Genomic DNA, 71,250 nt, shown 5'->3' on the forward strand with positions numbered 1-71,250 from the left:
AGACAGAAATCATTTTTAACAGGTGCTTAGGTGGCTCAGTCGGTGGAGAGACCACTCTTGATTTCGGCTCAGGTCGTGATCCCTGGGTCGTGAGATTGGGCTCCTGGCTGAGTGTGGAGCCTGCTTACAATTCTCTCCCTCTCTCTCGCTCTGTCCCTCTCCCCCACCCCCAAAAGAAAGAAACCATTTTTAAACTTTTTAATAGAAAATATCAAACATACACAAAAGCAGAGGGAAGGGTATGATAAACCACCATGGGCCCACCACCCAGCTGGTGCCAATAGAGATACATGTTTGCATCACAGGCCGGATAGCTGGTATGGAACGCCAGACTTCTGCTGGTATCCCCTACAGGGATAGTGCGGGGGAAGGGGGTAGAGGGCCTGGTTAAGAACTTGACCCCGACAGGGATCTAGCAGAGGGGCAGGATCCTAGGTAGAAACAGCCTGAGAGGCAGGAGGAAAACCGGGACACTGTGGTATCCTGGAAGTCCGGGGATGAGTTCATCAGAAAGGAAGGGGGGTGGGGGGCGGTCCATGGTTATCTCAACCCGGGCAAGAAATCTAGGGGAGGGCACAAAAGGTTTCAGTGGATTTTGAACTCAGAAGCCCCGCAGCTGTGGAGGTAAGGGGCAGAGCTCAGGGGCTGGGGTGCTGAGGACTGAATGGGAGACCCTGGCGGCCGGACCGGGCACTCGGTCACTTCCAGGGCGCCCATGGGGTCCGCTCAGGGTTGGCCCTGGGGCCATCGCTGCCGGCGTCGCGGCCCGGCCTCCGGGTCCCCAGCGGACGTCGGGTCGCGCGGCGGCCGGGAGCCCCGGAGGGCGCGGCGCAGGGACCGGCCCGCGCCCCCTCCCCGCGGACCCCTCACCTGACACCAGGAGGCAGCCGCCCAGCCAGCTCCGCAGGCCCCGCGCCATGGCCGCGCCGGGAGCCGGGAGGGCGCTCGGGGGGCCGCGGCAGCCGCCGGGCCAGCGCCCCGGTGCCCGCGCCCCGAAGCGCCCGTAGCTCCTCCTCCGCCCCCGCCGCGGCCGCTTCCGGGGGCTGGTGGGGCGGAGCGAGCCGAGGCCCCGCCCCCCGCCCGGGCGCCGCCCTCGCCCGCCCGGCGTCCTGCGCACCCCGGCGCCCCGGGGACAGAGAAATGTTGGCGTGGCCCGGCGACGGGAGACGCGGAGGGAAGGGGACTTGCTACCCCCAACTCGTGGCTGGAAAACACCGGTAGTAAACCGTTTGCAAAACTGTACGTAAGGTACCCGGATTGGGGGAGACACCCCGCCAGCATTAAAGGCGTGCTCTTCCAAGTTAGATAAGTAGCTTACAACGCCCACCCAGAGGTTCTATCTGGGGTCATGGGTGGTGGTGGGTTTTCTTGACACCATTCCGTATCCCCCCACGTTTTCTCCAGTGAAAACTGCCTCCAGGGTTTCTCTAGAACCCCCTTTCCCTGAAAGTAAGCTGATTTTAAGGCGCTCTATTAGCAAAGACGGTTTGAAAGAGTCTACGTCACCCCCTCCCACCTAGGGGTAAATGACAGAGAACCAAGTTATTTATTGGGCAAAAACTTGTTTCTCTCACGAGATTGCTGAGAAACGTTTAATTTCCTCCTTCAAGGCTTGGGCAGTGGTGAGGCTGGAAAGTTCAGAGCAGGGTATAAAGTACGTGGTGATTGATGTAAGGCACTGCTTGACGTCTGACCCTAGAATGCTCCACCATGAGCACAGCAAGGGGCGAGGAATGTTCCCTTGGTCCCTACAGGCCACCGCACACAGAGGGACTTCCGTGCAACCCTAGAGATGCCGGCAGAGCCACAAATCATCTGTGTATTTACCCCCTCTAATGAGAAATAACTCCGAAGGCATTACCCAGTTTTATTAAAAAGTATTTATTATCCTTCACCAACTTATGACAATTATACAAAACTGAAGCACACACACATACATCAACACAGCCATAAAAAGTTTATCCCAAAAGATCACTCTGGAAATCTTTCAAAATATGATAGTTGCTTTAAGAGGACGGAGAAATGGACACTTTCCATCATAAAGTTCCTTTCCTAGGTGATTTCATTAGGTTATTAAGCAGGCTCCAGGCTCTGAGCTGTCAGCACAGAGCCCGATGTGGAGCTCGAACCCACGAACCGGGAGATCATGACCTGAGCTGAAGTCAGATGCCCAACTGACTGAGCCACCCCAGGTGCCCCAATTCTTGTGTATTTTCTATTTCTCCTAGCACCACAGGATCTTGGAGATTACCTAGTCCAATCCCCTTATTTCCTAAATGAAGAAACTGAGGCTCAGAGAGGCTCAGCAAAGTACCTGGGGTCACACAGTGAAATAGCAGAGTCAGACCTCTGAGTCCTCGTTCTTGTACTGTTTGCTACATGATGTTCTAGAACTTCTCTTCCCCTGCCCCCCCCCCCCACCTCCTTCCACAGGCACTGTGGTCACACATAGGACAGTTGGAATCCGTGCACACAGCTCTTCTTAAATTGCTAAGTAGGACCTCCAGGAATTTTATTTCATACCTTATTTCCTCTGAAGACCTTGAAACGATTTTGCATTTGTTCTCTCGCTTTTTTTTTTTTTTTAATCTTGAAATTTGGCACTGCGATTCTATCCCTCTCCCTCAGGCAGATATTTCCTAGTAGTCACCTGCCTGACACTAGAGTTATTTCTGTGTGCGAATGTGTCCTCCTCATTCAAATTGAGGAGAGCTGAATTCTGCGTGTAGGTGACAGAATGTGACATCGGGGAGGAGCCCAAGACCGGGCTCCACTTTCCCCACTTCCAACTCGGAACCTGTGCTTCTGTTTCTTTGTGGGTCCCCTTTCTTTCCTTCTGGTGGCCTTCCCTTCCTGCTTTTTCCCTCCTGGCCCCTCCCTTAAGCCTGCTGGACCCACCACTGCTGACTGTACCTGCTAGGAACCCTGCTGAGTGTCTTCCTTTTCACTCTCCACTCCCACCCTGGCTAATTTCATTAACTTGCAGGGTCTTGGACCACCCAGGAAAGATGCAGGGGACCCTGCTCCTTACTCTGGGAGACAGGATGCAGAACCATTATAAATGCGGGGAAGGAAATGGACAGGACGTTTTACCTTCAAAGTGCATCCCTTGGGACATGTAAACAATACACTGCAGGATAGGAGGGTCCCATGTGGCCGTCCTGGGAATCTGCATAGATGACGTCACCAGGAATCACCCAGCAGACTGCAGTCTCCAGCACCTTCCCTCCGACATCGCTGGCAGGCCCCGGAGGGGCTGGTGACCGTACGCGGAGGGAGAACCTCATCGGTCCTTGTTAATTAACTATCCTTGGGAATCATCTCATTATATAACCATCCCTGATGTCCGCATCTGACTCGGAACTGTCACTTTTGTCAGAAAGAGCGTCTTCAGGCCACGGGCACTCTGCAGAGGGGCTGGCGAAGGGTGGCTGTGTTCCTTCCCCACTGGCTGCCAGAAAGCTTATTTCTGTTTCATCTGAATCCTCTAGGTTGGCTGTCTCTTCTAGAAAAGGTGGTGACGTCGGGGGTACTTCTGAGTCGTCATCGGGGATCCTCACAAACACAGAGTTTAAATTTACATTGAAGGTAATTTTGTCCCCAGACTCCTCGCTGGCGCTGTCATCATCCTCGGAGACGGGGTCCGGTGGCAGCCTCCCTCTCTCCTTGTAGGCCCCACTCTTGCAGCATTCCGACTGCCCGGGGCTGGGCCATGCTGCCATCAGGGGCTCGGTGTCAGCCTCAGGTTCGGATTGATCGGGTTCCTCAGCGTCTGGCTGGTTGCAGTCTTCCAAGGTGGCCGAGGAGGCGGAGGCCGGACCCAGAAGCCTGCCCGTTAGCCCGTGCATAGTATAACCACCTCCGCTTATTGGAGGGGCCACCTCATCATTGCTGTCGCTCTCATCGTCGTAATTATAATCCCACACTTTCTTCTTCCTGTTAACGTGAATCACCTCCACGAAAGCCACTGTTTCCAAGGGTGGCCTCTCGAGAAAGACCCAGGATGACAAGTTATTAAAATTCTTAAAAACAAAAGAGAGAGAGAGAGAGAGAATCAATTCTGAGTGTTTGCTCTTTATTTTTTGACATAATAAAACTCAGTGAGATGAACTGTTCAGTGATGAGGATGAGGATGAGGACAGTGAGGCCAACGGCAACAACAACAACAGCTAACGGTTACACAGTGTTTCCCACCTGCCGGGCACTGGTCTCTGTGCCTCACTCGTGTCATCATTCGTTTCACCCTCACGGCCCTGCCACGAAGCAGGCTTACTATTCTTAGCCCCATTTCACAGATGACAAAAATGAGGCAGAGAGGTTAAGAAACGTGCCCAGGGGGCACGAACACTGAGCGGCGGAGGCTGCCTGCGGCAGAGGCTATGTTCTGGCCTCCACTCCTTCCCGCGGGGCTCCCCTCACCGCTTCCTGCTGCTCAGGGGACTCCGGCCACTTAGATTCTGGATTGCCATCTAAATCTGTCCATGGAGATTCTCCTAGGGCGTGTCAGGGAACCGTGGGTGAGGAGAGACTCTGGAGAGCCCATTGTATCCGGGTCACAGCCCCCTGGACTGGAGGATCTTCGGGATGAAGAGGGGAATCCTAAAAGAGTTGGGAGGGTTAGAGGAATGGCAAGACCGGAGCTCACTCTATTCCAGCTCTCGGAAGAAAGCACCACCAGGACACCAGCCGAGCAGAGAGCTGTGGAGAACACAGGAGAACAAGGCTGAGTCTTGCCCCGTCGGTGGGTCTGTCTCTAGGTTAACTACGGTGGGGCGAACGAGGAGGTGGTCAGGAGACTCCTTTCAGAGACCTGGAATCGTCATCAGCACCATCTTCCTATTTTCCTAAGGCCTACTTGGGCTGCCCACTTGGGCAAACCTGCTCTTCCCCTACTCTACCCAAGCCAGGCGTAGGGACAATTTTTCTGTTGGGTTGTTCGTCTTTTTTCCCCACAGGATTCCTAGGGGCGCTTCAAATCACCTGGATGCTAATTGTTTGCTGATTATTTATGTCACATGTGTTTTCCCCTAGCCCGTGGTTCACCATTTTACTCTCTTTGTGAGGACATTCGATGACAAGAAATTCTCAGTTTTAACGTAAGAAAATGTATCGATGTCGAGCCTCTATGGTGTCTGCTTTTTGCGTCTGAGAGAATCTTCCTTACCCCAAGGTCACATAGAATCTCCTACAGTGCCTTTCATAGGACAACCTTTAATATACCTGGAACTGGTATTTGTGTGTGGTGTGAGGTAAAGTTCCAGTTGCATTTTCTCCCACATAGATACACTTATTGACCCAGCCAATCCTGTCCCCATGGCAATATCTACTCATCATTAAACATATTTCCATACGTGTGGATCTGTTTCTGGGCTCCCTGTTTGACCAAATCTTTGTTAATGTCTCTCAAGAAGCCATTTTCTCCACAAACGACCTGTAACATCCTCTATTAGATTTATTCTTTAATGTTTTAAAAATATTTTTTTATTACTATTGCAATGGTATTTAAAATCAACTATATGATTCCACTTAACTGTACGATTTCAAGTTCAAAACCAGATAAAACTAATCTATGCTGTTAGTAATCAGGATAGTGGTTATCCTCGGTGGGGGTTAGTTACTCGAAGGTGGCAGGAGAGAGACTTCTGGAGAGGCTGATTATATATTCTCTTTCTTGATTTCGGCATGAATTACATGGGTGCATTGAGTTTGTGAAAATTCACAGGGCTTTATACTACGAGTTGTGTACCTACTTAATTTCTTGGAGGTTGAAAAGCAGCTTCATGTTTGTTTTCCGATTATTGCTAGTGTATAAAAACGCAAGCATTTTTTATATTGATTATTTTGTATGTACCAACGTCACTAAGCGTATTAATCCTAATCATTTATCTCTAGATTCATGTCAATTTTTTACTTTGCCAGTTATATCATCTATAAATTGTCACAGTCCCTACCCTTAGTCCTCAGACTTTAAGATCTAGGAGGGCAGAAGTTTTTGTTTGTTTTGTTCTTTTCTATATCCCCAGCACCTAGAACATGTACACACGTGGTAGGTACTCGGTAAATATTTGTTGAATGCAAAAAAAAAAAGAAAAAGAAAAAGAAAACTTTAACATCTGTTCTTGATGAAACACATATACACACAAATACACGAGGCCTAGAGTGTTCTGCTTTGCCATTCCCAGAGTTTTTACTTAAACACAGAGCAACAATTTTTCATGAAGAAGTATGAGAAAGACATAATAACAACACGTCCTCTCAGTACTTGGGGTCAACACAATAACAGGCGTATTTATAATTGGTGTATAATTTGGACGTGCCTTAGGGATGGGAGGAACCCCAGGGAGACCTGGCGGCGGGGGGGGGGGGGGGGGGGGGGGATTAGTAACTATTTTAGGTAAGTCAGGCAGAGAATTTTTCTAGAAGGGAGTAGGTGTGGTAATAAGGACCTTTATATCTCAAGGCTACAGTGAGACATATCGGGGTAGGATTTGTCTAAGACCTCAAGGCCAAAGGAATAAATACTTGGCAGACAGGAAGAGGTGGATTAAGGCAGCGATAAGGCCGCAACTGACGGCTAACATAAAAGACTGAAAGATACGTTTACACGGAAGGATCAAAACTGTCCGTACTTGAAAGGCAGGGATCACAGTGTGGATGAAACCCAATACAGAGTCCTCTACGTCTAAGGCGTCTAAGGCGGGGCCAAATGCGGGCTGGGTTCAAATACCCATTGTAATTAAAATCTCCCCAAGCACACTCACCACCCCCTAAACAGCCCCCAAACCCAACCCGAAGGAGTAAAAACACAAAGAAAAAGAATAGTACAATTTTATCAACTGGGGAGGAATATTTAAGTGTGCAGTTGTTTATAAAAATGAGAAGAAAAAGATGAAATGAGTTTAGAGAAAAATAAGATCTCTCTGAATGGAAACTGATAAAATGAATATAGGAAGACAGCAATGGGAGGGAGAAAATGACAAATGAGGGGCAAATTAATTCTTTTATCTTTTTATAAGATAAATCCAGGGGTGCCTGGGTGGCTCAGACGGTTGAGCATCTGACTTCGGCTCAGGTCATGATATCGCTGGGTTTGTGAGTTCGAGCCCTGCGTCGGGCTCTGTGCTGACAGCTCAGAGCCTGGAGCCTCCTTCAGATTCTGTGTCTCCCTCTCTCTCTGACCCTCCCCCATTCATGCTCTGTCTCTCTCTGTCTCTCAAAAATAAATAAACGTTAAAAAAAAAATTAAAAAAAAGATAAATCCACCTTGTGTATATGTTCCACTGAAGTAATCCAAATTGAAAGATAATCTTTGTAAAATGTTAATGAAACATACCGCATTATTCATAAAGGCCAAAGAATAAAAAGGAAGGAAAGGAAAGGAAAAAGAAGTCAATTCGGATGGCCTACAGCTGGCAAATGATTAAGGGAAAAATAGGACATTAATAACAATGGGATACTATGTGACCATTAAAAGTAACACGTGGGCCAAGTATAAACAGAAAGCATCAAATGTAAATATATACTTATAGGGATGGAAAAGTCACCCAGAGTGATAATGCATCTTAGTGTTTTTAGAAAACGTTTTTTTTTCCTTCTGTGAAAATAGTTAAGAATATAATAAAAATTCTTAAGTTATAAAATAAAGATAGAAATTAAAAAAAAAAAGACTACATACCAAAACTTTGGGGAAATCATTTCTTAAGCATATATAACCAACCCGTTTCAGTATTAATATGGTGCTTATGAAGACAGCTGCTATTAAAAACATAATAATTATTCCTCCTATTTTGGCGGATTCTGATGACTCTGTTGATGAAAAATGAAATGACTTTATTTCAAAATAAATTCAATAAATTATCACAGGTGAGTGGAATAAGGTATCAAAGAACAACAAACATGGGAACAACTATTGTTACAGACAAAAGAGTGAAAGTAATCCAAGCATACATATTCTTAAATGATGAAAATGGCAGATTTATTTTTAAAAGTGAAATTTCTTCCAGTTTATAATGATGTTTTATGACTGCCCCATGCAATACAGTAGCCATCAGCCATATGTGACTACTTAAATTTAAATTTAAATCATCAAAATCGAAAAAAAACCTGTTTCTCATTCATACTGGCCATATCTCAAAGGCTCAACAGCCACCTGTTAATACGGTTAAAAAGAAAACTCAAGGCCCAAAAAGGAGTCATTTTATGCCTGGCCCACATCACCAAACTGTAATCTTCACTGGTCATTCTGGAATCTCCAACTCAGCACCAGGAGGTAATCCACCTAACATAATAAGATCCTTTTGTCCCTCAAAGGGAGGTGACCTCACCTGAAAATAATCCCATTTTTGGTCTGACTTCCTTGTTCGGCCTTTAAAAGCATTTCTCTTTCTGCAGCCCTTTGGAGCTCCTTTATACTTGCTAGATGGGATGCTGCTCAACGCACAAACCGTTCAATAAAGCTAATTAGATCTTCAAAAGGGACTCGAAAGTTTGTGATTGAACAGTAGACATCACGGGCAGAAAGAAGTGGAAGAGGGGAGTTTGTCTGAGAAAAACAACTGGGTTATTCTGAGGCTGGACTTTGGCCACCCCAGGGCTCTACAGAGACCACTTTGTCCTACTGAGCGCCCCTCAAGCTTCTTGCCAAAATCCCTTTTGGAGAATTGCAACCTCCTGACTGCAAGTAGCTTTTTAAATTTTGTTTTTCTGTCTCTCTATTGCAATGTAAGTTCCACGTGGTCAGGAAGTGTTTTTATTTGTTTTGTTCACTGCTGTTTCCCCAGCATCTATCTACAAGAGAATCCAGCAGACAGTGGGGCCCCAATAAATATTTGTCAAATGGACGGGCACAGCTTTCCCTCAGGGCCTTAGCAAAAGATCCAACCAGTTAATCTGGGACTTGACCAAAGGGGAGACATTTCTCTCAATCTGTGGACTAAACTCCCCCCATACGAGTGATGCCCTAAGCTAGTGGTATTCACCACTGAGTCTGAGGAAGTTAACACTGGGCTGTTTAGGGGGTGGTGAGTGTGCTTGGGGAGATTTTATGGGTATTGTACCCATAACACTGGTTCCAGGTTGTCTTCGTTTGTTTGTAAGATCGTTGTCTAATAATAACAATATAAATATAGTAACAACAATAAGAAAAATAAAATAATAATAATAAAAATCTGGCCTTTGCCCCTGGTTCTTGGCACAGACCATTAAAAACCCTTGGAATTTCCTGCGCGACAGGAGTGTCTTTGGGGGACCATACCTGAGTTTATGCTAATGAACCAAGGCAGGGTGCTGGATAGCTCCAGGAAGGGGGCTGGTCACCAGAAAAACTAACCTGGTGTTTAGAGAGTGGAACGGCTGGCCCCTGATTTTTGGGGATGGGGGAGGGCTGGGGATGGGAGTTCAATCACTAGTGGATGACGATTTCATCAATCATGCCTACATAATAAAACCCAGTATAAACTCTTGGACGGCAAGGCTTGGGGAGATTCGGGGTCAGGGAACACACGGACGTATTGGGAGGGTGGTGCACCCTGACTCCATGGGGACAGAAGCTCCTGCACTCGGGACCCTTCCAGACTCTGTGCCTCTGCATCTGGCCGTTCATTGTATTCTTATGATAAAACAGTAATCCTGGGGCACCTGGGTGGCTCAGCCAGTTAAGTGTCAGACTGGCTCAGGCCATGATCTCATGGCTCGTGATTTCGAGCCCCACCTTGGGCTGTCTGCTGTTAGTGTGGAGCCTGCTTGGGATTCTCCCTCTCTCTCTGCCCCTCCCTTGCTCACGCTCTGTCTTTCTGTCTCTCTCTCAAAAATAAACATTAAAAAAAAAAAAAAGTAATCCTAAGTATAGTGCTTCCGGAGTCCCATGAGTCCTGGTGAGTTATTAATCTGAAGGGGGAGTGTGGGACCCTCTGAATTTGTAGAGTGCACAGAAGTTTGGACGGCCAGACTTGCAGCTGGTACCCGAAGAGGGGGCAGTCTTGAGTCTGAGCCCCTTAACCTGTGGGGCCTGCTAACTCCAGAGAGTGTCAGAAAGGAATCGAATCACTGGACACCCGGCTGGTGTTGGAGAATTGGTATTAGGGCATACGTATGTAGATTTGTTTGGGGATCCCATTTTCCTAAGAGCTACAGGCATAAGGAATTTATAGGCAAGTTCAGGTTTGCCCATATTTGACTGACCCTACACTAATGATTCAAGCTAATGCCTTTTTCCTTTAAAGGGACTTGAAAGGAGCTACTTTTTCCTTTAAAATCGCTCCGGGCGTCGTTGGACCCTGCGGAACACGGGAGAGTCAAATCACACTGAGCATCTCCAAGCACTAGGCGCCAGGCCTGTGTCCACTGAATCCCCAAGGAAGCCATACCATTGCGGTTGCTTTCTTCTGTCCCACCTGATCTTGTCTGAACTCTGGTAAGTCAGACCATTAAAGAAACTCTCGTCGGGGTTGGGAAATTCAGAAAGGCGAAGGTGGAGACTTTCACTTTTGGCAAAACAATTAGGGGCCTCGTTACTTCCCAAGCAAATAATCAGCAACGAACGTCCCTAAGCCTGACTGTTCTCACTGCAGATTTCTCCACTCAGAGGAAGGTTCGGGGACTAGGCTGTTTCCTGTTCTGATGCCTTCGCAACAGGACTTTTTAGTCTTCATGAGGGACTATGTCATACGCACTGGTGAGCTTCCCTTCCATCTACAAGCTATAGCGAACTTTCCTGCAAGCTGGCCACGTCCGTGGGCCACACCCAGCTCCACAATTTGACCCTCTGATACCTGTGCGTGCAATTGGTCCCGGTAACCCTGCCTCCTCCAGCAGCTAGCTTGAATAATGGCCAACCCAAGGGCACTCAGAACTGAATTCGATCCCGACTCCCTGAGCTAAACTAAAAGCATTGCCACTTCAGAGGATCTGACTATAAAGACAGATACCTGATTGTCCCTCTGCTATGGCAACTTAAAAGTGACTTCACCGCATAGTAGAGACTGACCAACAGAAAGCATCTCTGTGATGGGCTTTTCGTGGAAGGAATACCTTCAGGGCTCCACGACTTTCAGATTCTTTTCATTAACCAGGTTTTCCCTCGGAGTGAAAGCAGAACATGAGTTTTCAAACACTTATACCTGTTTCCTGTCCAGGTTGAAGGAAGGTACATTTGACTGGAGATCTATTTATTGCTCCCATATCTTTAGACTTAAAATAGACAGATACACAGTAGTTTGTGTTTGGAATCAGCTTGTCGATGACATAAGTGACATTTCCAATGATGTTTCCATTTAGCTTGGGGTGATGCTGTAAAAAAGAAGCAAAAAAATCAGGAAGGCTTTGAGTGAGAATTTCATTTGCAGGCAGGCCCTTCAAGCCTCCTTGGGGATTTGTCCTCAGATCTTAAATGGGGATAGAAAGATCTCAGGCTTGAAAAGAAAAAGTATTTTTAAGTCATTTGGGGCCAGCAATTTAGCACAAAACTAGATGCACATTTTTAAACCATGAAATCTAGTCTAGCAACTGCACTTTATAACGAGTAGAAAAAGGTTCAACGAGGAATAAAAGTTTCCATGATGTTTGGGCACCTGGGTGGCTCAGTTGGTTAAAGGGTTGAGAGATCCACACTGAGCATCGAGTCTCCTGGAGATTCTCTCTCTCTCTCTCTCTCCCTCTGCCCCTCTCTCCCACTTGTGCTCTCTCTCTCAGGCAAATAAAATGAAAAAAAGAAAAAAAATGTTTCCATGATGTCATTTTTACAAGATTATTTTGTCATGCATTAAGATAATCTTGCAAAACTAAGAACATAAAAAAATGAGATATCTTTTTTCATTAATGATATGTGTCTACTCTTCAGGAAGTGCCTTTGTACATATTAACGAATGTGATTATGAAAACAGTCCACAGAGTTGCAACGATCTCCATTCTCCAGATGAGGAAACTACCACTCAGAGTGGTTAAGTAACTTTCCAAGGCCACACAGCATGGCTGTGGCAGAACTGTGGCTGATGTCTAATTCCTCATCTTCTCCCTTTAGACACCTTGCCCCTTCTGTTCCTAGGTAGTTCTGTTCCATTTGGGAATTAGAGAGATGATATGAAGTTTCTTTCAAGAAAAACAACTTCGGGGCACCTGGGTGGCTCAGTCGGTTGAGTGTCCGACTTCAGCTCAGGTCACAATCTCGCAGTTTGTGAGTTCGAGCCCCGCGTCGGGCTCCGTGCTGACAGCTCAGGGCCTGGAGCCCTGCTTTGGATTCTGTATCTCCCTCCCCTCAGCTTTTCCCCTGCTCACACTCTGTCTCTCTCTCAAAATAAATAAAGATTAAAAAAAAATTAAAAAAAAAAAAGAAAAACAACTTCTGCGTGAAGTTTTATGGTTTTCAAAATACTAACAGTTCTACGAATCAGGATGTTCCAGCAGTTCATATACGGCCTTCTGTAATAACGTTTTTCTGCAAATTTCTATTTGGAAGGAGGAAGAATTGAAAGAAAGAAAGAAAGAAAGAAAGAAAGAAAGAAAGAAAGCAAGCGAGCTCTAACAAACTAAACTCTCATGCAGTGCCAATAAGCAGTGAAGAAGAAAAAGGGGGCAGAAGTAGAAACAGTGTCACGGAGGGAGGGCTCTTGCCTCCAGGAGAAATAGCCAAAAGTAGCTGAGAATCAGACTATCTGGGTTTCACACCTGGTGTTGCCATTGTGTGATCTTGATGAAGTCTGCCATACTTACTTCCTGTTTCACCAGGCAAACAGAAGCTCCCCTGAGTATTTTGCCCCCCGCCCCCGCACTCGCCTTGGATGCACAGTCCCTGCTCTGCACCAAGGTCAATCCCTTCTTGTGCTTATGAGATTCCATCCCTCCTCACTTCCTCAAGCACATGGTCCAGCAATCCCTTTGGAACATCCCATCTGCATATGAACATGCTGTAACTTCTTCCATTTTCTTTTTCTTTATTTTATTTTGAGAGAGAGAGAGAGAGAGAGAGAGAGAGAGAGAGAGAGAGAGGATCTTAAGCAGGCTCCACACCCAGCATGCGGCCCAATACGGGGTTCGAACTCACGACTGTGAGATCATGATCTGAGCTGAAATCAAGAGTTGAATCACCCAGACACCCCATAAGTTCTTCCATTTTAAAATGTCCCTCTTATGGGGCACCTGGGTGACTCAGTTGGTGAAATGTCTGACTCTTGATTTTTTTGGTTCGGGCCATGATCTCATGGTTCATGTTCCAGCCCCGACTCAGGCTTTGTGTGCTGATAGTGCAGAGCCTACTTGGGATTCTCCCTTTCCCCTGCTCTCTGCCCCTCCCTCATTCTCTCTCTCTCTCTCTCTCTCTCTCTCAAAATAAATAAACTTAAAAATAAAATAAAATAAAATAAAATAAAATTCCTCTCTCTTGACCACAGCTTCCCATAGCTACCACAGAGTATCTCTCCTCTTTACAGAAAAACTCCTTAGAAGAATTAGTTCTCCTCACTGTCTCTAATTTCTCTCTTCCTTCTCTTTCTGGAATCCGTTCTTACCAGGTCTCACCCCATCACTCCACTGAAATCACTCTTATCAAGGTCACCAGGACTTCCATGTTGCTAAATCCAATACCCAATCCATAGTCCTCATCTAACGTGTCCCATTTATAGCATTTGATTCAGTAGATCACTTTCTCCTTCTGGAACTTTCTTCTCTCAGCTACCAAGACATCATTTTCACCTAGTTGTTCTCCTACCATGCTGGTTGCTCCTTCCCAGTCTCTCTCTCTCTCTTTTTTAAGGTTTTATATTTAAGTAACCTCCACACCCAACGTGGGGCTTGAACTCACAACAACCCCTAGATCAAGAGTTGCACACTGTACTGACTGAGCCAGCCAGGCACCCCTCTAGTCTCTTTTGCTGGTTCCTCATTTGCCAGATCTCTCTATTTTGGGCTTCTGGGGCTCTGACTTTGGACGTCCTCTTTCCTCTCTGCATATCCACTTCCAGGTGATCTCACCTTGTCTCAAGGTATCAATACGCACCAAGAAGCCAACGACTCCCCGGGACGTCTCTCCAGCGAGGAGCTCTCCCCTGAACTCCAGACTCAGAGCATCCAACTCCTGCTCACTATATCCTCCTGGATGCCTTATTGGCACCTCAAACTTAATATATCCAGATCCAAGCTACTGATACCCAATTATCCACCTCCTCCATCCGTAATCTTCCCCATTTAAATTTTTTTTTATTTTTGAGACTGAAAGAGAGAAAGAGAGAGAGAGAGAGAGAGAGAGTGAATGGGGGAGGAGCAGGGGGAGAGGGAGTCGAAGTTGGACGCTCAACCGAGACACCCAGGTGCCCCTGTAATCTTCCCCATTTTAATTAATGGAAACTCCATCCATCCAGACGCTCTTGTCTCTTTCTTCACCCCATGGCACATCCAACCCATCCAAAAATACTGTCAGCTCCACTTGCAAGATATATGCAGAATTTAACCACTTCTCATTACTGCCAAGTGGTCCAAGCCACCACCATCTGTCACCTGGATTACACCAGTAGTCTCTTCTTTTTTTCTTGGTCTAATTTAATCTAAAGATTACTTTTCTTGGGGCGCCTGGGTGGCTCAGTCGGTTGGGCGGCCGACTTCGGCTCAGGTCATGATCTCACGGTCCGTGAGTTCGAGCCCCGCGTCGGGCTCTGTGCTGACAATTCAGAGCCCGGAGCCTGCTTCGGATTCTGGGTCTCCCTCTCTCTCTGCCCCTCCCCCGTTCATGCTCTGTCTCTCTCGGTCTCAAAAATCAATAAACGTTAAAAAAATAAATAAATAAAGATTACTTTTCTTTAATGAAGAAGATGCTTATTAACCGTCATTTTCCTCTCATGGTGTTGTCAATATCCTAATACCCATAGCTTTCTTATTTTAAAAATAATAATCTCAAACAGAGTTAGTAGCTCACGGGTTGAATATCAAGGAGATGTGACTGGTTTATGATATTTAAAGAAGCTTCGTACAGTCTCTGAGCTACATAAGCTGATTTTTTCCCTCTGTTATTTCCATTTTGTTTTGATTAGGGCATTGATTATATCCAGGTAGATATTACAGCGAAAATTGTAATTTGCCATTTCCTACTAAGCAATTACCATCTCCACAGCCTCTTAACTGGTCTCCCCACTTCCACCTTTGGCTCCTGTGGTTTATTCTCAATACACCAGCCAGGATGCCCTGTTAAAGCCTCCGGACCTCCAGCAGCTTCATGATACTTCAAAGCCTCAGACCCACAAAGCCCAACAAGATTGGGCCCCACTGCCTCCCTGATCTCACCTCCTTCTAGTCTCCTGTCCCGGTTACTCCATTCCAGCTCCCTGCCCTGATTCTCAAATCCACTGGGTCCACTCCAGCCTCAGGACCTCTGCTTCCTGTGCCCTCTGCCTGACATGCCCCTGCCCCTGGTGACTTGTGGGCTGGTACTTGCAAGGCTTTCTCATCGGCAAAGGGCTATGCACATGTCAGCTGCTGTTCTGGGAGGGCCCACTTCCACTCATCCCAGCACCCTAGTGTGCTGAAATTAGCCTGTTCTCTTTGTCCACACCACATTCCTTTCCTGTGTGCCCCTCGATGTTGCGCATGTGGCCTCTTCTTTGAAAGAAGACCACACTGCTAGGCTAAGTCAACATATTTCCACAATGAATGAACTATAGAGACTTCTTTGCTTAAAGTCAGACCCCGCGGATTCAGACCCTTTAGGCTCCGTTGCTCAAATCATTACAAATGTCTTTTTCCTTGTTTTGTTTTGTTTTTTAAGAAGACGGTCAAATATATTCACTGCCAGCTCAGAACTGTTTTAGCCACTTACCTTCTTAACAATCTTCCCTGACTGTTCTTCGATGACGAGCGGTAAGTAATACTGTAAGAGCTCGCCATTTAGTATCTTGGGAATGACTGGTGGAAATTTCACTATTACGTTGATGTGGTTGGTAGAGCCAACAATATCAAAGTCGGGTGGTTCCAAAGACACTGTGGAGAAAACAAAACCAGAAACAGACCCCAGTGATGTCAGCCAATGACTGCATCGCAGCAATGCTCCCGTGGCTGTAATACAACCTGACCTCTTGACAACTATCTTCTCTCTAACCTACGGTCTTAGGTGAGGCATGGGTTGTATTCTTTTTTTTTTTTTTTTTATTGGTGAAAAACTGAGACGAAAAGCGATGTGATTTGCTTACTATTACCACAAGAAACGGAAGGTTCCAGGATGGAAGTCAGTCCTTTCGGAATTTTCAGCCTGTATTCTAAACAAAATGACTTCTTATCGTATCACAGTAACAATGATACCCAACCATTGCAGAAATATCAGAAAATACAGTAGGCAAGTGTCCCTGAATGTGGTTAATCGTGTTTTGTCTATATCGTATCAGTGTAAATATATACACACACGTATATAAACTGAACTAGTGCATACACACACACACACACACACACACACACATCTCATCTAAAATTAAATCATTCTTACCTATAGCTTTGCATGGTATATATTTCACTTAACTCAATTCACAAACATATCCACGCATATTTGTCTACATCAAGGGGTGGAAAATGGCCTGTGGGCTAGAGTTTTGCACAGCCTGCCAGTTCAGAAAGGTTTTTATATTTTAAAGGGTTGTGGGGTGCCTGGGTGGCTTCATTGGTTAAGGCTAACTCTTGATTTTGGCTCAGGTCATGATCTCATGAGCCATGAGTTTGGGAGCCCCAGCATTGGGCTCCATGCTGACGGTGTGGAGCCTACTGGGGATTCTCTCTCTCCCCCTTTCTCTCTTCCCATCAGCTGCTTGCTCTCTCTCTCCCTCTCTCTCTCAAAATAAATAAATAAATAAATAAATAAATAAATAAATAAATAAACTTACAAAATAATAAAAGGGTTGTAAAACAACTGAAGAAGGACAGGTGATATGGTGTATGATATGTGGCCCATAAAGTCTAAAGTATTTCTTTTCTGGCCTTTACAGAAAGTTGGCTGACCCTGGATCTTCATCGTTAACTTTTTAGGGGTGACTCTATTCCACTAAGCGTCTGGCTGCACTATAATTTAACTGATCTGTTGCTTTGATTAATTTTTTTTAACGTTTATTGATTTTTGAGACAGACAGAGACAGAGCATGAATGGGGGAGGGTCAGAGAGAGGGAGACACAGAATCTGAAACAGGCTCCAGGCTCTGAGCTGTCAGCACAGAGCCCGATGCGGGGCTCGAACCCACGGACCGCGAGCTCATGACCTGAGCCGAAGTCGGCCGCTTAACCGACTGAGCCACCCAGGCGCCCCGATCTGTTGCTTTGAATATTTAGATTGTCTCTACATTTTCTGAATAGACCCACTGTGTCAATGAGCATTCTTAGAGCTAAATCATTACATTTGTCCACAATTATTTCTGTAGGACAAACCATTAAAGAGGAATTCTGGATGAGAGCAGGGACACGGCAAGATTTGAATACATCTTGCTGCAGATTTTCAGATGTTCAAAGTACACTCTCCGCATTTCCCCTAAGCCTGGGTATTTACATGTGTTTGACATTTACCATTTTGAGTCTTGACGAATGACGTCTCATCCTTACTGTAATGTACTTTCTGTAATCGTCTGAGCGCCACGATCTATAAGTTGTGCTTTCTTTTCTTTTCTGGACGCACACATAAACATACACACACACAAACCCAGGGAATCTTGTCTGCGACAGTGGGATTCGGTCATTGTCACTTTGCTAAGCACGAATGTGTGAACGCACATCCACACAGCCTTTAACAGGGAGCTGAAACCAAATCTTTCTCTTGGAAACAGGTTGCAAATGAGGACCTCGAAGAAGAGCTGGAGTCTGGCCGAGGGCCACCAGCAGCCACCCTGGAGCTGTTTAACACAAGTGCCACAGGGAGCTGCGTCCAGTCATAGGGAAAGAAAGACAGGCAGACCCACTCTCGGGCTCCGGTCTCCGAGTGCCCTGGGTGCACATGTGTTTTGGGAACTAACATAGATAAGAACTATTGGCTTATGATCTGGGGGAGGGGGTACCGTATTAAGGAAAACATTGGCCCAAAGAGTTGGGACAGCTCAGATGCAGGCCTTCTGGACCTCCCGACCTACTTCCTGTCAGGTTGTGACAGGAAATGAACCGGAACAAACCAACCATTGCTGCCGGAACGCCTGCCTTAGACAGGCAGTGAGGAATCACCGGCAAAGGACAGATTATCGTCCCACTTCTTGGATAAGAAAACCAAGGCTCCGAGAAGCAAACACTTCACAGGTCCAGAGCCGCGAAGGGGCAAGGCCAGCTGGTAAACATAGCCCTGAGTTTCAGATACCTCTGCAGACCTGCCTATGTCACGGGAAAGCAAATAATGATGATCTTGATGATGATGATGAAAGTGATAAGCAGAGATGAACTCACCGTGTGTTGCCAGGAAGAAATCGCTGATACAGCTGACCAGCATTGTGTTTCCCCTGAATCCATCAACTCTGGGGATGTATGTCTCTGGCAGGACTTCCCACACGTCGGTTAGGTCGCAAAATGATGCTGTGATATTTGAACAGTGCTCCACGATCTTCATATCGTCTGGTTTACTTTGAAAGGAACAGACATGAGAAAAGGCAAACTTTAGTATTTATGTGACGGAGATTCCGTTAACTGCATGCCTCACTTCCTCATTTCTTTACGTCTCTGCTCAAGCATCACCGTATCAGGTCGCCTGTCCTAACGACCTTATTTAAAATGCAACACCTTGGAAGATGCCTGGGTAGTTCAGTCGGTTAAGTGTCCGCCTTCCCCTCAGGTCATGATCTCCCGGGTTCGTGGGTTCGAGCCCTGCGTCAGGCTCTGTGCTGACAGCTCAGAGCCTGGAGCCTGCTTCAGACTCTGTGTCTTCCTCTCCCTCTGCCCCTCCCCTGCTTGTACTCGGTCTTTCTCCCTCTCTCTCTGTAACATAAACATTAAAAAAATTAAAATAAAAAAAATATCTATATAAAAAATAAAATGGAACACCTAGGGGCGCCTGGGTGGCTCAGTCAGTTGAGTATCTGACTCTTGGTTTCAGCTCAGGTAATGATCTCACAGTTCATGAGTTCAAGCCCCACATCAGGCTCTGCACTGACAGCATGGAGACTGCTTGGGATTCTCTCTCTCTCTCTCTCTCTCTCTCTCTCTCTCTCTGTTTTTCCCCTGCTTGTGCCACTCGCTCTCTCAAAATAAATAAATAAGCTTAAAAAAAAAAAAAAAAAGGAACACCTTACCCCATCATGTCCACCCCCTCTCTCGCTTGTCTTCATGTCCCTGCATTCCTTTACCATCACCTGCCACATTATATCTTTATTTGTTTTTTTGGTATTTCTGTCTACTTTCCGAATGTCTGCTCTAGGCTCCAGGAGACCAAGGGCTTTGGTTCACGGTTGGTCCCCTGGCCATGTAGTCGGTGCTCAGTAAATATTTGCTGGGTGAATAAATGAGCAAACATTACACTTTCATGACAGAAGTCCCAGATCTCTCTGCCCCTACAAGACCATCAGGAGTGTCCTCCCTGAGATACATTTCTCTCTCCAGCTGAAGATCACATGGTCCAGGCCTAAATCAGCCTGTTCTATAGGGACAACACAGATGTCTGATTTCTTGAGCCTCAGAAACGTAAGTAGGTGATACACGTGACCACCTAACGCAGAGAGAAACTAAGACTTTGGCAGGCACCGGAGAAACTCACAAGAGGCCTTCCATGGGCCAGTCAGTGGTAGTAACAGCTGTTAGCCAGGTAAACAGCAAACAAAAGAACGCAGCTACTAGATCAAAGTGACAACTTATAAGGGTGATGTCAGACGTCGGAAAAAGAGAGCCATAGAAGGCTCCCTCCATTATGACATTAATCTCTGCGGCAACCTATAAGTAGGATACTGAGCTCAGAGAAGCCGAGCTCTGTGCCTGAAGGTCACGGCTGATTAGTGATTAAGCCAGACCGTGGACCTGGTCTGGGCCAGGCAGCTCTCTGATGTGCCACCGCCCCCCCCCCCCCCCCGCCCCCACCGAGTAAAGAAAAGTGAACACGACATCGATATGGTCACCAGATCTTTGGACTCCTGTCCTCAGAAAACAGTGCTTTTAAACATTCAGACTTACTGAGTCAGAGAAATAATTATAAAAACCATACGCCGTAATTATTGTGCGTCTGAGGCTTTGACCTGGTAGAAATGGTTATAAATACAAGTTTTGTTAGAAGTGGTTTTGGAATATGACATTATTCAGCTTAATTAAAAATGGACTTGTGTCTTGTCTTTGGACTTTTAAAGCTCTGAATACAAGCCAGAGAGAGAAGGAGGAGAGAGAGGCTTTATCACAAGTAAGATGACGACTCTTCCCCACCCCCCAATTAGTAGAAAGATAAGACCTTTAGCAAGAAGAAAATTAAGCGTCAAACCAACCTCATGACTGTGTACCATAACGTATAGTGAGTTGGTGCAATCGAATGGTTTTTTAATTCCCATGACAAGATAAGCCGGAAGCTGCGAAATGTCACCTTTAAAGTACAAGATTCGTCTGACAAATCTAAAGGAAACAGGAGGAAAAAAAAAAAAAAAAGAGAAAGAAACGCTGAATGTGGAACTCAAGGTATAGCATGGCTCCTATCCCGTCTGTTCCTTGGGATTTGGAGCCCACACTCCCAGCACAGAAGCCCCAGGGGCCTTGGAACCACAGGACGGAAATGGTTCTGGTGGACATGAAAAATGAAGTCATATAACTAATTGATGAACAACACATTGTTAGGGCAGGCAAGCTTAGGATGCAGGAACTCGGCACTGTGTAAACAGAATTTCGGCTCACGCTTAATTATCATGGACTCTCAGTGGCCCGCTGAATCAAAATGATCTGTTATCCTGTCCTGGGCCACCTCATTCTCTCAACTCCACTCCACCTCTTTCTGGAGTCCCCTAAGCAGCTCGCTCAGCCCTCTGCCTGCCTTCCCTCCACTGAATCTCCCACCGCACTTGTCCCCCAGTCATGGAAGGAAGGGACAGAGAAATGTATGCCTAGACTGGCCCTTTCCAGGCATTGAATCCGGGCAGCAATGCTGAAGCGGGTGCTGTTAAGAGACTCATTCTACAAACTGTAAGGTTGAGAGTTGGGTTATACAATATTATGCAGCTGGCAAGAGGCAGCAGTAAATGAGACTGAAGCTATACCTGTCGGGCACCTGGGTGGCTCAGTCGGGTTAAGTGTCCAACTTTGGCTCAGGTCAAGATCTCACAGTGTGTGAATTCGAGCCCCATATCGGGCTCTCTGCTGTCAGTACCTGCTTTGGATCCTCTCTCCCCCTCCCCCGCTCTCCCATCCCCACTCCTGCTTGTTCTCGCTCTCTCTCAAAAATAAATAAAAACATTAAAAAAAAAAAAAGCTATAGTTGTCAAATCCTGTTTAAATGCAAGTCTTTTTTTTTTTTTTTTTCCAAATTCACTTTTTATGATTCTTGAAGCTTCCAGTAGTTAGGACCTAGGGCCTTTGCTTCTTGACTTCGAACTCTTCGTCCTCTGTGCTCATCACAAGGTTGGATATATAGTTAATGCACAGTGAGATTATGGGGGCGGATTTCTATATGTAGGCAAGGTGTTTAGTTCAGAAAAATTATTTTGCTTTACCTGGCACCAGATAACAGATGTAAGAATGCAAATTAAAGGGAAATTATGGGGGCACCTGGGTGGCGCAGTCGGTTAAGCATCCGACTTCAGCTCAGGTCAAGATCTCGCGGTCCATGAGTTCGAGCCCCGCGTCGGGCTCTGGGCTGATGGCTCAGAGCCTGGAGCCTGCTTCTGATTCTGTGTCTCCCTCTCTCTCTGCCCCTCCCCCGTTCATGCTCTGTCTCTCTCTGTCTCAAAAATAAATAAATGTGAAAAAAAAAATTAAAAAAAAAAAAATAAAGGGAAATTATGTCCGGGTTGTTTTTTGTTTGGCATAGTCTGTCTCCTCAATCTTCGGTGAAGGGGCTTTAAGTTGAAAATTCCTTTAAAAATGTTTTTAAAGATTTTATTAAAGATTTTATTCTTAAGTAATCTACACACCCAACATGGAGCTCGAACTCACAACCCTGAGATCCAGAATCACACGCTCTGCCGACTGAGCCAGCCAGGCACCCCTGAAAATTCTTTTAAGGAGTTTTAAAATGATCTCTGGTGTGGGGCACGTGGGTGGCTCAGTCGGTTACCGGTCTGACTCTTGATGTCGGCTCAGGTTGTGACCTTGCAGGTCACGGTCCCCTGGGTGGTGATCTCGCGGTTCGTGGGTTTGAGCCCTGAGTGGGGTTCTGTGCTGACAGGGTGGAGTCTGCTTGGGATTCTCTTTCTCTTCCTCTCTTTCTGCCCCTCCCCTGCTCACAGGCACTCTCTCTTCCACTGAACGTAAATAAACAAACATTAAAAAAAATAAATAAAATGATCTCTGGTGTTAATTTCTTATAAGAGTTTTGAGAGACAAATGAGAAAATGTGGCTACTGTTGGCTCCTTTGACAGAAAAGGAGAGTATTTGAGAAAATCTGGGAAAAAGGATTCAGACAAAAATGGGCAACAGATCTGGGATCAGAAATCAAGTTCCCCGCATTTTAGACTTCTGAATGGTCACCCCAATCCTCTGTCCCTTACACGAAATTTAGCCAAGCCAAGAAAATCTCTTACCAGGCCATGCCGATACCACACCAACCATGAGGCCGATATACACTAGGAAGAAGAAACAAATATCAGACCAGCAAAAATACTCTCTCCAGGCTCAATTTGTAATTATTGCTCTGGGTCTGGCATTCTTTTGTACACATGGCTTAATTAACGTTGGATTGCGACATCCATGTGTTAAGAAAAAAAATGCTCCAGTAAAGGGTTCTTAGAAGGTCACTGTTTGTATCAGCAGCACATGGCCCAAGGCTTTCAACCCAAGTGAACCCAAAATAAGCTCTGTTTGGGAGCTGATGCTAATACCAGGGCTGGTTGGTTGAGAGAATGTCCCGAGAAGCATTTACCTGCCTGGAAAAAGTCTCAGAATATGAATACACAGGCATGTTGTTGGTTAAGAAACGTTAAAGGTAAAGGTGTTTGCCAAGGGTGGTGTAGGAGGTGTAGGAAGAAAACTGATGGGATTTGGGGGCCCTCATTTGTTTTCGGGATGACACAGTGACTTGGGAGGGGAGGGGTTGCAGGCATTTTTAGGACGCGGAGGCCAAGGAGGTTACACGCCCCCCGTGCCTAGGCGGTCTGTTCAGGGGAGAAGTATACCGCCCATGGAGCTATGGAACAGACGACACGGTGATAGTGAAATACAATCAAAAGAAAGGTAGAGAAAAAGTGGACCAGGACGACAGAGAGAGAAAAAAAAATCAATGATAGATACACGGAAGCCAAAGTTCAGGAATGACTTCTCAGTCTGGTGACATGGTTAGGAGATAAGGGGTTTGGCCTCCTCCTAAGTATGGGAGTCGAGTGATAAACTCCTCCCTGGATTAGAATGAGGGTATTAAGAGAAATTGCTCTTCAGTTGCTCACGAGGATATTCTCCATCACTGTGGAGCCTGAAGTCATTCTTATTTAGTTGTTTGTTTTCCTAAAATTAATAGTAGGGCAGGTGCTCCTACTGAATCCAGACCATCAATCGGCACAGGCTTCCTATCTACGTTCCATTTGGCTCTTGGCACCGGATGGGCTGATACTGGGCCCCTCATCAGGGAAAGCCGTTTGCTACCCCCAGCAGGGCTCCGGGTGGTGGGGTGACTGCTGGCTTGGTCCTAGGAGCACTGGGACAAAAGTGACGCTTACCCACGGGATACAAATCATGGGGTCTAATCCAGGAAGTATTCTGGCTCCAAAGCATCTTTGGTATCAAGTCTTTTCTTTACTTTCACATCTGAAAGGAAATAGATATCAGGTGATCCAAATGCTGAAGTGTTTACTTAAATTACAAAAGATAAAAAAGGACAAAGACAGGACAATGTGGGAGGAACAGGAAATTTCCTGTTCCGGGCTTCCTCTGCCTTCCCAGGAGCTGGACCTGGGACCAGTTCCCTATCTAGCTCTGGGAGAAGTTTTAAATTTAATTTTTGAATAGGCGACAGAGTTACTCGCTTCCAAAAATACACAAAAGCAAAGAGCAAAAGGTCTTGATTCCTTCAGAAAACTACTTCTATTAATTTTTTGGTGAGTCCTTCACAACATCTTTATGTATAAGCAAAACCAAATATATATTATTTCTCCTTCTTGTTTAAAAATGTTTTATTTTTGAGAGAGAGAGAAGAGGGAGAAACAGAGCGTGCACGGGAGGGAGGGGCGGTGGGGGGGGGGGGAGGCAGAGAGAGAGGGAGACAGAGTCTGAGGCAGGCTCCAGGCTCTGAGATGTCAGACAGAGAGAGCTAGCGGGGAGAGGGGCAGAGAGAGAAGGAGAGAGAACCCCAAGCAGGTTCCATGCTGTCAGCATGAAGCCTGATGGGGGGCTCAAACTCACAAACAGTTGAGATCACGACCTGAGCCAAAACCAAGAGTCGGATGCCTAACTGACTGAGCCACCCAGGCGCCCCTAGGTGTTCCATTTTATTTTATTTTATTTTAAATTTTTTAATGTTTACTTTTGAGAGAGAGAGAAAGACGGAGTGCAAGCAGGGGAGGGGCAGAGGGAGAGGAAGACACAGAATCCCAAGTTCACGCATTAGTTTCATGCATTCGTTTCTGAGTTGTCTGTTTTCAGATTAAAAAAATTTTTTTTTCTTTTTAATTTTATTTTTGGGACAGAGAGAGACAGAGCATGAACGGGGGACGGGCAGAGAGAGAGGGAGACACAGAATCGGAAACAGGCTCCAGGCTCCGAGCCATCAGCCCAGAGCCTGACGCGGGGCTCGAACTCACGGACCACGAGATCGTGACCTGGCTGAAGTCGGACGCTTAACCGACTGCGCCACCCAGGCGCCCCTGTTTTCAGATTTAAAGGTATTTTGTTTCTTGGCATCCGCATTGTGAGTCCTAGTTACCTTCTCTGCCTCAGGGCTTTTGTCTCCATCCAAGCAACTGCGCCCCATAGGTTCTGGGTGTCCTGTCCTCCCAACACTTGTAGCAGGCATCAAGCCCCCGCGCTGAAACTGGAAAAGGGCCACAGGGCGGCAGACCTGAGTTCAAGCTCAAAACATGAAAAAGTCCTCTCGACTATGAGGTAACAGGTCCCATCCGGGTATTCTACAGGAATCGGAGCGATTCCAAGTCAAAGATGCCTTCCCTGCTGCAGACTCCCCCACCCATGAGCTATCTAGGCTCCTCTGCTTACAACCTGTCCCACAAGACTGCACCCATTTAGAGTGTTTACAGGGATCTTTGAGACACATGACGTCATCTCCCACCATTACTCCCCGAAGGAGGGCCTGCAGAGCTGTGGATACTCCCTAGAAGCTGGCCGCAGCTAGAGTGTAGAATGTCACAGGGGGGTGGGGGGGGGATGGGACTCCCTTACACTTGAACATCTGCCCTGCGGCTTCTCAACCCTCTGTCTTTGCCTGGCGGTAGGTCTTCACCTTTGTTCTACATCTGTGGAACATTCGGGTTTATTCAATGGCTGACACACACACACACACACACAATTACACAGTTAGAAGTCCTCACCCCCTGTGGGCCAGGGGATGTCGCCTCCCCTTTATTCCTGATGACCCATACTCTACTTCCAACCCCATGACTAGTAGCTAGATTTCCTGCTTGCTTGGAAAATCTCATTTCCTGTCTTGGCATCCTGTCTGGGGTTGTTAATGAGGTGCCTTAAACCTCTCCCTGACTACAAATCAGCTTTCTAGAGCAAAGCTGTTGCCATTAGGAAGGGCTTGCTTTGCTCTTACCCCATCTCTGTGCCCAGGTCCTACACGAAACAGGGTCAACCCTCGGTTTACTGCTCTCCAATGGCTGCCTTGAAATTCTTAATAATTGTAGCGTTGAACTTATGTTTTGGTAGTGAAGTCTGATGGGCCATTGGACACATGGTGAGTTTGTAGTCTCAGCTCACGCTTGGTCTCACCCCCCACCCCCCCGCCGCCTCTGGATGCTGGACACCATTGATGCCCTTCGTGTGGGGTGGCAGCTGGGTCACATTGTTGGAAAGTCCCATGTTGCACTGACGCCCTCCTGGTGTGTAAGCAGAGAAGGGGCCAGGCAGAGTGGAATTTACTCCTGCGCCAGACTGGCAGGGCCCTGCTTTGCCCAGGGCGGGGGGGGGGTCGACTAGCTGGAGTGGGGGCGGTAAGCATCTAGGTCAGCCTTGATCAGGTACCTAGCATGTCCAGGGGCAGAGGTTTAAAGACCTTTGGGCATTGCCAGTGAGCTATGGGTTGAGACAGCAGGTCCTTGGGAAGGAGAGATTCAGGGCTGGACTTCCCCAGAGCTCACCCCAGGCTGGAGTGCAGGGCGGGTAGCAGAGAGCGATCCTGGCATCCTTCAGGCCCAAGTGCATGTGGGCCCAGAGTCGCAAGGGGCAGAGTGGCATCGGGCACCTGCAAGGGAGCCTCACTGGCCCTGACGGTAACCCAGGGAATGCTTCTTGGGCTGTGTGCCTGGGGGGGGGGGACCTCTCTTCTCCTTGCCACCCTCCCTCGTCTGGCTTGAGTTTGCTTCTCCTGGCTAGTTCGAGGTACCCTCTCAAAATGTGCTTGAGATGCCAATTGTGTAATTCGGTGACTCCCCACATGAACTAAATGCGCTTACGTTTGCATTTAGATCTGTGCGTTTGCACTGTATAAAGCAGAAAGGTTGAAGCTCCTGCTGATAATTTCAAATTTTATTTATTTTTTTTACTCAGGACGACATTTATTTTTTATTTATTTATTTTTTTAAACTTTTTTTTTTTCAACGTTTATTTCTTTTTGGGACAGAGAGAGACAGAGCATGAACCGGGGAGGGGCAGAGAGAGAGGGAGACACAGAATCGGAAACAGGCTCCAGGCTCCGAGCCATCAGCCCAGAGCCTGACGCGGGGCTCGAACTCCCGGACCGCGAGATCGTGACCTGGCTGAAGTCGGACGCTTAACCGACTGCGCCACGCAGGCGTCCCTCAGGACGACATTTAAATGGCAAATACCAAAGTGACCAGTGGAGAGACAGAGAAGGTGGAAGAAAAGAAAAAGCTCTGTATTTTAATGCCTTCAGTGATGACTTCTTGCTTTTTAAACACGTGGGCCCTGCCTTTTTATTTTGCTCTGGCCCCTGCAAATTCTGTGGCCAGCCCCGTCTGTAGCTCACTGTCACCTAACAAGGCATCAAGCAAGCGTCGCAGGTTGAATTCAAGGCTGTCATCAGCCTTTCTAGGTTTCCCTGGAAATCACTGTCCCCTGCAAGCCAGCTCTGGGTGCAGCTGGCCCAGAGCAACCCTTGCCTCTGGCACGTCAACAAACACTGCTGATGTCCAGGGCCCCTTCTCTGAATTCCAGCTCCTCCTAGGCAGAGACAGACAGACAGACAGCTCTCACGGAACTTGCTGCCTCAGTCTCCTGGGGGAGAACATAACGGTCTTTTCTTCTATCCGGCCTGACGCCTGGTATATCATTGGTCGTCAGGGAGTCATGAATGAACTGAATTCAGAAATGCTATGCAAACACAATTACATAATTTTTTCCTGGAAATTAGGGAAAAAAAACCCAAAAAAGCACAAAGAAGAAAGTGACAATCATCCTTATTTCCACCACCCAGCATCAACCACTGGTAGCATCTTGGCATGTTGGTTTCCAGTTTATTTTTCAAACGTCTCTCTTGTTTCTGTAACATTTCTTTTCTGTGCTCATTAAGAAACATTAAAAATAATGTATGAAAGTACAAATTCCAGCATCCAGATGTTTCCATCATTAACTTTAGGTGAACATAATCCCAGACATCTTTCTATGCGCATGTGCGTGTGTGGGCGCGCACACACACACACACACACACACACACACACACACACACACACTTCTGTCTAAATTTAATTGTACTTGGAACAAAACTGAAGGAAAGACCGAAGGGATGGTTGAAATTGAAATTATTCTCTTCTGTAAGACAGAGTAATTTCCTAAAATATTCTTCTAAGGTTTAGAAAAAACGGTTACGGAAGACATTGGGAAGTTAGGATATCCTATGTTCTCAGCACTACTTACTATGTTTACTTTTAAAAAATCCTTATTTATTTTTGAGAGAGACAGAGCGTGAGCAGGCAAGGGCAGAGAGAGAAGACACAGAATCCAAAGCAGGCTCCAGGCTCTGAGCTGTCAGCACAGAGCCTGACGTGCGGCTTGAACTCACAAACCGTGAGATCATGACCTGCGCTGAAGTCAGATGCTTAACTGAGTCACCCAGGAGCCCCCAGCACTGTTTACTATTAAACCGTATTTATTGATCTGTGCTTTCAAAGATGAGAATGTCGCTACTCTCCTTTTTCCTCCCATCTGCCTCCCCTATTTCCTTATTCCTATTGTTATTACTTTTTTGCTTTATTGTTTTTTGTGTCTAGATTTATATAATGATCACATTTTTTTCTACCTACAATTTCCAAACATGTCTGGGATTAATTCTACATTTAGATCAATACTCATTAACAGTCCTTTTGAGCGTGAGTTCTCTTCGTCTGGGGTCTTTAGTTTGATTTATTTCTTAACTTGTTATTTGCTGGATTTTTCTAATCCAGTAGTTCCTCCCTCCCCCAAAGAGAGCTCACTGGGTCTTGAATTCCCTTTGCTCTCATATTTGAGAAGGCCTGCCTATTGATTACCTTGAGTGACATCTAAGCTGGATGAAAATACTCTCCTGGGGACAGTGTCCTCCATTTAGAATATTTCTCTCAGAACCATCATATTCTGGAATTTAGCACTAGAACGTCTGAGGCCAGCTTGATTTGGCTTGACCTTCTTTTATTTACTTTTTCTTCCTGGATTCCTAAAAGAATTCTTCTTTTTAAAAAAAAAAATTGAGGGGCGCCTGGGTGGCGCAGTCGGTTAAGCGTCCGACGTCAGCCAGGTCACAATCTCGCGGTCCGTGAGTTCGAGCCCCGCGACAGGCTCTGGGCTGATGGCTCAGAGCCTGGAGCCTGTTTCCGATTCTGTGTCTCCCTCTCTCTCTGCCCCTCCCCCATTCATGCTCTGTCTCTCTCTGTCCCAAAAATAAATAAAAAACGTTGAAAAAAAAGTTAAAAAAAAAATTGAAATCACTAAAGATACCTTGGGGCTCAGCATTCCCATATGAATATTTGGAAAATGGCAATTTCCCGAAAAAATGTTCTTTTGACCTACAGGCCATTTTTTTCTTCATTTCAAAAGTTCTTTTCTCTTACTTTTATTTGCATCTTCTGTCCCATTTGGTGGTGTCTGTGTGGCAGGGATCCCAATTATCCTAATGTTTGTGCTTTTTTTTTATTTCCACATGGAGATTCTTCCTAATTGACTTGATCTTTTTTTTTTCTTTTCATTTGCATTCATTGGGCTTAAATCAAACCTTTCCTCTATTAAAAATGTCTTTATTTTCAAAAGTATCCTGTTCTTTCTTCTTATTTCTTCTGCAATTATGTTCCTAGGGTGCTCGAATTATCTGCTTAAGTTCGCAACTCCGTCTCCATCACATTTTATTTTTTTTTTAATTTTTTTTTCAATTTTTTTTTCAACGTTTATTTATTTTTTTGGGACAGAGAGAGACAGAGCATGAACGGGGGAGGGGCAGAGAGAGAGAGAGACACAGAATCGGAAACAGGCTCCAGGCTCTGAGCCATCAGCCCAGAGCCTGACGCGGGGCTCAAACTCACGGACCGCGAGATCATGACCTGGCTGAAGTCGGACGCTTAACCGACTGCGCCACCCAGGCGCCCCCGTCTCCATCACATTTTAAAATATTCTAACCTTTGAGTTTATTTTACTGAATTCGTATTTTTACCAACTTGTAGGATATAAGGCTATTGGAAACGATTTTCTACTAATCTAGGAGTAATATTACTTTTTTAGTAAGACTCCTTGCAGACTATGTTTTTGTTTTTGTTTTTCCCTTCCTTTTTATCCAGCCATCACACCCCACTTCTGTTCACCTTGCTGGTACTTAGATGGCTTTGTCATCGGTTACTGTGATAGAGTGGACTGAAATTTTAACCTCCTTGCCTTCCACACCAGATTCGAGTTTCTTCCGTCAAGACGGGGCAGTTTCTAGAGCCCCAAGGCCTGACGCTGGGATGGTGAAGGCGAGGTAGGGCCCCCCTCTGGTGGGGGTGGGGGGATGGGGAGGCGAGGCAGGGCCAACCACAGGGTCCTCGGAATGGTTTTGCTTCCGGCACTGCCTTTCTCCGCGACCCCCTCCCCTAGCTGACAATCCCCATCTCACTGCCTCTGACCACTGCCCCTTGCTCAGAAGGCCCTGTTTGCTTCTTTCCTGTGTATTAGGGAGCCTTTTTAAGATTGTTGTTGACTTGCCAGGAAAGTTTCTGGTGGATGGGTACATTCAAATTAAAAAAAAAATTTTTTTTAAACCCTCAGCATTAGAACAAGAATGATGCTTAAGCGTCTCTCTCCTATGTACCCTGGCTTATGGGGAAACTAAGTGCCCTCGTTTTCCTCGTGGCTCCAGAGACAATGTTCAGTGGCTCTCAACTGCTCCCTTCTACATTTCTCTCTCTTTTTTCTCTTCTTTGGACTTCTCATGACTGTTAACTAAAGCCCACCTGCTCTCCCAGGGAACTATTGTTCTCTTATTCTTCCCAGATCGCGTGCCATTTAGAACATGCAGACAGACAGACAGACAGCCCTCCAGGAACTTGCTGCCTCCAGTCCCCTGGTGGAGAACATAACGGTCTTTTCTTCTATCTGGCCTGACGCCTGGCATATCATTGGTCGTCAGGGAGTCATGAATGTCTCCGAGGTTTCATTCTCGTTAGGAATGCAGAGTCCTCAGGGAAAGTACTGTCAGGCTCTGCTTTTGTGCAGATTACCTTTTACAGATTATAAAATGTGCATTTCTTTCTGACATCCAAACCCCTCCGAAATCAGAATGCATTTTTTTTTTCTTACTTGGTTACATAAAAGCGCATCCTATACTCAGTGGCATTTAGTTTTAGTAAAATAGGATGACTGGTAGCCAAGAATATATATGCCAAGAATATATATGATATATATTATATCAATATAATGGGAAAATGAGTTCACAAAGGCTCTGTGTGCAAATAGGAGGGATGAGGTAAGTTTCACTTCTAGGGGCATCTGGGTGGCTCAGTTGGTTAAGCCCAACTTGGGCTCAGGTCATGATCTCACGGTTGGTGAGTTCGGGCCTCGCGTGGGGCTCTCTGCTGAGGGCTCAGAGCCTGAAGCCTGCTTTGGATTCTGTGTCTCCCTCTCTCTCTCCCCCTCCCCCACTTGTGCCCGCGTGCTCGCTCTCTCTCTAAAAACGAACAGCCATTTAAAAAAAAAAAAAAAGTTTCACTTCTAAGACTACTTCTGGGGCTGTGCTTCTCCTAAAACGTTTTTAGACAAAGCACCAGGAACCCAATTTCGGGCACATTTTAACTTTTTAAATAAATACAAGAGGAATTTGAGAGGAAATACAGCTAAGACCAAAAGGGCCGTGCAGATTTTTGATACTTTAAAATGAAAAACCAGCTTGTGCACTACAGGACTTAAAAAGTTCAAGCCATTTCCTGGAACAAACGGGTCTAACTTTATCAACGTGCGCATATTGCTAGGAAATTTTAAAAGATGTTTTCTTCAGAGCCCATCTTGGTGTGGCTTCCCCTTCTGAACCCCTTTGCTCCCCAAACCCGAACAGTTCGGGGCGGGGGGGGGGGGCGGGGGAGGGTGCTTAGAAACCTCGCCAAGGGGTGGGGCAGGGGGCGGCCTGAGGGTCTTAGTCCCCGGGGGACAGTCAGTAGGACGCCTCCAAGGCTCCCGGAGTCTGCACCTCCCGGCGGGCTCGTCTGGCTCCGATCAGAGCCCTCTGGCGCGTTATACTAGCTTCTAAGACCTCTTCCCAAACAAAAGCAAGGACATCAAACAAATACTAAAAGAAAAAAAAAAAAAATGAGGCGGGGTGTCTAGTCTTTCAACAACGCCGCCGCTCACCTCCTAAGCGTGTTGAGGAATCGAACTCCTAACTGCACAGAACCGGCTGATCTCTCCGGGTTGAACTCCAGTACCGATTCGCACCGGGTTCCCCTAATTCCCCAGCCCCTCCCCACCCCCCGCAGCGAGCCCGCTCCTCTGTCTCCCCGCCCTCTCCTCCTCCCAGCTTCCAAGCGGTGAGTCTGGAAGGGCGCCGGACACGCCACCCCCGTCGCCCCTCGGTGACCCTCTCCCGCTAGGCCACAAAAGCTGGTTAATTCCAGGGGTTCTCTTGGCGGGGTGGGGGATGGAACTCGAGGCCCGAGAGGGTAGCCCAGTTTCGCAAGGCCGGTGGATCTTGAGGCGTGTGACCCTCACACGTCACCACGGCTCACATCTTGCAGCCGCGAGTGCCCGGGTGTCCCCGGCGCCGCCGGTGGGAAAGCGGGGCGCAGGGCCGGGTGCAAAGAAAGAAGGCTCCCGGGGGCGGCGAGGAACAGACGACGCGGGGCACAGCGGCCGGGGCCTGGCACGCCCTGCGCGGCGGCGGGGGGCTGGGGGGTGGGGGGGCCGGGAACCGGGCGGGGGGAGGAGGAGCAGGAGGAGGAGCCGGGGCAGGCGAGGAGCGTGCAGGGATTCCGGGAAGCGGCTGCAGGGTGGCGGCGTTTGCCGGGAGGTCAGGCGCACCCGCGGTCCCCATCCCCCGACCCCGCCAGCCCGTTTACCTCGGCAGGGTCGCCTCGCCGCTCCCCGCGGGGGTGCCGGCCTCCGAACCACCCCCTGCGGCCGGCGCCCTCGCACCTCCGGACCGGGCTCGGGAGCCCCGCGGCCCGGATGCGCGCTGCGGGCGGCCCGGGCGGCAGTGACGGCGGGCGCCGGCGGGCCGAGGGACTGCCCGCAGCCTCCGCCGGGGGAAGACACCGGGGTCGATCCGCGGGGTGGCGAAAAGTCCCCGCTGTGGGTGCGCGCGCCGAGCGCCGGCCTCCGGCCGCTAGGGGAGGTGGAGCGCGCGGGCCGGGGGCGGAGCCCGGGATCGGCCACTCGCCTGAAGTGCGCGGAGCCAGCTCTTACCACTCCCCCCAGCGCCCTCCCCTCGGGGGCTGCGCGGGGCCCGGGGGCAAGGGGTGTGCGCTTTGGTTTCCTGCGGGATCCTCAGGGGCTAGACCGGTGCTTGGCCCTGGGAACAAAGCCTCGCTAGCACCTTTTATTTACTCAGTAAAAGTGGGATGAATGAATGAGTGTACGAGTGAAGGAGTGGATGGGTTCTCTCCTGGCTTCCGCACCTGCCGGTTCTCGAAGCCACTCCGATCACAGTGCTCCCATCGATGAAACAGGGATGAAAGTAGCCACCATCGAGCTGCAAAGGCTTGGTGTAGTTCCAGGTTGGAGCAGGCCTTTGCCGATATTGTGAATTCGCTTCCCTCCTCATCGGTGAGTCCTACCCTCTGCGTTCCTGTTTCCCCAGTCCCCCACGGATCAAAGTGTTCAGAGTAGGAGAGGAAAGATAGTCCCCCGTTATTTTGCGTATCTGTGGTTTATATTGGCAATTTTCAAAATAGAATATAAGGTAACTTTCAGGAAAATGTATGTATGTTTGGAACATTAAAGCTACTCATATGGAAATGTTGAAAATCCCCTCGGGGGCGCCTGGGTGGCGCAGTCGGTTGAGCGTCCGACTTCAGCCAGGTCACGATCTCGCGGTCCGTGGGTTCGAGCCCCGCGTCAGGCTCTGGGCTGATGGCTCAGAGCCTGGAGCCTGTTTCCGATTCTGTGTCTCCCCCTCTCTCTGCCCCTCCCCCGTTCATGCTCTGTCTCTCTCTGTCCCGAAAATAAATAAACGTTAGAAAATCCCCTCGAAGGAGAAGGAAAAGAAATACACGAACCCCGTAAGTTCTCATCGAGCGTCCAATCTGACTTTCGGCTTTCTGGACTCTGAGGAAAGGGGGAGGAGGACGTTTCATAGTTTTTGTAGCTGAAAAAGGGGACATTTGCACCCATCCAGTCAACTAATGTTTGCTGACCCGCCTCCCTACAATAGGCACCGAGGTGATCATGAGAGAATGTCAGTCTGCTTCATGTGTGACCCTCAGTCTTCAAGAGGAGAATTGTCACCAGCCCCATAAGACCTGAAGGGAACTCGCCACCGGGTCAGGGTCCCCACAGAAGACATTCAACATTGGAAATATGTTCAGCAGCAGTTTTAGAGAAGCTTCAGAAATAGTCCCTGACAGTGGGGGAAAGACAATACAGAACTCCATCCTTTTATAAAAACATAGTTATGAATATAAATATGCCCACAAATAGAAACATCATGACAAATAGAAATATATACAAATGTTAACAATGATTAATTATAGACTGGGCGGCTCAAGGTGATTTTTAGGTTCTTCTTTTCACTTTCCAAATGTCTAATTTCCAAATATTTTTACTTATATAATCAGAAAAAAGATTTTATTAAACATTTTTTTAGTGTTCATTTTATTATTTTTGAGAGAGAGAGAGACACACAGAATGAGTGGGGGAGGGGCAGAGAGAGAGGGAGACACAATCTGAAGCAGACTCCAGGCCCTGAGCTGTCAGCCCAGAGCCCGACGCGGGGCTCGAACCCACGAACTGTGAGATCATGACCTGAGCCGAAGTTGGACCCTTAACCAGCTGAGCCACCCAGGTGTCCCATGGAAAGAGATTTTAAAAAACAAACACAGTCTGTTCCAAGATGTAAAGTGCTTAGAAATTGTCACTCCACATTTCACAAGAGAAAAGCTGAGCCAACTGGAAATCTCTTTTTTTTTTAAATTTTTTTTTCAACGTTTATTTTTGGGACAGAGACAGAGCATGAACGGGGGAGGGGTAGAGAGAGAGAGGGAGACACAGAATCGGAAACAGGCTCCAGGCTCTGAGCCATCAGCCCAGAGCCTGACGCAGGGCTCGAACTCCCGGACCGCGAGATCGTGACCTGGCTGAAGTCGGACGCTTAACCGACTGTGCCACCCAGGCGCCCCTGGAAATCTCTTCGATCCAGTAGTGAATCTCTTCTTTGATCACAGCACAAACTGCAGCCGGAAACCCGGAGAGGCAGACCAATGTAGAGAGAGAATCGGTGTGCAGGGAGCAGGAGTCTTGGAAACCGTAGGAAAAGTTAAACTGCACTTGACTCCTGCTGTTCCAAGGTTGTATCTTGTACAGTAAGCCAGCAATGGTAACTAAAGCACTTTGGTGAGTTTTGTGAGTCAGTTTAGCGAATTTTCAAACCTGGCAGGGTGGTCATGGGAACCCCTGACTCTGTAGTCAAGTCGGAGAGAAGGGTGGGTGGACCGGGAACCCAAAACTTGTGACTGGTATCTGAAGTGAGGGCAGTCTTAGAGGACTGAGCCTTACACCTGCCAAGTCTGATGTGAGTTCTGGGTACTTAGTGTCAGCGTTGAATTGAATTCTAGGACACCAGCTGGCATTCGAGTTGGTTGGTGTCAGGAGGAAAAATACAACAACAACAAAAAAACAGATGAGTAATGTAAGTAGAGAGATGAAAATTCTAAGAAAGAGTCAAAAGGAAATGCCAGAAATTTAAACAAAACAAAACACTGTAACAGAAGTGAAGAACACTTTTCGCGGACCTATCAGTAGACTGGACATAGCCAAGCAAAGAATCAGTGAGTGTGAAGATATGTGGATAGAAACTTCACAAACTAGGGGCATCTGGATGGCTTAGCTGGTTAAGCATCCAGCTCTTGGCTGGGGCTCAGGTCATGATCTCACAGTTCGTGAATCTGAGCCCCACCTAAAGCTCTGTGCTGGCAGCATGGAGCCTGCTTGGGATTTTCTCTGTCTCCTTCTCTCTGCACCTCCCCCTGCTCATGCACATACTCGCTCTTGCTCTCTCAAAATAAATAAATAAATAAATAAATAAATAAATAAATAAATAAAACTTAAAAATTAGAAACTTCCCAAACTAAAAAGTAAAAATCAATCAATAAATAAAAAGGAACAGAGTGTCCAAGAAGTGGGGAACAATTACGAAAGGCATCACATTCATAGTAGGAAAGGAATATCAGAAAGAGAAGAGTGAGAGAGGACGGAGTAGAAGTATTTGAAACGATAATGGCTGAGAATTTTCTAAAATTAGTGACAGACACCAAATCATAGACTCAGGAAGCTCAGACAATACTAAGAATAAATACCGAAAAGTCTACATGCTGGCATTTTGTATTCAAACTGTAGGAAACCAAAGACAAAAAGAAAACCTTGAAAGAATCCAGAGGAATGAAACATCTTACCTTACAGAGGAGCAAGGATAAGAATTTCACGTTATTTTTCTTCAGAAACCGCAAGCAAGAAGAGTGATGTAAAGTAAAAAAACACCCAGCAATCTGAAATTCTATATCCAGAAAAATCATCCTTCAAACAATAATGGAGAAATAAAGACTTTCTCAGGCAAACAAAAATGGAAGGTTTTGTTGCCAGTATACCTGCCTTGCAAGGAATGTTAAAATAAGTTCTTCAGAAAGTAAAAAAAATAATATAGGTTGGACGCTTTTCCTGTCTAAAAATGGAAAGACTGCTAGAGAAGGAATAAGTAAAAGTAAAATAAAATCTTTTATTTTTCTTATTCTAAATTGATCGAATAGATTATTATCTAAAATAATAACCATAGCATTGAATTGGGTGATTAGAGCTTATGGATAAATGAAATGTGTAATAATAAAGTTTACGAGGCATGGGGAGGAGGAATTGGAAACATATTGTGGGTCGGCACCTGCACTACTCATGAAATGGTGTAGTGTTATCTTAAAGTGGATTTAGATTAGTTGTAAATGTATATTGAAAACTCTAGGGCGATCACTGATGATTACACTTCTTTTTAATAGATATACTAATGAAGGAAAGAAAAGGCAATCATATAAGAGGCTCAGTTAAAACTAGAGAAGGCAGAAAAGAGTAAAAGATTAAAGGGGCTCCTGGGTGGCTCAGTCAGTTAAGCATCCAGCTCTTGGTTTCTGCCCAGGTCATGATCTCACGGTTTCATGGATTTGAGACCTATGTCGGGCTTTGCACTGGCAGCAAGGAGCCTGCTTGGGATTCTCTCTCTCTCTCTGCCTCTCTCTCTCTCTCTCTCTCTCTCTGTGTGTGTGTGTGTGTGTGTGTGTCTCTGCCCCTCCTGCTCACGCTGTCTCTGTCTCTCTCAAAAATAAGGAAATAAACTTAAATTTTAAAAAAAGAATAGAAGATTAAAAAAAGAAACAAAGAACAAGTATAAATAGTAGAGTAGAAAGCAGCTACAAATATGTAGACCTTAACCCAACTATATGAATGATAACCTTAAGTGTGAATGGTCTAAATATGCCAATTAAAAGACAGAGACAGAGTGTGTAAAAAAGTAAGACCCAACGACATGTTATCTGGAAGAACTCTACTTTAAATATAAGGCACAGATAGATTAAATGCAAAGGGATGGAGAAATCTATGGCATGCCAACATTAATCAAACGAAAGCTGGAGTAACTATGTCAATTTCAGAGTAGCAGATTTCTGAACAAAGAAAATTATCAGGGATAAACAGGACATTATATGATGATAAAGGGATCAATTCTCCAGGAAAACATAACAATCCTTAAGGTGTGGATGCCTAACAAAGTGTCAACAAAGTGTCAAAATACGTGAGGCAAAATTTGATAGAATTGCAATGAGAAATAGACAAATCCATGATTATAGAGGCTTCATGACCCCCTTATCAGTAATCGACAGACCCAGTAGTCAGAGAATCAGTAAGCATATAGTTGAGCTGACCAACATCACCAATCAACTGGCTCTGATTGACATTTGTAGAATATTTCATCCAACAACAGCAAAATGTACGTTATTCTTCATCTCGCATGGAACATTTGCCAAAATAGACTATATTCAGGGCTGTAAAACACACCGTAACAAATCTGAAAAAAATAGAAATCACACAAAGTATGCTGTCAGTTCACAATGGAATTAAACTCGAAATCACTAATAGAAAGATAGCTAGATAACCTTCAGATATTTGGAGGTTAAACAACACATTTCTAAATACCAAATGGGCCAAAGAAAAAGTCTTAGAAGAAATGAGAAAACATTTGGGCCAAAGAAGAAGGCTTAGAAGAAATTAGAAAACATTTGGACTAAATGAAAGTGAAAATACAACTTATTGAAATTTGTGGGAAGCAGTGCAAAGAAGAAAGATATCAAATCAATAAGCTTCCACCTTAGGAAACTAGAGAGAGAAGATCAATATAAGCAAGGAGAGGAAAAGAATGAATAAATATGAGGACAGAAATCAATGAGATTGAAAACAGGAAATCAATAGAGACAATCAACACAACTGAAGCTGGTTCTTTGAAGAGATAAATAAAACTGATAAACTTCTAGCCAGGCTAACCAAACAACAACAACAACAACAACAACAACAACAAAGGATAAGACACTAATCACTACAATTAGAAATGAGAGAGGGACCAATCACTACTAATCCCATGGATATTAAAAGGATAATAAAGCACTATTCTGAATAATTTTCTATGCCCATAAATCTGATAACTTAGATGATTTAGACCAATTTTTTGAAAGACACAATCTATCAAAAGTCACACAAAGAGAAATAGATAATTGAAATCATTCTATAGCTGTTAAAGACGTTGAATCAATAGTTGGTAATCTTCCAAAAAGAAAGCCCCAGGCCCAGATGGTTTCACTGTGCATTCTACCAAATATTTAAGGAAGAAATGGTGACAATTTCTTGCAAACTCTTCCAGATAAGTGAAGTAGAAGGAACACTTTCTAGCTCATTCTGTGAGGCCAGCATAACCCTAATACCCAAACTAGATAAAGACAATACAAGAAAATAAAACCACAGATCAATAGCTCGCGTGAATACAGAAGTGAGAATTCTCAACAAAATATTAACACATCAAATCCAACTATGATTAAAAGAATTATAGACCATGTCCAAATGAGATTTATTCCAGTTATGTAAAGCTTGTGCAATCTTCAAAAATCCATGTACTCTAAAATGAATATACGCTATCATATCAACAGGCTAAAGAAGAACAATCACATGATGATATCAATAGATGCAGAAAAAGCATTTAATAAAATCCAAAATTCATTCCTGACAAAAACTCTTAACACACTAGGAATAAAAGGAAACTTCCTTAACTTGATAAAGAACATCTACCAACAAGCCTACAGCTCACATTATAAAAACTGTATTCACCCACCGTCGGGCGCAAGGCAAGGATGACTTCTCCCTCCCGCCTATTCAACACTGCCAGAAGTCCTACAAATAAGGAGAAGAAGGGTTACAGATTGGGAAGGGAGAAATAAAATGGTGTCTGTTTGCAGATGGCATAATTATGTAGAAGATCCCAAAGAACTCACCAAAAAATCCCCAAACAAACAAACAACCCTCCTGAGAGTCATAAGTGATTTTAACAAGGTTGCAGGATACTAGGTTAATATACAAAAGTCAACTGCTTCCTATACACAACAATGAGCAATTGGAATTTCAAATTACAAGCACAGTACCATTGGGGCGTGTGGGTGGCTCAGTCGGTTAATCGTCCCTCAGGTCATGATCTTGTGGTTCATGAGTTCGGGCTCTGTGCTGACAGCTCAGAGCCTGGAGCCTGCTGTGGATTCTGTGTCTCCCTCTCTCTCTACCCCTCCCCTGTTCGCGCTCTGTCTCTGCCTCTGCCTCTCAAAAATAAAGACACATAAAAAAAAAAAATTGAGGGGCGCCTGGGTGGCGCAGTCGGTTAAGCGTCCGACTTCAGCCAGGTCACGATCTCGCGGTCCAGGAGTTCGAGCCCCGCGTCAGGCTCTGGGCTGATGGCTCAGAGCCTGGAGCTTGTTTCCGATTCTGTGTCTCCCTCTCTCTCTACCCCTCCCCCGTTCATGCTCTGTCTCTCTCTGTCCCAAAAATAAATAAAAACGTTGAAAAAAAAATTAAAAAAAAAATTGAAAAAACACGTATAAAAAAAGCGCAGTACCATTTACATTGTCACCCCCAAAGTAAAATATTTTTCTAAGTGTAACAAAACATGCAGAAGATGTATATAAGGAAAACTACAAAATAGTGAAGCCAGAAAGTAAAAAAAATATATATATAAATAAATAAAGAGATATCTATATTCATGGATAGGAAGAATCGATATTGTTAAAATGTTAGTTCTTCCCAATTGGATTTGCATTCAGTCAAGTCTCAGCAGATTGTTTTGTGGACATCAAGAAAATGATTCTCAAGTTTATGTGCAAAGGCAAAAGGCCCAGATAGCCAACACATGGCTGAAGAAGACAGTCAGAAGACTGAAGCTAGCTGGCTTCGAGACTTACCATAAGCTACAATAATCAAGACAGTGTGATTTTGGTGAAAGAACAGACAACTAGATCAATGAAACAGAACAAAGAGTCCAGAGAAAGACCCACACAAATACAGTCGCCTGATCTTTGCCAAAGCTGCAGAGACAGTTCAACGGAGAAAGATAGTCTTTCCAACAGATGGTACTGAAACAGCTGAATACACACACACACACACACACAGAAAGAAAGAAAAGAAAAGAAAGAAAAAAGGAAGGAAAAGAAAAAAGAAGCTAAATATAGACCTCGCACTTTTCACAAAAATTAACTCAAAGTAGATCATAGGCCTACATATGTGACGTGCAAAACTCTAAAACTTTTGTAAGATAACATAGGAGAAAATTAGATGACCCTAGGTTTGCCAATGAATTTTAAATACAACACCAAAGATACAATCTACAAAAGAAAAAATTGATAAGTTGGACTTCATTCAAATTAAAAACTTCTGGGGCGCGTGGGTGGCTCAGTCGGTTAAGCGTCCGACTTCGGCTCAGGTCATGATCTCACAGTTCCTGAGTTTGAGCCCCACATCAGGCTCTGTGCTGACAGCTCAGAGCCTGGAGCCTGCTTCCGATTCTGTGTTCCCTCTCTCTCTGTCACTCCCCTGCTCATGCTCTGTATCTCTCTCTCCCTCTCAAAAATAAATAAACATTAAAAAAAAATTAAAAACTTCTGCTCTGCAAAAGGCACTGTTAAGATCATGAAAAGACCAGGTACAGGCTGGGAGTAAATATTTGCAAAACTTATCTAATAAAGAATTTGTATCCAAATGTACAAAGAACTCTTAAAACGTGATAAAAGAACAACCAAATTACAAAGGAGGCAAAGATCTGAACCCACACCTCATAAAAAAAGATAGGTAGATGACAAGGAAGCATATAAAGTTCTCAAAATCATTTGTTAGCAATGAATGGCAAATTACAACAACAATGAGGTACCACTGTATACCTATTAGAATGGCTAAAATCCCAAACACAGGCAACCCGAAATGCTGGAGCAGTAGAAGGAGTCATTCCTTGTAGGTGGAAGTACAACACAGTAGAACCACTTTGGAAGACAGTTGGGCAGTTCTTACAAAGCTAAACATACTCTTACGTCATATGATCCAGCAAACATGAACTTTACTACAATGAGTTGAAATCTTGTGGTCACGCAAAAATCGACGAGAGCTTTATTCCGGAAGCCACCAAGATTTCCTTCCACAGGTGAACATATTAACAAATGGCGGCCACATCCGTACGATGAGATATTATTCAGTAATAAAAAGAAATAAGCTATCAAGACAAAAAGTCATGGAGGGATCTAAATTTACAAACCTGTCAGCCTGAAAAAGCTACATGCTGTATGATTCCAATGACCTGACATTCTGGAAATGGCAAGACTATAGACACAGTAAAAAGATCAGTGGTTTCCGGTGTTTTGGTATGAAGAGGGTAGGGAAGAAAAAGTGGACCACAGGGGACTTGGGGGCGCTGTAACTATCCTACGTGATACTATAGTGGTGGCTACATGACATTATACATTTGTCAAAACCGGTAGAATTGGGTAACACAAAGAGTGAATCCCAATGTAAACTTTACACTTTAATAATATTGTATCACTATTGGCTCATCAATTGTAACATGTATCACACCAATACAAGATGTTAACGATAAGGGAAACTGTATGGAGGAGAAGGGTTATATGGGAAATCTCTGTACTATATGCTCTATTTTTCTGTAAAGAAAGTCTACTACATTCTAAAAAATGCACCTTTGTTTATTCACTCAGAAATATATATTGGGCACCCACCCATGTTAACTATTGTTGTGTGTTTTGGAGGTAGCACAGTGTACTACACAGGCCAAGTTCTGCTCTCTGGTGGGGCTTATATAACTAGTGGGTGGAGGGGGGCTGGGGGTGCAGACACAGACCATAAGCAAACAAGATAATTTCAGAGTGATGTGAGGACAAAGCAACAGGTGGTAAGCCGGAGGGGGTCTGGGAGAGCTACGTGGGACAAATTGGTCTGGGAGGGCCTCCCTCAGCTGAGAACATCTGGGCTGAGACCTGAACAATGGGAAGTCTGAGGTTAAGAGTTCCTAGAGGGCCAGGCTGGAAGAAGAGCTAAGCCCAAAAGCCCCCGGGGCAGGAACCAGCCAAAGAAGGAAAGGGAAGAGCAAGTCTAGTGTGGAATCACGGATGACCGTATCGAGGGCTGGAGCAATGCGCTGGCTACTGGATTCGTGAATTGACATGGGAAAGGCTGAGAGAAAAATGGTGTAAGGGTAGAGGATGGAAATCTAACATTCTGCCTGGTAGTGTTAAGTTTGACAGGCCCACTGATGCTAAGGCAGGTAGAGTCCTAAAGTTGCTAGGTGGGACGGAGCAAGACAGGGACCATGCTGGTGAGTGATGGGGGAGCTGTGGAAACCCATTAAGGGGAGAAAGGGGGCATCCGTGAGGACGATCTTGCGTGGAGCGTCAGAGCATGCTGGAGAGTGAGGGTTGCACCCACATGGGAGAAGGGGGCAGTGTGAGGTACAAAAGGGGTGAGGAAGGAATTCTCATGGGGACAGCCCAGGTGGGTTGAGGAGGGCATTCATGCTGAGAAAGGGGGGGGGGCAAGGGGAGATTGGAGATTGGTTGCATACTACAGGGGGGATCAGTCATACTATCAATCTATCAAGGCTAATGGGAGCTAAGGTTCTGTTGGAGAAACAGGTAGTGAGAGGGAGAGACTAGAATCAACTCTGCGGTGTTGGATTGGAATTGGAGGCATTGATGTGAACTCATGGTTTTCTCTAGATGGATGGGTAGACCCATAGAAAGATAGATATAGACATAAAATGTAAATAGGTATAATAATATAATAGACACAATAGAATATATAAAAGATAATATGTACAATATAGAATGTGCACATGTGAATGTAAATATCTATAAGTAATATAAGTATGTGTGAGGCTATATATTTCTGTATATAATGGAAATATATAGGGGCGCCTGGGTGGCCCAGTCGGTTAAGTGTCCAACTTCAGCTCAGGTCATGATCTCACGGTTCGTGAGTTCGAGCCCTGCGTCGGGCACTGTGCTGACAGCTCGGGGCTGGAGCCTGTTTTGGATTCTGTGTCTCCCTCTCTCTCTGCCCCTCCCCTGCCCATGCTCTCTCGCTCTCTCTCTCACTCTCTCTCTCTCTCTCTCTCTCTCAAAAATAAATATTAAAAATAAATATATATAATTATAGAATGAATATATCTATATCTATATCTATATCTATATCTATATCTATATCTGTATCTATCTATCTAACTCTGCCCTCTGAGATATGAATGCATACATGTATGTGTGTATTTCCCCCCCTAGCTCTGCCCTCTGAGGGGCTTGGTGACATTCCAATAGTGATAGGCATACCTAGTTCCTAGATCTTTGATTCGAAATATAATTACCCAGTAAAAGAAACTGGTTCCTTGGAGATTCCAGGGTAGGGGCAGGGAAAGCACAAGGCAGGTCTGGAACACCTTATGCAGGAAAGCAAGGAAGCCCTCAAAGAATGATAGGGGCATGTCGAAGGGACTGGCCCAAACAAGGACAATGGGAGTATCAAAATAAATAATGCCAGTAATGGATTATAACCCACTTAATAAAAAGGGACATCATGAGTCCACACTGGTGTTTTCCTTGTTTTATATTGAGTAAGTTGAAAGTTTGATGAAGAGTAGGATGTTTACCTCCTTTCAAAGCATGTCCCCACAAAACATACTTATTAATTACAAAGGTGAAAAGAGTAACTTTACGGTGGCCTATGTTGTCAGAGTTCATTTTAAATCGGATGATGTAATTGAACACCGTCAATGTTGGGACAACACTGCATAAATTGCATATGGCTCAGCAGGGAGCAATGTCTTCTTCAGACAGCAGACCACATCTGCGATGCTCCTGCCAAAGGTGTATAACCAAATATAGTGATATTCTAGAAGATAATTGGCCAGTAGTCTTCTAAAGTCATGAAGGTCAAGGTCATGAAGGTCAAAGTCGAAGGAAACCTTCAAGACTAAAGGAGATTAAAGAGACATGACAACTAAAAGCAATTTGTGACTGAACTGGGTCCTTTTTACCGAGAGGACTTGACTGGGGACCCCTGAAGGAGGTCCAGGGATTAGATGGTATTAACTCATTAAAGTTAATTTCCTTATCGTGAATGTTGTATTATAGTCATGTGGAAGAGTGTCCTTGCTCCTAGGAAGTAAACATGAAAGTATTTAGGGGTGATGGGCCACAGGAAATGACTCAGAAAAAAAGCTCTTTGTCCCATAGTTCAACTTTTCTGTACCTTTGTGACTGTTTAAAAGTAAAAATGTATTGAAGACGTACAAAGAAGGTAGTGAGGTATACAGTTTTTGGCGTTGGCGTAAAGGTATAGTCTGGGATTCTAAATTTGCACATCGTCAGCATAGAGCTGGAGTATTAAGTCATCAGGTGCATCGGGTCACCTAGAGAACAGATGGAGAAGAGGGCTGAGGACTGGCCCTGAGTCTCGCCAATGTCTAGACATCAAGGAGAGAAGCGAGGCAAGGGAACTGCCATGCATGGTCAGTTGGATGGTAGGAAACCAAGAGATTTGATGTCATGGAAGTGGAGGGAAGAGACTTTCTCAATCAACTCTGTTGACCGTGGCTGATAGATTGAACCCGATGAAGGAGCGACCATTGGGCTTTGCAACTCAGAGGCTGCCAGGAACCTCTTGCCAAGAGCTGTCTCAGTGGAGTCCAGTTAGAGAGTGTGGCAGCCTGAAGAATGGTCCCCCCTCCCCAACCCAAAGACACCCATCCCCTGAACTCCAGAATTTCTGACTATGTTACCTTAGATAGTAAAATGGATTTTTGCAGATGTGATTAAGGATCTTGAGATGGACAGATTATCCTGGGTTATTTGCATGAGCCCAAGGTAATCACAAGATCCACATAAGAGAGAGGCAGGCGGGTCAGAACCAGAAGAGAAAGATCGAAGTACAGAGGGAGGGGCCATGTCCTTGAAGACAGAGGATACGGCATGCAGGTGGCCTTCAGAAGCTAGAAGAGGCAAGGATACGGATTTCTTGCTGCAGTCCAGAGGAAGGGAGCTCTGTCCTTGATTTTAGGCCTTTTGACCTCCCAAACTGTAAACTAATACATTTATGTTATCTTAAGCCACCAAGATTGTGATACTTCCTTTTCCCAGCAGCCAGAAACTGAGAGAGAGGAATATATATCTAGAAAGAGAGATAGGGTTGGGAACAAACACGGAAGGTGAGAAAGCAGCTTTGGAAAAGTTTTGGTGGGAAGTGAGCAGAGAAATGAGGTGGCAGCCAGGATGGCCCCTGGGGACACAGGTGAATAGTTTTATTTTTACTCTTTAAAAGAAATGATTTATTTTTTTTTTAGAGCAGCTGCAGATTCACAGAACAGTTGAGTGGAAAGCAGAGCGTCCCCATATCACTCCTTCCCCGAGTTTCCCCTGTTAACATCTTGCACTAGTGTGGGACATTTGTTACAATGGATCTATACTGACACATGATTATCAACGAAAGTCCACCCTTTACATTAAGGTTCACTCTTGGTGAACCTTATCCGTCATGACGTATAGTTGGAATCATACAGCACATAGCCCTTGATAGCTCCTTTCTTTTTAGTGCCGAATAATATTCCATTGTAAACGTGTACCACAGTTTGTTCATCCACCCGCCTATCGAAGGACTTCTTAGTTGCTTCCAAGTTTGGGCAGTTATGAATAAAGCCGCTATAGACATCTGTGTGCAGGTTTTTGTGTGAACCACTCATCTGGGTTTGTATCAAGGAGTGCAGTCGTTGGATCATATTTTAAGAGTATGTTTCGTTTTGTAAGAAACTGCCAAGCTGCCCTCCAAGGTGGGCGTACCATTTTGCATTGCCACCAGCAGTGAATGAACGCCCCCTGCCCTTGTCAGCTTTTGGTGGTGTCCGTGTTTTGAATTTTTGTCACTCCAGTTGGTGCGTGGTGGTATCTCACCGTTGTTTGAAGGGGTGGGTGTTGTTTTTTTTTTTTTTTTTAAGTTTTAATTTAAATTCCAGTTAGCTAGCATCCAGTGCAATGTTAGTTTCAGGCATACAATGCAGTGATCCAATAGGTCCATACAGCCCCGGTGCTCACCATTAACAACTGCCCTCCTTGATCCCCATCACCTGTCCCCTATTTCCCCCATCCCTTCACTCCCTGTCTCTCTGGTAAAAGGGTGGGAGATTACCAGGCATGTTCACAGTCTATTGAGGATGATCTTATAGAGTGACAAGTTGATAATGGGGAAACAAGGAGATAAAGGCAAGAGTGAAGTTGTTCAGATGGGAGGGGGATCCCAAACACTGAAGGGGCTGGTTTGGGGCAGGGACCCTTTGTCCTTTGCAGCAGGACAAAGGAAGGCAGAAAGAGTGGGTAGATTTGAAAACGGAAGGGAAGGATGTATCTGACAGCTTCGGCACTCTGCAGGAAGCCGTATGGCAACATTTCTGCTAATGAGCTGAACAGAAAGGGTCTTGAAGGAGGTCTGTGGAGCAGGAACATTCTAGACGTGAGATACCCTGGTAGATCAAAGTCTTCATGATGGGAGGTGACCGAGTGAAGGCATTTCTCTGGGCTGGAGAGAGTACTAGTGGGTTTGATCCTTCTCTTCATAAATGCAGAATCCTGTGCCTTCCAACTCTTCTCGGGATCAATGGAAAGAAAACCGAATCAGGAGCCTGCAGGACAGGATCTGGCCTCAACTCTGGCATGAACAGTTTCATTAGTCAAGTTTACTTCTGGGGTGAAATGTTCAGCTCTAGCTTCCTCTTGGCAGCTCGTGGCTGAGGTTGTAGATGGCTGTGCCCATTATAAGCCATGAGCTCTTCCTCAAACTTGCATGTGTGAGCACAGTGTGGGCCAATTCCCCTGTCCCCATCCCCCCGAGTCTCAAACTGAGAAACCATAGTTCAACCGCACCGAGTTTTTTTCTCTCTGCAGCTGCCTTCTGTGGCCCAGGCAGGTGGAAGGAAATGGGCCATGGAGGGGCTGCTTCTTCCGGCTCAGCTGCAAAATGTCTCTGAGAATAGTTCCGGGTGTTCCAGCCTTGGCATTTGGGCCATTTTCTGGCCCTGGGTGACAAAGAGGCCCTGCCTCCATCACACCCAACCTCAACTCAGAGACTAAGCCATATGCACATGACCTCTGATTCTCAGAATTAGTCATTTCCTTCCTCTTCAACTCTCTTTTTAGGCTAGCATCATTCTCTAGGACTTGGCTCTGTTCATGCCCTCACCCTACTAGGGTCTTTATGAGTGAGGTGTCAGGGTCCTGGGGCTGCTGCAGTGCTCTGGAGCCCAGATCATCCTCCAAGATTTCTTGAGAAATGGGTGTCACCGGGGCTTGAAGGGAAAGGAAGAAGGAAGTAATGGGATTTGAGACAGCATTCTTATCCAGAACAGGCCAGCGGACCAAGTGACTGCTAAAGTCTCTTGAGCCGATACGATGGCAATGAGTTAATTTTACCTATGTGTTATTGAATCTCAGCTAGTGAGTCACTATGGAAATGTGGATTCATTTTTTAAAATCCCTAAACCTCACTGTTTTCTCATGTACCTTGACTCTCGCAATGTTGCTGTCAGCGCAGACCCCGACACAGGATTCTGTCTCACGAATGGTGAGATCATGACCGGAGCTGAAATCAAGAGTCGGACGCTTAAGTGACTGAGCCTTCCAGGCGCCCCAGAGCTGATGGATTTCTGGAAGACCCTAGGATTTTCTAGAGGAGTGGCTCAGGAAGGCAGGCAGCTCGTGTGAGGCTGGCAAGAGCCTATCAAACTGCCTTGACTGGATCCTAGGTCCTGGCGTAAGTGCTGGGGAGCGATAGTGTTTTTGGGTATGACAACGCTCCAACTCCCCTGATCTCACCAGAGAGGATTTAGTCAATGTCCCCCAGAGTGAAAGCTGTAAGGAACTCTAAGGTGAATGCTAAGGAGCCCTCATGAATGACATTAATGTCCTTGTAAGAAGAGAAAGAGTCTCTCCGGGAGCCGATTGGCCAACACATTGATCTTGGACTTCAAGCCTCCACAGCCATGAGAGATAAACATCTGTTGTCTCAGCCACCCAGTCTAGGGTATTTTGTTATAGCAGCCCAAGCAGACTGAGATGGTATGGTTTTAATGCAATTGACTTTTCTAGAATTGTCACTGTTGTGTAAATTAGATTGCACTGTTTCCTTCCAAACGTAACCACCAGTTCTTCATTCTAGAAAAATTGCACACCAGTAACACCACTCCTGGTATCTGAGCCAACAACAGATCATTCCTATATCAGACTGGGTGCTCATGGTGGTCTAGAGCAGGAAATGATCACAGGCCAGTTTAAGATCAGCAGATTCACTCTTCACTGTGTCCAGCGAAGGTGAGACCGGAAGGGCAGAGGGCAGGGGGGCCGAGGCTCTTGTCGTAGCTCAGATGTGATGGGGCCCTGGACCAGGACGTCGTTGGGTCAGAAACGTGTGGGAACGTTAGTTAGTGGTACCATTTTCCAAGATGGTACGTGTGATGGGTAATTTCCTGTGTCACCTTGGCTAGGCCATTGGACCTGGGTTTTGGCAAAATGCCAGTCTAGGTGTTTTTGTGAAGGTATTTGTTAGACGCGATCAGCATTGACATGAGCAGACTGTGAGTAAAGCTGATCACCCTTCTTGTGGGTGGGCCTCATCCAGTCATTTGAAGGTCGTACGAAAAGAGAGTGAGGTCCCTTGAGGAAAGAGAACTTGTGCCTCCAGACCGCCTTCGGACTTTAGCTGCAACGTCAACTCTTCCCTAGGCTTCCTGCTTGCCGGCCTCTCCAATCTTGCGAACTAGTTCCTTAAAAGAAATCCGTCTCTCTCTGCGTATCCCGTTGGCTCTGTTTCTCTGGACAGCCCTGCGAATAGAGGACACATCAAGGAAGGAGCAGATGTTGGGGGGGGGGTGGAGGAAATGGCGAGCCCAGCTTGGGGTACAGAGGGTTCTAGGTACAAGGGTTTGAAGACGTTTCTTGTGGCTAGTTGGTTCTATGCACCCAGAGTGAAGAAGGTTGAGCGCAAGGGAGGATCTGGAGACCGACAGTGTACAATTGGCAACTGTCCCTTGGCATTTAGGGGACAGTGGAGGAAAACGAACCCGTGGATGAATCGGAAAAGGAGCGGTCAGGGAGGTGACAGCTTCTAAGAAAAAAGGGTTCATGGAGGAAGTGGTTGACAGAGTCAAAGGGTGCCAAAAGGCCAGGAAAATTAAATGCCAGCGGTGGTGGGTGACTTGGTGGAGGAGGGCAGGTTTTGTGCAATGGAGAGGGCGAAAGTCAGGTGGCCGTGGGTGGCCTGAGGACCGAGACTCAGATTGTAGGGGATGTGTTTGCAACATCTTTCGCTAGTGTTGCTGCTGGAAGGGTTTTGGGGGAAGAGAGGTCTTGCTTCATTTCCTGCCCCACCTCTCCTCCCCCCCCCCCCCCCCCCCCGCCCAGGAGAGCCTTGGGTATGTTTAAATGCAGGGGCACAGGAGTCAGTGGCATTGGGGAAGAGAGGAAATAGAAAACAGGGGTAAGAGAGTTCAAGGTCTGAGTGGGTAAGAGTGGTATCTGATCACTGCAGATATTTTCAGACGAGGCTTTTCTAACAAATGGCCATTTCGACTTACATTTTGGAAGTTTTCCAAGGTGGTGAGGTTGCCCTGAGGAAATCAGTCACTGCCTCTTTGGTGCTATCCGGAATCCAGCTGCCTCCCCAGCCACGGAGGGAATACACACATCCTTTTTTTTTTTTTTTTTTTAATGCTTATTTATTTTTGAGGGGGTGGGGTGGTAGCCGGGGGAGGGACAGAGGGAGAGGGAGACAGAGGATCCAAAGTGGGCTCTGGGCTGACAGCAGAGAGCCTGATGTGGGGCTTGAACTCAAGAACCGCGAGATTAGGAGCTGAAGTCAGAGGCTTAACAAACTGAGCCACCCAGGCGCCCCTTTAGTGGTTTTTAATTCGGGGTCTTTGGGACTCTAGTTTTTCCTTATAATATTAAATTGCTAAGGAGAATCCCTCCAGTTTCTGGTGGCTGTCACTCATCCCATTTGAGCTACATAATACTCATCAGGTGAACAGACCATTGAGGACGGCAGAAGAGTAAGGTGGCCACCTGGGCCCTGGTACACACACCTTATTCAGTCGAACACTAATCTAAGTGCTGCTGTGATGGGTGTTTGCAGATGTGATTCAGGTCCCAAACCAGTGGATCTTAAGAAAGAGAACTTGACCTAATTGCACAAGCCCTTTTATCTCTGGGGCCAGAGTCAGAGATTTAAAGGTGCGGTGAAATCTCCCGACTAGCTTTGTAGAGGAAAGCGGTCATGCTGCGGACAGGGCCATGTGACAGGTGGCCTACAGAAGCTAAGAACGCCTGGCCGACAGCTATCCAAAAAGTAGAGCTTCTGACCTCCAACCACTAGCAATCGATTTCGGCCAATGACCAGTGAGCTTGCCAGCAGACCCCAGCCTCAGACGGGCTGGCTGCCTGTCCAGCGGCTTGAGCTAGCCTGGGGAGACCCTGAGCAGGGAACTCAGCTACCGCCTGTCCAGACTTCTGACCTACGGAACTTTGGGGTAATAGATCGGTGTTGTGTTAAGCCACTAAATTTGTGGCAATTTGTTACACGGCAGGACAAAACAAACTCACCCGTGATCTTTTCTCCTACTTTTCCTTGATGAGCTTTTAGGTTATTTCCAGGTCCCCCCCCCCCCAGCCCAGTAATCTCTACCATCAACGTGGGGCTTGAATATACAACCCTGAGATCAAGAGTCACATGCCCCACCGACCAAGCCAGCCAGGCGCCCGCAGGTTTTTCTGACTGAGAGCAGTTCCGCTACAAACGTTCTTGTATATTTTGCCTGATTTACAGGTGCAGGAGCTTCAGGTATGTTTCTAAGAGTGAAATTGTTGAATCGCAGGGTATGTGGCTATTTGGCTTTAGGCGGCCGTGCTAAACTTTCCCCCAGTGTTCTCACATCAGTTTATATGCCCACCGGCAAACGTGCAAAATATTTCTGTGTATAGTAGCTTCTATCTCAGTTGCGTCTGGTCAAGAAGGTCTGGTTTGTGTGATATTCATTCTCTGAAGTTTGTGTAGGGCCTTTTCATGGCTTGGTATATGATCAATTTTTGTAAATGTTTCATATGTGATTGAAACAACGCGTTTTTAAAGCTTTGGATACGTAACCCTGTATGTATGTTTAGGTGACATTCAAACCTTTTATATTTTTTGCCCGAGTTTTTGTTTGTTTATTTGGCCCATCCTTCACTGAGAATGGTGTGTTAAAATCTCCTATCATGAAGGTGGAGTTGAGCAATTTCCCCCTATATGTCTATCAAAAATTTTAAGTTGAAGTATGATTAACATACAGTGTTATATTGGTTTCAGGTGTACAACATGATTCAGTAATTGTGTCCATACTCAGTGCTCATCACGATAAATATGGTCACCACCTATCACTATATGTTATTACAATATTATTGACTATATTCCCTATGCTGTCCTTGTTATCTCTGTGACTTATTGATTTTGTAACTGGAAGTTTGTACCTCTTAATCTCCTCTACCTATTTCACGCCCCCCCCCCCACCTCCCCTCTGGCAACCACCAGTCTGTTTCCTGTGTTTAAGAGTCTGTTTTTTTGTTTGTTCCTTTTTTCTCTGTCTTATCGGGGTTTTTTTGCTTCATGTAATATTGAGGAATTAAATTTTTTTAGTGTCTTTTATTTATTTTTTGAGAGAGAGAGAGAGAGAGACAGAGTATGAGCGGGCGAGGGGCAGAGAGAGAAGGAACCCAGAATCAGAAGCAGGCTCCAGGCTCTGAGCTGTCAGCACAGAGCCTGACGTGGGGCTCGAACCCATGAACCACAAGATCATGACCTGAACGGAAGTCAGACGCCCAACCACCTGAGCCACCCAGGTGCCCCAAACCTTTATAATTTTTAGAAATCCTTCTTATCCTTAATAATACTTTCTGATTTATTTCATATTGCGTGACTGACCATCCATCTTGATTTGCTTAAGACAGTCCCAGTTTATTTCTCTTTTCCTGCTATAATTTTTTTTAAGTTTATTTATTTATTTTGAGAGAGAGAGAGAGAGAGAGAGAGAGAGAGAGAATCCCAAGCAGGCTCCATGCTGCCAGCTCAGAGCCTGATGTGGGGCTCGATCCCACCAACCACCAGATCATGACCTGAGCCAAGATCAAGTGAGTCAGAGGCTTGACCGACTGAGCCACACAGGTGCCCCCCTCCTGCTGTCATTCTTAAAAATACCTTTTGTTCTGGGGCGCCTGGGTGGCGCAGTCGGTTAAGCGTCCGACTTCAGCCGGGTCACGATCTCGCGGTCCGTGGGTTCGAGCCCCGTGTCAGGCTCTGGGCTGATGGCTCGGAGCCTGGAGCCTGTTTCCAATTCTGTGTCTCCCTCTCTCTCTGCCCCTCCCCCGTTCATGCTCTGTCTCTCTCTGTCCCCAAAATAAATAAACGTTGAAAAAAAAATTAAAAAAAAAAAAAGAATACCTTTTGTTCTCAAAGATATGCTGCTTTAGACAATAAATTATGTATGGTTATTCTAATCTTATATGATATTAATATTGTTATATACAAGCTGTCTTTTGGCTAGCATTTGCCTGGTATGTCTTTTTCCATGCTTTTGCCTTCAATCTGTGTGGTCTCGTGTTGCAGGTATTCAGATATTATAAGACAGCATACTTCTTGATTTTGTTCCCACTCAATCAGCAATCTATATCTTTCACTTGGTGCATTTTGTTCATTTACGTTTATTGCAGTTATTACTATATTTGGGACATTTCTTCTGTCTTAAGCAAGGCTGGGACTAGTGTGGTGAGGCAAACATGCTTCCCAGGCACAAAATTCAAGGAGGCACTCACTCGGGATCAGACGAGTTCAAGGTCGGCACCTGAGAGTGAGTGCTTCTTTAAATTTTGCACCCTGGGAACCATCCGGTGTCCCAGTTTGGCTCTTCATTTATTACTCATTTTGTCCCACCTTTGTAATGTCTTTATTAGAATTTGTTTCCTCCATCAAATAAGACGAATACTTAGCACACTCTCATAGTTCTTGGTGCCTTTCATTTCCAACACCATCTTATTGATATTTAGAGCAATGTTGCCCAGTACGAAGCCACTCACCACACGTGGCTATGGAGCCTTTGAATTGAGACAGGCTCTGAGTGCGAAACATACACTGGATTTTGAAGAGTTAGCATGTGATGGGGTAAAAGATTTCATGAACAGCTTTTAAAAATTAGTTATATGTTAGGGGTGCCTGGGTGGCTCAGTCGGCTAAGCATCGGCTCGGGTCATGATCTCACAGTTTGTGGGTTCGAGCCCCACATTGGGCTCTGTCCAGACAGCTCAGAGCCTGGAGCCTGCTCTGGATTCTGTGTCTCCCTCTCTTTCTCTGCTCCTCCCCCACTTGTGCTCTGTCTCTGTCTCTCAAAAAAAAAAAAAAATAAATAAACAGTAAAAAAATTAATTATATGTTGAAATTATATTATTTTGGACATAATGGGTTAAATAAACATATTATTAAAATTAATTTCACCTGTTTCTAATTTTTAACTGTGGTTTCAGTTGAAAGTGACCTATGTGGTTCACGTGGCATTTCTGTTGGACAGTTCTGATCTAGACTTCTGGGTAACTATAAACGTATTTTGTTTCCTGTTCTTAGGCTAAGACAACAACTGACTTTTCTAAGGTATTCAGTCACTTGTATTTCTATGTTTCTTGCAGCAACTTCTTTTTTGTGTTGTTTTTGTTTTTTAACGTTTATTTATTTTTGAGACAGAGAGAGACAGAGCATGAACAGGGGCGGGTCAGAGAGAGAGGGAGACACAGAATCCGAAACAGGCTCCAGGCTCCAAGCTGTCCACACAGAGCCCGACGCGGGGCTGGAACTCACAGACCGCGAGATCATGACCTGAGCCGAAATCAAGAGTTGGACGCTCAACTGACCCAGCCATCCAGGCGCCCTGATAGTTGCATATTTTAAAATGCTTTTATTTATTTATTTATTTAGTACAAATAGGGGAGGGACAGAGGGAGAGGGGAACAGAGAATCCGAAGCTGACTCTGTGCGGACAGCAGAGACCCTGATGTGGGGCTCAAACTCACGAACCGTGAGATCGTGACCTGAGCTGAAGTTGGACGCTTAACCGACTGAGCCACCCATGTTAGCACTTACACATAAATCACCCATGTTTCTTTGCTTTCCTCTAATGGTTTCCTTTTTTTTTTTTTTGGCCCTTCTTTTAAAGAAGTTCCTCAGGCTGATTTCCAATTCACCAACTTGTTCTTGAATTGCATCCAGTCTGCTATTTATTTCCATCAACGTGTCTTTACTTCAACTATTTATGTATTTTTATGTCATAGGCTCAGTTCCTTTTTTATGTTGTTTTATTATTGTTTTCATTTCCCCTTCATCCTTTCTTTTTTTTAAAGATTTTATTTTTAAATTTTCTTCTTAATGTTAATTTATTTTTTGAGAGAGAGAGGCAGAGCATGAGCAGGGGAGGGCAGAGAAACACAGAACCTGGAGTAAGGCTCCAGGCTCTGATCTGTCTACACAGAGACTGATGTGGGGCTCGAACTCACGAACCGTGAGATCATGACCTGAAACGAACTTTAGACGTTTAACTCACTGAGCCACCCAGCCTCCCTAAAGATTTTTTTTTTTAAGTTTATTTCTATTTTGAGAGAAAGAGTACAAGCAGGGGAGGGACAGAGAGAGAGGGAGAGAAAGAGAGAGAGAGAGAGAGAGAGAGAGAGAGAGAGAGAATCCCAAGCAGGCTCCATGCTGTCAGCACAGAGCCCAATGAGAGGCTCAATCTCATGAACTATGAGATCATGACCTGAGCCAAAATCAAGAGTGAGACACTTAACCGACTGGGCCACCCAGGTACCCCTCCCCTATTTCTTAATGATTTATCAGGTCAAGGTTTTAAGTATAATTTATTTTTTTAATTTACATCCAAGTTAGTTAGCATCTAGTGCAACAATGATTTCAGGAGCAGATTCTTTAATGCCCCTTACCCATTTACGCCACCCCCCCTCCCATAACCCCCTGTTTTTATATTATTTTTGCTTCCCTTCCCTTGTGTTCATCTGTTCTGTGTCTTAAAGTCCTCATATGAGTGAAGTCATATGGTTTCTGTCTTTCTTTGAATGACTAATTTCACTTAGCATAATACCCTCCAGTTCCATCCACGGAGTTGCAAATGGCAAGATTTCATTCTTTTTGATTGCCGAGTAATACTCCATTGTATATTTATATACCACATCTTCTTTATCCATTCATCCATCGATGGACATGTGGGCTCTTTCCATACTTTGGCTATTGTTGATAGTGCTGCTATAAACACGGGGGTACATGTGTCCCTTTGAAACAGCACACCCGTATCCCTTGGATAAATACCTAGTAGTGCAATTGCTGGCCGTAGGGTAGTTCTGTTTTTAGTGTTTTGAGGAGCCTCCGTACTGTTTTCCAGAGTGGCTGCACCAGCTTGTGTTCCCACCCACAATGCAAAAGAGATCCTCTTTCTCCGCATCCTCGCCAACATCTGTTGTTGCCTGAGTTGCTCACGTGAGCCATTCTGACAGATGTGAGGTAGTATCTCAGTGTGGTTTTGATTTGTATTTCCCTATCAGGCTAATTTTCACGTCTTGGACTTACAAACATTTCTGCTTCCAATGGACTCTGTAACCTAGTTTTTGTTGTTATTTCTTTGCTTGTTTGTCTTGAAAATGGCCATGCCTCTCTAATGCTTTTTGCTACTTTGACCTGTGAGCTCATTTTCCATGGCGGGGCTGCGGGGCACTGGTGTCTCTCTCAGACAGTGCCTAGGCTACCACTGTCCCAGGGAGATAAGGTGGTGGATGCATCAGTCCCTGTAGTCACTCCATACTCAGCAAGACAAACTCCTCAGGTTGGCTCCCCATCCTTTGCCCCAGGGAGAAACTATTCAGGAAGAGTTTTAGATTGTGATTCCTATGGCATGGAGGTTTGAAAAGTCAGAGAAGGTAATCAACTGTGTGTGTGTGTGTGTGTGTGTGCGTGTGTGTGTGTTTCCCTACTTGTTTTTCTTAACTCCTCACAAGCACAGAACTACTGAGATTTTTCTCCCGGGGACAACTGGACCACAGGTCTTAGCATGGGTCTTAGCAGGGTTAGCATGGGTCTAGGGAAGTCACCGTTTGTCCCTGCATTGGTTGGGGAGGAATAAGCACAGAGCCCATGGTTTCTGTTCTGAGTGTTTCCATAGACCGCCTGCCAACTCCTGCCTCTGGCCAAATCCCGCCCCCCCCCCCCATTCCTTTCACAACCATGTTTCCCTAGGGCTTTCGCATAATTTTATCACTTTTCTCCTGGGTTTATCTCCGGGAAAATCGGCACTCTTGCTGGGTCAGCATCTGAAGCTAGAACTGGAATCCGTGTATTGGCTATGTCCTGAGTGTCCACTCTGCTAGGTACTGTGCTGGGAGCCACAGGACCCGCGCCGAAGGAGGCTGGCTCATTCCTCATCCCACAGGGCTGCTTTCGGAGCAGCAAAGAAAGACATTCAATAAAGAGCTGCACAACCAAGGAATTCACAACAATGATGATCAGTTCTGGAAAGGGACAGACTAGGAGCCATGAGAATGTATGGGAGCGCTCATCCTAGGGAAGGCTTCCTGAAAGATGTGACATTCGAACCAACACTAGATAACTAGGGAAATGTTAGCATTAGCCACTGGCGGGGGTGGGGTGGGGGGGGGAGGTTGGTGGGGGAGGAGAAGAGAAGGAGCATTTGTGAAGGTGGGGGTGTCTTAGGATTTTTTTGTTTTTGCTTGTGTGATTAAAATTTAAACGAATTGCTTGTGTAATTATGGAGTAAAGATTTGGTTAACAGAATAAAATGTTCTTTGTTAAAAAACAGTGATTAGAGGGGTGCCTGGGTGGCTCAGTCGGTTAAGCATCTGACTTTGGCTCAGGTCATGATCTCTCAGTCTGTGAGTTCGAGCCCCGCGTTGGGCTCTGGGCTGACAGCTCAGGGCCTGGAGCCTGCTTTGGATTCTGTGTCTCCCTCTCTCTCTGCTCCTCTCCCGCTAACTCTCTCTCTCTCTCCCTCTCTCTCTCAAAATTATATAGTAAAACATCAAAAAAAACTTTAAGAAAATAGTGATGAGATGGTTTATTTATTTCATGAGCAGAAGCAGTAAGTGTATATTTTTTCACCGGTAAGTGTCAAAAATGTTTCTTGGCACCAAAACTGTTATTTGAAGTGACAAAAGGGTTATCATAGCAGCCAGTATGTAGGGTGTCATGGACGAGTGACAGAAGGTGGCTCAAGTAACTCAGCAAGGGTGAGCGATGCTGAAGAGACGTCTTCCTCACCGGCAGTGGTGAGGGTTTGGGGGCCGCATTCTGAGAGCAGCGGGACCCATGGGCCAGGTTGAGCCGGGGTGTGGGAGGACTGGAGCTGCTGTTTTAGAAGACGGTTCCAGTTGCTAAGGACGAGGACGCGGAAGCACTAAAGGCTGCTGATGCAGCCTCCGCTCCATCAGTGTGACGACCCCAATCTGCCCAATCACACATTTCCCACGCCACCTCCCCATGACTGCCTGTTGCCTAGACAGACTATATAGAACAAAAAGGGAAAAGGACCCAGGATGGGACGTGCCCATTGAGGTTTCGTAGAGGAAGCGGAGCTGGCAAAGGAAGCTGAGAGGTGGCCAGAGAGACGGAAGAAATGCCAGGACTGTGTGGCGTCAGGTGGGAGCCGAGAGAAGGGTGTGCTTTAGGAAGAAGAGGGAAACAGATTGTATTGGACGATGTCAAGATGTCAAGCAGAGAGCCAGAGTGTGTCCGTTGCATTTTAGAGCCTGGAGATCGGTGAGGATCTTGGCAACGCTGGGTCAGCGGAGTGTGGGCGAGAATCGCAAGCAGGGGGGAGGTGGGTGGACCAATGGGGGGGGGGTGAAGACAGCAAGGGGGGCTCCGTGCGCCTTCCTACGTGTGTGCACCCACGTATGTCCAGACGTGATGGCTCCACGTTCTGGATTTTTCTAGCCTGGCACCCTTGAAAAAAGAAAATGTAATTCTTTCTCACGAAGGTAATTCACAAAAAAAACACACTTATGTAGACTTGAACTTTGTGATTTTCACATAAATCGTGTACATCAGAACAATTATCAAGTTAAGACCCCTTGTCGTGGTTTTTAGTTGAGAAAGTGTTGTTTTTTTCTTTTGTTTTCAAGACACAAATCCGACTCGTGCTGAATAGTCCAGGAGCCCTGCTATTTCTCTGTAAACTCCTGACACACGGAGGACCGAGCTGCGACTTGGTGGGAAATTCCTGAAGCGGGTTCCCACATGTTTGGAGCCGTGACCCGTAGCGGGCAGGAGCATCTGTGTGGAAGAGAAAAGAATGATCCTGGCCTGAGGGCTTCTGAGGTGACTGGTAGGAGGGTGAGTCATTCCAGTACTGGCGGCCCCTTCCTACCCAGGCCCCCGGGATGCAGGAGGAAGGACGGCTGGATTGAACAGCAACGAGGAAAAAAGTTGGCCAAGTGAAGAAACTGCTCAGCTTTCACTGAGTCATCATCTGGCAGAGTCCGACACGTCTGTGGGGGCTGGATCTCTTCTGTATTTCTCGGTCTGGAGTTTCTTGAGTTGCTCCATTCTGTAAATTCTGTGTCTGAGTCACTGGACATGATTGATTTCCTCTGCCCTGCATTTACAGCTTTACCTATTTAATGGCTGTTTGGAAGTAAAAGTTACACACAGCACATGCACGCACACACACACGGACACACACCAAATAAATCAGTACTTATCCTTACCATGTGCTCTGCCTGTTCTATTCTCTATTCTATTCTATTCTATTCCATTCCATTTCATTCTTTCTCTCTCTTCTTCTCTTCTCTTCTCTTCTCTTCTCTTCTCTTCTCTTCTCTCCTCTTCTCTTCCTTTCCTTCTTTCTCTTTAATGCTGTATGAGACTCACCAAAGTGATTTCATGACCCACTAATAGGCTCCAAACTGCAGTTGGGAAAACACTGATTTGGAGAGAGGCACAGGAAACCCAAGGCCACCGTAAGCAAAAAGGTGATTCAAATCAAAATCTTCTTAGGGTCAGATCAGCCATGCAGCGAGGGGCCCTTTCCTGCCAGCTGTCCTGGCAGGCTGCGAGGCCCTGTGTCTCCACGTTCCTACGTGGGGAGGTGGCTGTGTGTCATGTGTCCGAGCCGCAGCCCGGGCTGTGGCCCCACCTGAGCCAAACACACCCTGCCTCCGGCCCGCTCTGTTTCAAAGCCCCACTTCGGGACTTCCTGTGCCTCCCTCTAAGCCAGTGTCTTCCAAAGGGCAGCTTGGGACTTATTAGTGGGTCATGAAATCACTGTAGTGAGTCACAGACAGCCTTAGGGAGAAATGGAATGGAATGGCATAGAAGGAAAAAAGCACAATAGAAAATAGCCCGGCACTTAATGCATAATATGATAAATACTGACCTGTTTCAAGTGTGTATATTGTGTATGGTGTGTGTGTGTGTGTGCGCGTGTGTGTGTGTGTGATGTGGGTGTATTGGGCTGTAATCAGAAGTGGCTCTATCCCGAGGCCAATGAAGCTTGGACTTCAGGGCCACTAGCCCCTTGCAAAGCCCGGCCCCTGTTTCGGTATTTGTAATGCCATTTCGTGTCATTTTTCTTAAAGACGAAGACGGTTGTGGTGCCGCTTCGCTCCCCGTGGGTCACAGGCAAACACAAAAACTACAAAAGCCCACGCTCTCGCTCGCTTTCCACACAGCAGCCAGCGCTGTTTGGCCAAAATGCAAATGCCATCCGCCTGCTCCCTTGCCGGAGGCTTCTGGGCTCCCGTCATCCTTGGAATGAAACGCAGACTCCTCCCCGGGCCGAAAGAACCTGCTCTTGCCCCGTTTCGTGCTCCAGTCTTTGGGCCACTCCTCATGCCCACGAGGCTAAATGAGTGTCCGCCCTTGACCTCTGTGTTCCCTCCTCCCTGTGGGAGTGTGCGTGCAAATGCTGTTCCCTGTCCCCCAAAGACCCTTCAACTTCCTCTTTTCTGGCTCCTCCTTCCCTTCTTGGACTCTGCTTAGCTGTCCCTTCCTCCGGGAAGCCTTCTGCACCCCAAATGTGGGCCAGGTGACCCCCCTGTAAAACCCACGGCACCCTGCGCTTCCGCCATCAGGGTCCTGTGACACGCTGAGGGTTTACTTGCCCTGGGCTGTGGTTCCTTGGCTCATCCCGTGCCCACCACACAGCACCACTGACCGCACTCTTACTCATGCTGGTGTTGCTGGTGCTCCCCACCTCCTGAGTCACGTGCCCAGCCCAACCCCAAGGGTCGGGAGCTGTTAGCACGTTCCCCACTTCACAGGTGAGAAAACAGAGGCCCAGAGGGGACAAGCAACTTGCTCAAAGTCACACAGTAAGTGTGAATCCAGGATTCTAACTTTGGGGTCTGGCTCCAGAACCCCCTTTGTGACCACCTCGTAGAAGGCATTCGGTGAGAACAGGTTAAACAGATTGTTAAGAAAACAGAAAACACGAAAGCTATATGCAACCTTAGCTGATCTTTGAAGGTGGCTTGGGGCACCTGGGTGACTCAGTCAGTTAAGTGTCTGACCCTTGACTTTGGTTTAAGAAGCCTCGAGATCATACTCAGGAGAAGGGAGGGAGATTCCAAGAATACATGTCCAGGGAGCGCACATTCTGGGTCATGATATGATTATGATGGGCCTGGGCCAATCACGCTTTGAGCTCCAGAGGGAAAGGGGCCCCAGCTGACTTCTGGGATCTGGAATGAATGGCTGAGTGAACTATGTTGATTCAGGGCTCCTCGTACTTCATGAGAACTGCCCCTGTCCTCCAGACCTGGGGGTGCGGAAAGGCTTGCTTGCCTCTGAATCCGGACTTGGGCTTTTAATCTTTTTCAAAAATTAAACTCTACCTCAACTGTTCTGACATGTGCAGTAAGTACAAGCAGTTTTATAGGAAAGCAGGTGCACCGTAAGCAAAAGAATCCTACTTTAAGCAAATACGTGTCCTTTCCTGGTCTTACTTACTGTATGAGTGGTAATGGTGCATTTTGCATAAATCCTCTAATACATGGATGTACAAGGAAGTACATACAATAATTTTTGAATGACATTTATTTGCAATGAACTGATTGTAGGGTAAGACAACCGGTTACTAATTAGATACATTTGTTCATCCTTTTTTAAAAAAGTTTATTTATTTATTTTGAGACACAGAGCGCATGCTCACGTGAGTTGGGGAGGGACAGAGAGAGAGAGAGAGAGAGAGAGAGAGAGAGGATCCCAAGCAGGCCTCACACTTGCGAGCCCGACGCAGGGGTCGAACTCATGAACCGTGAGATCATGACCTGAGCCGAAACCAAGAGTCGGATGCTTAGCCAACTGAGCCACTCAGGGGCCACGATGCATTTGTTCATCCTTAAGACAACTCTTCAGATTGGGTAGACCACATTTTAAGATGGCTGGGTGAGATACGTGGCGAGTCTAGGGGCCAGTGAACTTGACCCCTTAAGACACCTCTAACTGCCCGTGTCCAGCTCTAAGGCTCTAAGTCAGGGGTGTCTTAGACTAGGCTCTTTGCCTGGGGAGCAGAGCGTGCTTCTCGGTCAGATTGCTATTGTCTAACTGAAGGACTGATCCGGCACCCCAGGCCGTGAGGTGTCCCCGTGCAACTCTAGGCCAGCCAACAGCAGAACTGCCCCAGCCTTGAGTGTATGAAGCTTCAGGGAGAGAAGGGGAAATCAAGAGGGAAGAGAGAGTTTTCGAGACTGGATTTGCCGATGCCTTGGGGTAGCTCTTATTATCATCTGCAACTTCCCATTCCATGCCCAGAGACCTGACGTGGCCTCTTTAGGTGGCCTCTTTAGGTCCGCCTCACGGACTTCCTTCTGTGTCTTGAGCTATGTGAACTTGCATGACTGTCCCTAGAGGTGGCTGCGTCTGCCCTTTCTGTCAATCTGAGCAAACCATTGAGGTGCGCCAATATGGCGGCAAAGACCTTTGAACCATGGGTTTATCACCACGGGAGCTAAAAAGAGTATAGGTTGAGCGAACGTTTAGAAAACAGTGGAGACACATTTAAAAATATACAGCTTTTTAAAAGTTCACAAAATTGAAAAGGGGGGGGGCTGTGATGAGGGAGCCCAAGGCAAGCTGAGGACAAAGCACAAACTGACACCCCCGCCCCCCGCCCCCCAGGGGATATGTGTGATATTCTGGCTGTTCAAGAACAAAGGAAGGAGGAAAACAAATGTTAACAGGACGGGAGTCTCCATCAGTTTACAAATGTCTTGGTAAATTATAAGAAGAAACGATAATTATAAGAAGAAATATATATATATAATTATAAATTATAAGAAGAAACGATACCTTATTAATAGCCTCATCTCCAGAAACCTATAGACTCAGTTTCCTGGAGCCCCAACATCACCCTCCCCTCCATAGTGATGTGGGGAACAAAGACAAGAAGGAAATGGCAGGTAAAATTAAATTTCTTTATAACCTGCAGCCCATTGACAGATACTTGAGGCAAATACAGAGTATACCATTTCTCCGGGACCCCCTACTTTCTTTTTTGTTTGTTTGTTTTTGAGAGAGAGAGAGAGAGAGAGAGAGAGAACATGGGAGGGGCAGAGGGAGAGGGAAAGAGAGAATCCCAAGCAGGCCCTGCACTGTCAGTGCAGAGCCTGATGCAGGACTCAAACTCACAAACTGTGAGATCAGGACCTGAGCCCAAATCAAGGGTGGGATGCTTAACAGGCTGAGCCACCCAAGCACCCCTCCCTACTGTCATAATAGTTAATGCCTTACTTGAGGGAAAACAACCTTAGCTTGACAGTATCAAGGCTTCTGGTATGCCAGAGTCCTCTTTAGCATAAGAAAGTCCTTCTGGAGGCCTCTCTTTTGCCTCTACCTCCCCAAACTCCATAGTATATAACCAGTCACTCTTTACAACCCCAGTCCCCATGCTTTAATAAAATCACCTTTTTTGCACCAAAGACGTCTCAAGAATTCTTTCCTGGCCATCAGCTCCAGACCCCCACCACTCCAAAACCCCATTGGCTGTTATAGGCTAAATTGTATTCCCCCCCCCCCCCACCAATCCATATGTTGAACTCCTAATCCCCAGTATCTCACAACGTGACTGTAATTGAAATAGGGCCTTAAAGAGGTAATTAAGGTCAAATGAAGTAATTAGGGTGGGTCCCAATCCAAAATGACCGGTGTCCTTATAAGAAGAGGAAGTTGGGACAGGACACACACAGAGGAAAGACCAGGTAAGACAGAGAGAAGTTGGCCATCTGCAAGCCAAGGAGAGAGGCCTCAGAAGAAATCAACCCTGGTGACTACTTGATTTCGGACTTCTGGCCCCCAAAATGGTGAGGGACAGTACGTTTCCAGTTCCCATTGTTTAAGCCTCCCAGTCTCTGGCACTTTGTTATGGCGGCCCTAACACAGCGGCCATCTTGTGTTTCATAGCAACTTTTATGCTGGGAAATGGCTCCCTCTGCTGGGTCTTCATGCCACAGCCAAATGCCCTGAAAACAATGAATTTCCTGTTCAGAGTTAAAAACCAAGTACTTAGATGCTACTTTATAAAATGCTTTATAGAATCTTTACAGAATTCTTCACCCGTAATCAGGGCTGATATTAAAAAATATACAGCAACTGGGGTGGGTCCCTACTGTGCCAAGCAGAGGATGCTGGTCTGTGAGGGCGGGGTGGGAGGTCTTGGGGGAGGGCTGCTTGGCCAGGGCCCCGTGGGGAGGACAGGGGTTGGAGGAAAATTCTGCACCAACCTGTATGGGAGATGCAACTTCCCAAGCTGAAGATCAGCTTGTAATAATATAAACATAGTTTCCTAATGCCTCCTTATGAAACTGTAGATCTTTGGGGCTCCTGGGTAGCTCAGTCAGTTAAGCTTCTGACTCTTGATTTCGGCTCAGGTCATGATCTCACAGTTTGTGAGTTCGATCCCCACTTCAGACAGTGTGGGGTCTGCTTGGGATTCTATCCCTCCCTCTCTCCTTGTCCCTCCCCCATGCTCTCTCTCTCAGAATGAATAAACTTACAAAACCACCACCACCACCACCACCACAACAACACCCTGCAAATCTTTAACCTCGTCTAGTGCTTCCAGAAATAGTCCACAAAGAATACCCTTTTGTAAGCAGGAAATCACTGTCCTGTTGGTCAACACACATCCTTTGTAAATTGGATTAATGTTATTTATTTTTATTTTTTAACCATTTTTTAGAACGTTTAATTTTACTTTTGAGAGAGAGAGAGAGAGAGAGAGAGAGAGACAGAGCATGAGTGGGAGAAGGGCAGAGATAGAGAGGGAGACACAGAATCCGAAGCAGGCTCCAGGCTCTGAGCTGTCAGCACAGAGCCCGACGTGGGGCTCGAACTCACGAACTGTGAGATCGTGACCTGAGCCAAAGTTGGACGCTTAACCCCTTAAGCGTAACCGGCTGAGCCACCCGGGTGCCCCAATCAGATTAATGCTATTAACCACACTCTCCTTGTCATGGTCAAGTTGCACTGCTCGAGCTGTGAGCCGGACAGCAGGTCTGGACCAAGTCTGGTGCTGTGAAACAGAAGCAAACCCACACAGCTTGGGCTCCAAAAGCTCTCTCGAGCATGGAAAAATCAGCCACTAGAATTGTGCTTGGCGCACCTAGGAGGTACCCCAATAAACGTTTGGGAATAAATGAGGGAAAGGTGACCAGACACCATGAAAAGAAAACACCGGCAGCCGTGTATTCCAAATGTGGGTAGTCCCTTGCCTGTTGTAATTGGCCTCTATGGCGTGAGGATTTTTCTTCTCTTGTACAGTCTGGGAAGCACGTTTTTGTAGCATGCACAGGGTCCATGTCTTCCGGATGCAAACAAGAAAAATAGGGGTGTGAGCGCCGACGAGGCTGGCCCATTCGGCCTCAGTTTCCGCCACCCAGCCCGATAAGGGGACCCAGCCTGTGATATAGGGACTTTCCTGATATGTCCAGGCTGCACGGAGTGGGGAGTGGGGTCAAACCATTCCCTTTAGAAGGATAAGGCGGCTTCTTCTGACTCTTCTGTTGAACCTTCCATTCATTCCATCATGCACGTCTTCCGGAAGCATTTACGGAGTTGTATCACCTGTGCCTGGCACGCATAGGGCTTCCGGCAGTGAGCTTGGGGGGTGGGGGCACGTACCCTCCTCTCTAGGAGCTTACACACTCATCAGAGAAAGACAGTTCCACAAATGCTGTGATTGTGATGAGGCTAATTAAGGAGGAGCACAGGGTGACGTGCAAATGGAAAACGAGCAAGTTCAGCTGGGAGAGAGGCTGGGGAGGCTTACCCGGGTCAGTCACCTGTAAGGTGAGACTCGTGGCGGTGGCGTGGAGAAGCATTTCAGGAAGACCGAACAGCCCGAGTAAATGCCCAAGGAAGCTCATGCCATCAGGACAGGGCGGGGTGGGGGGCGGCGGTGCATGGGGGCTCAAGTCCAGCCTGGCGGCCATTTTACCCAATTCCCATGGAGGCGTCCTTTACATGCCAAGCCCACAGCGGGGCTGTCCTGGCTCAAAGGACACCTTTTTCCTTCACGTGCCCAAGTGGCCTTGTGGGCCGGCGGGTCCTGAAGTCTGGCTCGTTCAGGGAACTGAAAGTTTGCCCAATCATGAAGAGCTAAAGGCTCTTTGCCGGCTACCAGTTGCTTCCCATAGAGGACGGTCCTCCTTTTCACCTGTTCCCAGTCCTCGGCTCTCCATTCAGGTATCGGGGAGATATCACTGATTCTCTGTTGTCCTAGGCGCCTGCAGGTCAGTGACTGTAGAAAGGAGGCAGGGGTCACTGAGGGTGGGGTGGAAAGGAGGAGAAGAGAAGGCTAGCAGGGTAAGACACATGGAAGGCATGGACAGTTGACAACGGGCTGTGAATCCACCGTCATCACTGGGTCTGGGGAGGGGTCTCGCCGGATTCCAGCCAGGATTAGCTAAGCCACTCCTGCCCTTGCTGAGGCTCGCTGCACAACACTTTTTCCAGGAATGTGTGCCGGGTAGACATTTCTGCTTTTCGGCTCCTGTTCGTGCTCGGTGGTTGCCTCCGTGGCGTGACCATCAGTCCCGAGCCGGGCTGGCTTCCTCCCATTTGTTTCCTCCTCCTTGGCCTTGGCTTCTGAGACAGTGCGGAACTAACGCTGTCGATTCTGATCACATGCAAAGAAGCTGGATAACCAGGGTCAGGCCTTCCTTTCTCAACTTCTAACTAGCTGCGACTACGTGGTCATCACTCAACCCTGAAAAACACGCTTTCCCGCGTATGAGAAGATACTGTACTCCAAATTGAGAAATTCCTTGCTTACACAATATATTTTTTTTCCTTCTTTTTCTGGCAGCTGCCTCGTGGTTCAGATGTCAGATCTTAACTTTTTCCTTCCCCAAAGGGTCAAGCCAACTCTGGTGTCTTATTCCATCTGGGTCTTTTCTGACCGCCACCCAGAACCCAAAGTTCACAGATACTTCCTCCCATCCCCCTTGTATCCAGGCTCCTTTCCTTGGGCTCTGTCCTAAAATAACTCAGCTGTCATCTCGAAGACGTCTGATCACCCCAGCCAGTATCATTCCTGTTTTCTGTATGGAGACCATACTTTTTCCCTTGACGCATCAGCAAGTATTTATGTGCCCAGTATTCTGTTTGGGGGGGAGGGGGTACAAAGACCGGAAAATTGATCTTGTCAACTAAAATCAAGTAGGCATATACGAATATAGGGAAGCGTGAGTTACGCAGCCCAGAGCCCCTTGGCACTGAACAGTGGCTCCCCACCTCTTTCCTCAGTGATGCACAGGGCACCTATTTCCAGATACGATGCATCCCCTGGACTAGCACTTTGTGCCTTTGTCCAACCGAGAGAACCTATGGAATTTAGGGAGTGGTGGGATATTATCAAAGGGACAATTTTAAATGTTCTATACTCTACTTGTAGGAAGTGTCATCATTTCGAAATGGCGATGCTTAGTAACAGATCGCCATATCACACCTTATCCTGGGCCTCATCCAACAGCGGCTTGGGTCACGGCAACTGAGGATGGCTGGCAAAGACAGGGCCATTTTCTGCCTACGGCTCACGCTTCAAAGAAATGAGCCATGTTCTCAGACTGCCTTTGCTTCCAACCTGCTGATTGCAACCGGCAGAAAACACCGTGCTGAGACATGAGCTCTCGAAAAGGGGCAGTCGCGGGGCGCCTGGGTGGCGCAGTCGGTTGAGCGTCCGACTTCAGCCAGGTCACGATCTCGCGGTCCGTGAGTTCGAGCCCCGCGTCGGGCTCTGGGCTGATGGCTCGGAGCCCGGAGCCTGTTTCCGATTCTGTGTCTCCCTCTCTCTCTGCCCCTCCCCCGTTCATGCTCTGTCTCTCTCTGTCCCAAAAATAAATACATGTTGAAAAAAAAATTAAAAAAAAAAAAGGGGCAGTCGCTATCAAGTTCGTGGTTGACCGAGGTCCATCCCTACTCAGGAGGACCGTGTGAATGTGTGCGTGTCTGCATATTCAAGCTTGGAGGCCGGAGCTGTTGTTCTGGGCCTCTCTGACTCTCAATTTCCTTGTGCTGAAATATGTGGATCTTAATTCCTCTCTTGCAAAGGCTGTTGTGGGAATTCAAGAAGAATACTTCTGTGAGAGTCCTCAGCACTGTGTTGGCATTGAGGGCACTGAGCGGTTGGTTGCTCAACAAATATTTGCAGTGTGGAAAAAAACAACATTATTAAAGAGTCTGTTGTGTAATTTTCCTTAGCAAAAGTATACAAGCACCGTCTCCAAATGGTGTCTTACTAAGATAAGAACAGGTGGAAACTGTCCCAAGTGGAAGTGTCGAAATAGGTATCATTGTTTGATGGGCTTCAGTTAATCCTGTATGTTCCTTGCTTCCTTTCCTTCCACTAGGAATCGTTCTGTGGGTGAGCTCTGTTGGCTGGGGGCTATGATAATTAGGCCAAGGTCATGCATCTGTCCCCTGTGGGCCAGTTAGCTCAGCTTGGTGCCATGTCCGTACACATTGATCTTAACCTAGCTGGCCGGCTCACAAATGTGTGGCCACATCCCAGAGGACATGAAGGGGACGGGTTTCTGGGAATCTGGCAAATACCTCTTGCCTGCTGGAGAAGCAATGCCCCAACTGCTCTGTTATGGTCATTGTGACCTGAAGGTGGCGCTGTTTCCCAAGGAAGAACCGCATGTGGCTGCTGGAGCCTCAGGTTAAAGGACGTGTGAAGTGATAGACTCGTCGGAATTGGAGAGAATCTGCAAAGTAATTTGATTCAATTCTCCTTTCTTAAAGGTTTATTTTATTTTTGAGAGAGAGTGTGTGTGCAAACAGGGGAGGGGTGGAGAGAGACGGGGACGGAGGATCTGGAGCAGGCTCTGCTGACAGCATCGAGCCCGACGTGGGTCTGAACCGACAAACCGTGAACTCATGGCGTGAGCCAAAGTTGGACGCTCAACCGACTGAGCCACCCAGGTGCCCCTCAGTTCTCTCACTTTCTAGGCAAGGAAACTGAGACCCAGAGATGTAGGATTCTTCCCTGAAGCCAAACCACAGAGGTGAGGCTAAACATAGGTCTCCCAGATTATAAACTTCTGGTGGTATTTCCAAAGAATTCAATCGTCATTGAATTTTAAATGCCTATTATTCCTAATCACAGGCCAGATTTAAGCTGTTTGTTTTATATTTAATTTGTTTTAAAAACACGTTTGTTTATTTATTTTGAGAGCAAGAGAGTGAGAGCACCCTAGGGCACAGGCATGTGCACAAGCAGGGGAGGGGCAGAGAGAGAGGGAGAGAATCCCAAGCAGGCTTCGAGCCATCAGCACAGAGCCCGATGTGGGGCTCAATCCCACAAACCATGAGATCATGACCTGAGCCGAAATCAAGTCAGATGATTAACCCACTGAGCCACCCAGGCGCCCCCCCCCGCCCCTTTTTTTAGAGAAGGGGAGAAGGGGAGAGGGAGAGGGAGAGAGAGAATCTTAAGCAGGCTTCATGCTCAGCACAGAGCCTGACGTGGGGCTGAATCCCACGACCCTAGGATCATGACCTGAGCTGAAATCAAGAGTTAGAGGCTCAACCAACTGAGCCACCCAGGCACCCCTGTTCCGGTTTTTATTATAAGAAGCATTTGTATATATCTGTGCCTAACAGATGATTTATTTTCCTTTTCCATACTTCTGAAGGAAGAAAAACAGCGGGCATGGGTGGAAGTTTATTCTAGTCTACCTTTTTTTTTTTTGAAATGTTGGTAAGCACGAGTTCTGTTTAAATTATCACACCCGAGACTGCACGTAAATTTTAAAAGGTGTTCACGGATAGCAGCCTGATCATGAAAAGGACTCCATGGTAGCTATTTTCAGCCCCTTTCATAATTCGTAGAACATGAAGCATATTAGGGATGTGATGTCACAGGTACGTTCCCAGACTCTGAATTCAATCTTTTAGAAGGCTTCTTCCGAGAAAACAATTTTTTGTTTGTTTGTTTGTTTTGGTGAGCTTTTGCTTACTTTCCGGGCATAGAAGTGAGGAAAGTGTCCTACGCTTTCATGGTGAGCACCGTCAAGGCGTGGTCAGTGAGGGTCCTCCAGGCGTTCAGCACCTGTCGTACGGAATTCAAGGCCACCAAAAAAGGCAGGCACCGCACCTCCGCTCGGGGCACCTGTTAACACTTGTGTCACGGCGCTGATGACATCATCTCTGTGCCAGCAGGTACCGTTTCCTCTCTTCCGTGGGGAGAGGTGGTTTTTATTATCCTTGAATTCGTTTTTGTTTGTTTGTTTGTTTCCTTCAGAGGTAAGGGAGCTTTAATAAGAACAGTTTCTGAAATACGGGCCTACTAGCTTCAGGATGACTGGCTTTCTATTTTCTGGAAAATATTGTTTTATCAAGTAACTTAGATCCCCCCGCCCATTGGTACCTTCCTTTGAGATCACAGAATCGCGGGATCTTCAGGTTGTGATCTCTTTATTTTTACCTCTATCTGTGCTTTCTTAAATACTCCCTTTGCCGCGGGAGCTGGTTCGTTAGGAAGGCAGAATCTGGAGCCCACCTCGCACCTATGGGATGAGCAGGTGAGTCGCGCGCCCGTAAGCATCCGGGGAGCACCAGCCGGCGGATGTACTGGGCGAGCCGCTCAACTGTGCCAGGTTCCCTTGGTTCGGTCTCCGCTCTCAGGTCAGAGTTTTGCTTTTGCCCACGTGGTCACTGCTGGTCACGCCATGCCACAGATACTTCCCGAGGCCCGTGGAGCAGCGGGCGCTAGTCTGAGGGCTGGGAGTGAAAATAAAAGTCCTTGGCCTTGTGGAGCTCATGGGGGGGGGGCAGAGAATGAAAATAAGCTTTACTTATTTGAAAAAAATTTTAATGCTTATTTTTTATTTTTGAGAGAGAGAGAGAGAGAGCAGGGAAGGGGCAGAAAGAGAGAAAGACACAGAGCCTGAAGCAGGCTCCAGCACAGGGCCAGATGCGGGGCTCAAACCCACGAACTGTGAGATCGTGGCCTGAGCCCAAGTCAGGACACTTAGCTGACTGAGCCACCCCGGTGCCCCTAAACTTTACTTATTTAGAATGCATGGTGTGTCACACAGTGATAAGCTCTGGAAAGGAGGCAGGCAGGATGAGAGTGTGGGAAGGGGTGAGGTGGTGTATGCATGGTCAGGGAAGGCCTCTTCAGTGGGGGGGGGGGGCTCTGAGCAGGGAGGGGTAGGAAGCGGAACGGGGGCCACGTGGAGGGCCTGGGG

General features: G+C 46.5%; 2 protein-coding genes and 1 long non-coding RNA gene across 7 annotated transcripts in view; 1 reads left to right on the plus strand and 2 right to left on the minus strand.

Moving 5' to 3' along the window:
- The window catches only part of IL10RB (interleukin 10 receptor subunit beta), a 25,574-nt gene extending 24,547 nt beyond the window's left edge, over nt 1–1,027 (minus strand). Inside the window, exon 1 of the mRNA XM_003991463.4 lies at nt 871–1,027. Within this exon, the coding sequence (XP_003991512.2) occupies nt 871–919 (49 nt within the window). The 5' untranslated portion in view covers nt 920–1,027. The remainder of the gene's footprint in view (nt 1–870) is intronic.
- An 834-nt stretch (nt 1,028–1,861) lies between these two features.
- Nucleotides 1,862–32,934, minus strand: IFNAR2 (interferon alpha and beta receptor subunit 2). 5 transcript variants are annotated; one of them, XM_023260081.2, is made up of 10 exons: nt 32,722–32,934; nt 24,963–25,070; nt 23,761–23,848; nt 22,633–22,674; nt 20,391–20,514; nt 18,379–18,551; nt 15,797–15,957; nt 11,118–11,286; nt 7,676–7,806; nt 1,862–4,022 (listed from the first exon to the last, which is right to left on the minus strand). In XM_023260081.2, the coding sequence occupies exons 3-10, from the start codon at nt 23,813–23,815 to the stop codon at nt 3,318–3,320; spliced, it is 1,560 nt and encodes a 519-aa protein (XP_023115849.2). In that variant the 5' UTR covers nt 23,816–23,848; nt 24,963–25,070; nt 32,722–32,934; the 3' UTR covers nt 1,862–3,317.
- Nucleotides 32,935–33,079: 145 nt separating this feature from the next.
- On the plus strand, nt 33,080–59,264 carry LOC109503339. Its single transcript, XR_002162248.3, has 2 exons — nt 33,080–33,427; nt 58,681–59,264. It is a non-coding gene; the product is annotated as an uncharacterized LOC109503339 (long non-coding RNA).
- The last annotated feature ends 11,986 nt before the right edge of the window (nt 59,265–71,250 follow it).

This window comes from Felis catus, chromosome C2 (assembly GCF_018350175.1).
Source record: "Felis catus isolate Fca126 chromosome C2, F.catus_Fca126_mat1.0, whole genome shotgun sequence".
Classification (NCBI taxonomy): Eukaryota; Metazoa; Chordata; class Mammalia; order Carnivora; family Felidae; genus Felis; species Felis catus.

Coding starts and splice junctions, on each gene's coding strand:
- IFNAR2 (XM_023260083.2), bottom strand. CDS start 23,815: ATGCTTTGGAGCCAGAATACTTCCTGGATTAGACCCCATGATTTGTAT. Junction 22,675..23,760: donor CCATGATTTGTATCCCGTGG/GTAAGCGTCACT, acceptor TCTTCTTCCTAG/TGTATATCGGCCTCATGGTT. Junction 18,552..20,390: donor TTATGGTACACAGTCATGAG/GTTGGTTTGACG, acceptor TTCCTTTCAAAG/TAAACCAGACGATATGAAGA.